Source organism: Peromyscus leucopus, chromosome 1 (assembly GCF_004664715.2).
Source record: "Peromyscus leucopus breed LL Stock chromosome 1, UCI_PerLeu_2.1, whole genome shotgun sequence".
Taxonomy (NCBI): Eukaryota; Metazoa; Chordata; class Mammalia; order Rodentia; family Cricetidae; genus Peromyscus; species Peromyscus leucopus.
The window spans coordinates 83,029,623-83,101,711 of NC_051063.1; the positions used below are offsets into that span (position 1 = coordinate 83,029,623).

Below are 72,089 nucleotides of genomic sequence, written 5' to 3' on the forward strand. Positions count from 1 at the left end.
ACAGCACTATTCCCACAGTCAACATGGTGGCTGCACAGCTTCAGCATGGGGCGGGGCTGCGAGCCGGGCGGGTCACGTGAGCCGCCCATTGGGCGGCCGCGCGGCGCACGCGCGCCCCTCGGCCGCCGCTCTCTCGCTGGCTCTCCCCGCGGCGCTCCGAGGTGGTGTGGGGCTCCGAGCCCCCCGGGCCCGGTGAGGCGCGGGCGGCGGGATGCGGCGGCGGCCGTGGCGGGGTCGCGGTCCGGGCGGACAGGCGCGGTGATGAGCGTCGGCAGCTACCGCCATGTCCAAGGTAACGGCGCCCGGGCCCGGGCCGCCGGTGGCGGCGGGCGGAAGGAGAAGCGCTCGTTCAGCAAGCGCCTGTTCCGGAGCGGCCGCGCCGGGGGCGGTGGCGGCACCGGGGGCCCGGGCCGGCCGCGCCCTCGTCGCCGTCGTCGGCGCGCTCGGTGGGCAGCTTCATGAGCCGCGTCCTCAAGACGCTGTCCACGCTCTCGCACCTCAGCTCCGAGGGCGCCGCCCCGGACCGCGGCGGCCTCCGCAGCTGCTTCCCGCCCGGGCCGGCCTCCGCGCCTACGCCGCCGCCGCCGTGCCCGCCGCGCCCGCCTCGCCCGCGCCGCCCGCCTGCGCTTCGGAGCCGGTGCCCGGCGTGGCGGGGCTCCGCAACCACGGCAACACGTGCTTCATGAACGCTACGCTGCAGTGCCTCAGCAACACCGAGCTCTTCGCCGAGTACCTGGCCCTGGGCCAGTACCGGGTGGGCCGGCCGGAGCCGGAGCCCGAGCCGGAGCAGCCGGCGGGTCGCGGCCCGCACGGCCAGGGCGAGGTCACCGAGCAGCTGGCGCACCTGGTGCGGGCGCTCTGGACGCTGGAGTACACCCCGCAGCACAGCCGGGACTTCAAGGTGAGCCCCGGGGGCCCGGGAGCTCGGGCGCTTCTTGGGCTCCTCCTCTTCGGGCCGGGAGGATTTCTGCGCTGGATGCTCAGAGAGTTCTGGAAGATAACCCAGATGACAAAGGAATGCGTTCCTCCCACCATTCACGCATTCAGTTTGGTCTTCTTCTAGCGCCCAGAATCCAGGCGCCAGGTCCTGTGATCCGCCTTGGGGATGGATGTTGCCAGGAGCAAGACCCTGCCTTCATGGAAACTGCAGTTTTTGGAGCGGGTATTGGTGGGAGAGCATTCAGCAGGGTTCGAATCCGGCTGCTGCTTTCCTAGCAAATTACTGAGCCTCTTGGTGCTCCTGTTTGCTTGGTACCTACTCACAGCAAGTTGACAGGCTACACTGGACACTATGAAATTACCCAGTTGGGGCACTTTTAGGGGGTTCAACCTGCTAAGTAAAGTACTTCAGCTCTGTCTAGTGCCCTACACACATAGTGCTCTATTTCTTTTCATTCTTAAGTAAAACTAACCAGGTGTTGTCAGATAGTACTTTGAAGAAGGCAGAACCTGATGACGTAACAGATGGGGGAGGTGGTCCTGGCCTTAGTTTGCTGCTGCTGCTGCCGGAGCTGTCCAGGTAGTGAGAGGACGGAATTGGAATTGGAGAGCAGAGGAGGTTGCAAGGTCCAGATGGTGACAGTCTTTGGGGCTGTCCTAAGGAGTTGGGGTCTTACTGCAAGTTGAACAGGGAGATGATTGGAGATTGTAAAAGGGATGCTTTGAGGTGGGACATGTCGAACAATGAAAAAAATCAGTTACTTTCCATTCCCTTTCTTATTTCCTCATGCTTGGGAGAACACCCCAGTTTGATATTTAGCCTTTTTTTTTTTTTAATAACATATCTGGCTCACCCTCATGTTCTACCAGCCTTCCTTATTCTTGGATACAGGGTCCCACTATGTAGTCCAAGGCTGACTCTCAGCTTGATGTCTAATGTGTGCTGGAATCAACCTCCCCACTCCCTCTTCTTTTTAAGTAAGAAAACAAATTTCAAGTTTAAAGACTTTGGTGGACAACATTACGTTTATTCCAAAAAAAAAAATTCTTTGTGTGTCTGTGTGTCATTTGTATAGAGGTCAGAGGACAAAGTTGTGGAGTCACCTTTATATGAGCTCTGGGGCTTGAACTCAGGTTGTCAGGTTTACCCGCTGAGCCATCCTGTCAGCCCAGTAGTCGCTAAATTTAATAAGGTTATGCTTTTATTGGATTTTTTTTGATTTGTCTTCTATTTATGGCACGTGGTACTGGTTTTCCATTGGTGCTATCAGGTTTCTCTCTCAAATACATTTCTCTAAGTACTGATTGGATTGCAGGACCAAATGATGATGTAGCTGAGGAGTCTGGTTTGCGTAGATCCTGCCTTCTTGCTGAGGAGTAACACTGCTATCACACGCCACTCCCTTTTTAATCATTTTTGCTTAAATTGCTTACAAAGAAAAAGTGTTTTGCTGTTTGATCTTGAAATTTTGAATGGAAATATTAGTCTGAAATAAGAACTGGCAAAATAAGGATTCGTGTCAGGTCTCAGAGTAAGAGACTAGGAGAATGGTGTTTTTATCGGCTCCCTCTCCTCTGCTTACAGCCCATGAGTAGCCACAACAGTGGGGGAGTTTTCAAGGCAGAATCCTAGTGTGAAGTTCACGGTTGTTTGGTATGTCAGCATCTTAGCAGGTAAACATGGCAGGTGCTTTTCCATCAAGCTCTGAGTGAGCAGAAATGGGTTAGTAATTCTAGATGGGCAGGACTGATTGATGGGCATACTTTGGCAAAGTTGAGCGTATTCTTCGAGGTTGTTCCCATTGCTCTTTATGAGATTGTGCTCACTTTTACATCCATTAAGCTACCAACAGAAACAGGTCAATACTTCTAGAAGAATAGAGACTTTAGAGGCAGACTTGGCAAAGTTGAACACATTCTTGGAGTCCTTGTTTTTTGAAACACTGTAGTCTTCTGAGCCTTTAGTAGAGTTCACTGTGTGTTCATTAATTCACCCCCCTTTTACTAAAGGTTTACTCAGACAGGCATGCATTCGCCATCAGAAGGAACATTCACTAATGAGAATGTTGGGAAGTAGAAGTGTTGGACAGGCTGACACAGTAGTCTGGTGGTCCTGTGGTGTTCCAGAGGCTTCATTGTATTTATCTTGCTAACCTGGATCATTCTGTTTCTACTCTGTTGTCCTTAGCTGTCACTGTGATTGTAGTCTCATGTTTGTTACCTCATGGTTGCCTGACAGTGACACCTGCAGCTCCTTGTGTTCTAGTAAGAAGACAGGAAGTCATGAGAGAAAGAAATGTTCTCTTAGGAGCCCCCAGCAGGCCTCTGCTGGCATCTCACTGCCTATACCTGCGTCAGTTAGCTGCCACAGAGTCTAGAAGCAGGTGTTTGGGTTTCCTGCTTTAATATGGAAGATGAGTAGGGTTTGGTCTCTTAGCCCACCGAAGTACCTCACTGACCATGGGCCAGACACTTGCAATTAAATCCAGTGGGACTTAGGTTCACTGAGAGCTCATCTTGCACTTGAACTTGTACTCAACTCGCATTTATAGTTCACTTGAGGATCTTGTTATAAAGCAAATTCTGATATGCTGGAGTGGGGCCTCACAGTCTGCTTTTCTAACAAGCTTTCAGGCCTGCTGCTGCTGACTGTCTAATAATAGTGGGTTCCAAGGAGCGGATGAGAGGACATCTCAGAAAAGGAGGAGCATGTTTCCTGGGCCAGGAAGTGATAAAGGCTAGTGTGAAATTGCATGTGCTTTGGGGAAACAGTGAGACATTAGTAGGTGGTTGCACCATGGCCAGCCATAGTGGTGCAGACCACCTTGGGGAAGCATGTTGTAAAGAAATCATGAAGGGCTTTGCGGGCTGGTTTGGACTTTATCCATTGGAAGCTGATAAAGTAGGAAAGTGATAGCATTTCTTTCTTTCCTTCTTTCTTTCTCTTTCTTTCTTTTTTCTTTCTTTCTGTCTGTCTGTCTTTCTCCCTGTCTCTTCACTCCTCCTCCTCCTCCTCTTGTCTCTTCCCTCTTCCCCCCTCTTTCTTTCTCTTGCTCTCTGTGGAGGATTGGTCCCCCCCACCTTTTTTTTTTTTTTTTTTTACTGAATATTATTTTGAGCATAAGAGAAGTTGAAGATAGATGTGAGGCCTGTCTGTCCCTACCCTCTTGCCTGTTTGTGGCCAGCATGGAAAATTTGTGTATTTTTTGTATTTAAGCAGCTCACTGAATCTCAGAGTCCTGCTCAGTTCTTGGCTCCAGACAGCCACCACCTGACTGGAGCTGGCAGAGGAGTTAGAATCAATTGGCCGCCTTGATTTTGCCTTAAGGTCTAGAAGAGTATTCACTATGGATTTGAGTGTGATTATTATCATGTTAAATCTTCCAGGTTAGTCATGTTTCTCTGTAAGTTTTCAGTTAGAATTCCTTCCTTCTACCTCCTAACCACATTGATTTGTGCTTAAGGAGCTTGCCAGGTAAATGTGTTTGTTTTGCTTTGCTTTGCTTCTGGTTGGACTAAGGTTGTGAAAGTTGAGTTTCCGTTTGCTAGGATGACAAATTGACTGGCCTAACTTTGATATGCTTCAAGGAATTTTTCTAGGTGCAGCCTGTGTCTTTTTTCTCTCACATGTATCTTTTCATGCTCTTAAAACACTGGTTTGTAATCAGAACATTTTTACCTTTTTTGTGCCGCATACCTCCAATCCCCTGGGATGTTTGTCTATGTTTAGAGACATACTTGGTTGTAATACTACATGGGATAAGAGTGCTATTGGCATTTAGTGGGTAGATTTCAGGGATTCTCTATGCTACAGTGTGAACCCCCCTCCCCCCATGATTTAGGCCAAGATGTCAGTAGTGGTGAGGTGGAGAAGCTTTTTGTCTGTTTTCAGCACAGATTTCCCTATCTTTCCCAGCCTCTAGCCTATTTACCTTGTAGCTGTATGTATGTGTGAGTCTGTGCACAAGCTTGCTCATGAGGGTAAAACTTAGACTCAGCCCTTGTGTCAGCAGCTTTCTTTATTAAACAGTGAAGTAAATGATTTTGAAATCTGAATACTCATTCTCGTGTTTTAAGGGGAAATCAGCAAGCTTTAATTTTACCAGGAGCATAGGTGTTTGGGTTCATACAAATGCCTTTGGTTTCTAGTACTCAGTCCTTTTCATAACAAGTGAAAAAAGACAAATGGATGAGCACTTTCAACTGAGATAGATTAGTATGTTAGCCTCAGTTTTCAAACCACGCTCTCAAAGAGCAGCTACAGCAGAGTGATCTACTGCTGGAAGTGCTCTGCAGACTCCTTCCAAGTTTGCAGTAACCAAGAACATGAGTTTGGGGCCTGGAGTGGCCTTATCAGCCCAGCCACTGGTGTAACAGGTCTCAGCGGAGCACTTGAGCAGGCCTAGTGGACATGCTGAGACAAGCAGCATTTTTTCCTCTGAGACTGGTGCAGAATTGTAGTGAAAATAAGGTCATCTGCAACCAGCTCTGAATGTGTGCCACTGCTCCTGAGGCTCAGGTACTTTCAGAAGTCTTGCTTAAAAACAACCCTCTCCGACTCTTTAAATGCATGAGCTGATGTGTGCCATTTCTTATCAGGTGCAGGAAGTGGGAAAGGAGGCTAGTTGGGGAATAAAATACACAGACAATTGTAGAACTCCATGTTCTTTTTGCTATTATAATGCCACAGCCTGGGTATTTCTAAAGAAATTTACTGAAATTGTAGAGACTGGGAATTGTAACATTGAGGGGCCTACATCTGACAAAGGCCTTCTTTCTCCATCATCCTGTGGCAGAAGATGAGAGGTCAGGAGACTGAGAGCTTGTGAGTTTGCAATGGGGTGAGAAAGGAGGGTGAGAATGCGGTGTAAACTTGGTCTTTTTAATCAGGAACCTACTCCTGTAATAATGACATTTATCCATTCTTGAGGGCAGGGCCCTTATGCCCAATTGCCTTGTAAAGGTCTCAGTGTTTGTATTGGGGATTACATTTCAAAAACAGGAGCTTTGGGGGTCATGTTTAAAACATGGCATCTGACTTAAACCAAAGCACATCTGCTCAGTTATTGTGTTTAAAGGAGCTAGTTTAGGTGAGAGGTCGGGAATAGCAGATTTAGTGTAAAGATTATGGAACAAGGTTCTTGCCCTCAGAGGACCTATCAGTTTATAAGGAAGCTATTTTGAACTACTAATGGAAGGTTGAGTAGGAGTTCAGAGAACTGGATTGTAAGCTGCACTATAAGCAGAAGACTGGTTCATCTTTTAATTCATTGTCAACAGTTAACACTTCTACCAATTGGAGTTCCGAACATTGTACTAGCTAGTCTTTGGGTATATAGTGTTTAAACACAATGATACAGCAGTGGTAAAATAAAGGACTACTACATAGTCCTTTCTCAGAACTTGTCGGAGAGGAGGTGGATATTAGCCAGTGAACATCGACAGATAAGAAATTTTAAATCCTAAGAGCTAAGAAGATAAGGTACATGAGTGAGAATAATGAATTTGGCCAGATGGGTTGGGAGAAAAAAGGACTCAAAGGGCTATATTATCGGAAAGACCTGGAGGTGCATTCAGAAGTCTGACAGGCCTTGTTTGCAGTGCAATGAGGCAGGAGAGTAGGGCAGACGAGGCTGGAAAGGGTAGGTCTCACTGGGTCTTGTAGGCCAAGGTCAAATACGTAGGTTTCATTCTGAGCAAAGGTGTGCTTCTACTGGTTTCTAAGATGATTGTGTTCAAACATGAAATGCTCATTCCTGGTGCTGAATAGTGAACACAGTAGAAGTTGGGAGACTAGTCAGTAGGCTTTTGTGATGGACCTGGTAAAAGTAGTGGAGGGAGGAGATGGAAGATGGGGCTGGATTTGAGACACAGGTAGAGGTAGACTGTCTTTTCCTCATCATTGTCAAAAATTTGATTATGTATTTATGTATATGTCCAACCTCTATTTGACTCTGTTTTTCTATATATTTGTCTTCATGTCAGTGCCACACTGTTTTGATTACTATAGTTGTGTAGTGAGTTCAAAAATCTGGTGTGATACTTTCACCTTTATGCTTTTCAAGATCCTTTTGGCCTCAGAGTCTCTTGATATTTTGTATGAACTTAAGGACTTATTTGGTGTTTTTTTTTTTTTTTTTTTTTTTTGAGACAGTGTTTCTCTGTGTAGCCCTGTAGTCCTGGAACTCATTCTGTAGATCAACTGACCTCCAACTCAGAGATCTGTGCCTGCTTCTGCCTCCCAAGTGCTGGGGTTAAGGCATGCACCACTACCTCCCGGCAAACTTAAGGACTAATATTTCTGGGGAAAAAAGTGGTTAGAATTTTGATAGGGATTGCATTCATCCTATAGATTGCGTTGGGTAGCAGTATCATTGTAATGATACTTAAATTTCCAGTCCACAAAAAATGGGAGAACTTCATTTATTTATGTCATATTTTATTTCTCTCAGTGCAGTCTTTTCCTGCTTCCTTGATTAAAACTATTTCTAGATATTTTATTCTAAATGATGTGGTTGTAAGTAGAATAGCTCTTTTTGATTTGGGGATTGGATCTAGGGTCTTTCCCACACTATATGGGTTTTCTGCTGCTGTATTGAGAGCTACACTCTCAGCTGCATAACTAGAATGCTAATTTCTTTTTTGGATTGTTTATTAATAGTGTATAAAAGTATGTAATTGACTTTGGTATGTTAATTCTGTATCCTACAACTTTGCTAATTAATTTATTAGTTACAGCAGATTTTCCTGGTATCTATAGTTTTCTACACAAAAGGGGACATCATTTGTGAACAGAGAGAGATTGGCCTCTTTCCAATTTTGATATTTTAGTTTTTCTCCCCCAGTTTATTGCAAAGTGGTATCCTTGTCTTATTTCTTGAGCTTAGAGGAGTTGCTTTCAAGTTTCCATGTTGAACGTAATTATCCCTCTCTTGAAGAAGTATCCTTTTCTACCTGGTTTGTTGACGTAGCCTCCCCCCCCCCTGTAATTCATTGGAAGAGTTAAATGTTTCTTTCTGTATCAATTTGAGAAGCTCCTGCCTCCCCCCTCCCTCATTTTGTTTATGTGTGGTATTTCCCATTGCTTGATAGTGTGTGGAACCTTCCTTTCACAGCAGGAATAAATCCTACTTGGTTATGTGGTCTACTCAGTTTTGATACTTTTTCCTTTTATGTTCCAAAATATTTCTCTCTTTAGTAATTTAGTAGTCTGCCTGGGTAAACCTTGTGTGATGTGGGATTTATACTAAGTTTTGTGTGGTGTGGTAAGTGGTTAAGTGTTGATGGGGAAATTAGTGTCTAGTCCCACTCCTCTCCTTACCTTGAGACCTTGAGGCTTCCATTTCTGGTCTTCACTTCCTCATTTGTCATGTGGAGATACAGTGTATCTCCTTCCTACCCCTGTTTTGGAATATGTGAGTGAAGAACCTGGCAAGAGGCCTGCATGCAGTGTTCAGCAAGTGTTAACTGATCCTATTGTTCTCATCCAGCCTTATCATCGTCCTGCTTCTCTACAGAAAGAAGGCTTCTTTAGCATTTGATGATGCATTTATGAATTTTACATGGTTTCATCAGTTCTATTGATATCAAATATTGCTTATTCTCATGCTCTTCTTTGAAAGCTCTCATTTTGTCAAGTTAAAAAACAGTTATTTTGTGTGAATTTCAATGTTAAGTATCTATATTAATTTTGGACAGAGAACTATACCTACTGAATACTTGCCTGCCATTGACAAATGCAGTAGCCTTCAACAAAACTGTAAACTAATAACGATACAGTGAGAAAGCTTGCATCAGCTAATAACTAAGAAGAAATTGAGGTAATGAATCCTCTGTTCCCCAAAGGATAGCAGGATTAGATGCATTTATTCATACATTCTTCCTGGAACCAGTCATCACTATGTTGTATGAACTGTTGGAAAAGAGAGAAACTCAATTCCAGAGGCAAGAGGACTCAGATTTCTGAGCCCATTGTTGTTTCTTTAAACCCCAGTTCCTTGTGTTTGTGTGTGTGTGTGTGTGGGCAGTGATTACGTCTTACTCAGCATCAAGTTCCCATTCCTGGTTTTTGGAATGTATGCACTGTTGGTTAATCTGAACCGAGTGGGGAAGCCACAGCTAAGGGCGGCTTGCAGACTAGACTCTGTTAGCAGTGTGGATGTGCTGATGATGGCCAGGTCTGTTGTAAACTTGGGTCAGACCTCACTTGAGGCTTTAAACTTGACTGACAAACTGCCATTTCTGCAGTTGATGGTGCAGTAACGGAGAACAGGGAAGAACTCAGAAGAGGGAGTGGCAGGCCTCAGGACACAAGCCTTTATGTCACTGCTTCCTTAAAGCAGTCTCATGAGGAGGGTTGCATGCACTGTCCCCTTTCCTTTCCTTTTCTCCCTTCTCCTCTCCTCCCCACTTCCCTCCCCCGGGCCCCAGCTCCTTTCCTGACTTGAACATATGCAGAGTATGCACTGCAAGGTGAGTTGAGAGTTTTTGGCAGTTTGTGGGGGAACAATGAAGGAGAGAGAGTTGAAAATAATATGGAAGGTTCTTGAGACAAGGTATCTTGGGGTGGCACTTTTCAAGACTGGTAAAGTGGAAAATGGTTTTGGAGGTGAGAGGTGAGTTTACTTATGTTTGAACTTTAGAAACCTGGGCAAAACCCATTTTTAATGCTGTATCTTTGAGTGCTGCGTTTTCAGGAGCTGTGCAAGAATCACTGAAGTTGAAAGGAGCTGCCCAGTCTGGTCTGCCCACAGAACAAACACCGTAACCCAAATGCAGTTGATGTAACATAGATGCTTGTTTCCACTGGATTGTTTTACATCTTCCTTTGTGTACTTCAAGCTTTTGCTGTGACTCGGCCACTTCTGTTTTGGTATTAGTATGTGGTTTGATGGTTTTTTTCCTGTCCCTTTATACCCTTGTCACAATGAGGGGCTATTAAATGGGGTAGTGTTCTCTGTTTGTATAGTCCCCACAGCTGTTTCCTATAGTAAAAACCCTGGAAAACAATGACCTCATAGTTTCCACATACTCAAAACAAAACAAAAAATCCAAACCTGTTTTTTTTTTTAATAGTAGTGCAAGAGAAGTCATTGAAAATTGAGTAAAATAATGTCATCTGTTGCCTCTTCCTTCAAAAATACTTGTTTGCTCTGTTATTAATTGTTCATTCAGTGTTCTTCAAATGATATTTTTTTTTTCCTGTATAACAAACATTTTTTCAGGGAGCACATGGGGTTATCTTGAGTCTTTTGTTGTGCTGTGATTGTTTCTTGTCTGTGTAGAAGCCATTGTTCTGTGCCAACACTGAGGCAGTGCCTAGAGGAACTGGCCAGTCGCTGAACATCTGTTGCTTCTTCCTCCAGTTGTTAAGCTCAGATGGCAGCGAACAGTACATCCACAAACAAACAATTCATGCTTTAGAAGATTCCAGGGGGCTGGTCAGACAATGACTTTGTTGGTATCTGCTCCTACTAAAAGGAATGTTGGTGCTTATCATCAGATCAGTACATTTTAACTCTTGGCATTCTATCTTTAAGAATAAGGCATAGCCATCTGGTTTGGGGGAGCATGGGACTAAAAAGATGGTCAGGGGCTAAGAGCATTGACTGCTCTTCTATCCCTCTTACCCCCTGATTTAATTCCTAGCACCCATATAGTGCCTCACACCATTTGCAACTCCAGTCCCAGGGGATCTGATGCCCTCTTCTGGCCTTCATGGACACTAGGCATACATGTATACATAAGGGAAGACACCTGTAAGAATAAAAAAAAAAAAAACAGTCATGAAAATACTGTGTGTGTGTTGAGGCATATTATTTACAAAGCAATTTCACACTCAGTCTTTAATCTTCACAGCAGCTCTTCTTGTCTTAAATTTGTTTTAGATATTGCAATTCTGTGCTAGTGAGCAGCAGAGCTGGACAGCATAATCTTGACTGACAAACTGCCATTTCTGCAGTTGATGGTGGAGCAGCAGAGAAAAGAGAGGTGTGGCCTGAGGGGCATGCCTTACAGTAAAGTAAGGGAGTTGTTTTGAGGAAAGGCACAATTCTGGCTCCTAGTTTGGGCCACCTATGTCTTAGTTATATAACTGAAGTAGTCATCCTACCTTCCTCATTTCTAAACTCCCAATTTTGGAGATGTTCCTGGCTTAACTTAGATATTCCTTATACCACATCTGGATTCAGTCAATTTGTTTATAGGGTCCTGTAGCTAGAGTTTTCCTGTCTTGCCCACAGTCAGGACAAATCTTTGTCACCCGCCAGTCCCACAGCCGCTCAGACCCAACCAAGTAAACACAGACTTATATTGCTTACAAACTGTATGGCCGCGGCAGGCTTCTTGCTAACTGTTCTTATAGCTTAAATTAATCCATTTCCATAAATCTATACCTTGCCACGTGGCTCGTGGCTTACCGGCATCTTCACTTCTGCTTGTCCTGGTGGCGGCTGGCAGTGACTCCTTCTGCCTTCCTGTTCTTTCTTTTCTCCTCTCTGTTAGTCCCATCTATACTTCCTGCCTAGCCACTGGCCAATCAGTATTTTATTTATTGACCAATCAGAGCAACACATTTGCCATACAGAACATCCCACAGCAGTGTCCTGGTTCTTCAGTGCAAATGGTACTGAGATACCATACTCTAGGAATGTATGGTTTTAAAGCTAGATCATGAATTCAGAGTCTAGTTGAGAGTTTTAGGGGCTTTTGTGTAACTCTGCTAGACTTAACCTCTTCTTTCTCCTTCACAGGAGAGCCTATTCTTACAGCATGCAGATTCTTTTTCTTTTTTCTTTTTTAATTTTACATCTGGGTCGCAGTTTCCCCTTTCTTTCTTTCCTCCCAGGCCCTCTCAACCCCCTCCTTCACCCCCCCAATACTCTTCTCCTCCATTTCTGTCAAGGAAAGGGCAGGTCTCCCATGAGTATCAACAAAACATGGCATATCAAGTTGCAGTAAGACTAAGCACCACCCCATGTATTAAGTTTTGGTAAGGTGACCCAGTATGGGGAGTAGGGTCCCAAAAGTCAGTAAAAGAGATGGAGACAATCCAAGCTACACAACTGTAAGATAAATGCAGAGTGCCTAGGTCAGTCCCATGCAGGCTCCCTGCTTGTTGGTTCAGTCTCTGTGAGCCTCTGTGAGCCCCTATGCGCCCAGGTTAGTTGATCCTCTGAGTTTTCTTGTGTCCTTGAATCCTCTGGCTCCTACAATCCTTTCTCCCTCTCTTCTGCAGGGTTCCCCAACCTCCACCTAATGTTTGGCTGTGGGTCTGCATATTTCCATTAGTTCTGGATGAAGCTCCTCTGATGACAATTGGGCTAGGCACCAATCTATGAGTATAGCAGAATATCGTTAGGCATTGTTACATTGTCATTTTTCCCCCTCCAGTCATGTTTGGTTCTATTCTAGGTCTCTGGGTCATCCTGCCTGTGAGTCCCAGTGTTCCAGGCAGTGTCAGGGGTGAGCTTACTCTCCTGGCATGGGTTTTAGGCTAGACCAGTCATTGGTTGGCTACTCCCTCTCTAGGCCACCGTTACCCCAGCACATCTGATAGGCAGGACAGACTGTAGGTGAATACTTTTTCTCACTGTTTCCTCACTCTTTGAATGTGTTTTATAGTACCCACTCATTTGCATAAATCTCATCCCTTAAGGCTTTTTCTTCATTAACTTAGTAGTTGTCCCAAAAGTCAGATTCAAAAGATGAACCATTTTCAATACAATGGTTACTTATTTCTAGTGTTAGTTTAGAGACCAAATTTCACTTTAGGTACTGTCTGTGAATCTAGATGCTACCATTTCATATATTTTTTTCCCTAAAATTATGGCTACAATTGAGTATCTCTAATCTGAAATACCTGAGATGAGAAGTGTTTGGAGTTTCAAATTTGGTTTTGGACTTTGGAATATTTGTATATATAATGAGATGTCTTGGCGATGGGACTGGACTCAAACATAGAATTCATTTATGCTTCATAGATACCTTATTCACATAATGAATTTTATACAGTGTTTTTAGTGCATCTGTGCCTCATCACAAGAGGGGAAGAGTGAAATATTCCACTTGTAGTGTCATGTCAGCACTTAAAATTTTTGGTATTGGGGGACTGGAAGGAAGGTTCTGCAGGTAATAGAGCTTTCCATAGGAGGATAAGGATGTGAGATTGGATCCCAGCATCCATGTAAAAAGCTGGGCATAGCTGTGTGTGTGTCTGTAACCTTAGTGCCATGTGGGGTGGACACAGAAGGATCTCTGGGGCTTGCTGGCTCCCAGCCTAATTTCAGTGTAAAAACCCATCTCAGAAGACTACGGAAGATGCCAGATGTGGTGGTGAATACTTTTAGTTCCAGCACTAGAGAGGCGGAAGCAGGCAGATCTCTGAATTTGAGGCCCAGAGTGGGCTATGTGATTCGGCAGGGCTACCGTGAGACCCTGTCTTGAGAGGGAGGTATAGGGGAGAGCATGACAGGACATTTGACATCTTGTGGCCTTTGCACCTGCACAGGCATGCACACTGCACATAAATGCATATATACTATACTTCACACATACCACCTAATATGTATGTATGTACACACACACACACACACACACACACACACACACACACACACACACAATTTTGGAGTTTGGAACATTTTGGACTAGGAATGCTCAACCTGTACAGTTATTCTGATTCTTCTGTGATTTTTTTCTATTCACTAATTTTGGATGTGGATGTTAGAGGACATCTAGTGAGAATCAGTTCTCTCCTTCTATCATGTGGATCTCAGGGATCAAACTCAGATATATCGGGCTTGGTGTCAAGTGCCTTACCTGCTGAGCCATCTTACTGTGCTAGTTCCTCAGGCCTCTGGGAAATAAATTCTATTCTCCTTCTGGCAAAGAAAGTAGATAGTGATTGGTTTGATGACTCTTACAAACCACTTTGTCCCTAGAAGAGTAGCTCAACTTCTGATCAATGAGTCATGTCAGACCAATATTGTGATACCTGTTTCCCATGAGAGGAAATCAACATCATTACTGTGTTGTCTTTGTCTTGGGGTCAGGTAAAAAAATGTTTATGACCAGTCAGTATCTTTCCTGGGGCATGAGTTGTTGCCTGTTTGCAGGGCTCTGTGAAGATTTCTCCTCATGGAACCTTGTGTCTGGAGGTGTATAGCTCCAGTGTAGACTTTATTTTTCTTTTCTGAGCTATGTTCCTAACTCATTATTTTTGTTCCAAAGGGAAAAGGCAGTGTTCCTTTTAAAAAAGAGGCTATTATGAAACTTAGAGTCTTGCAAGTGTTTTGACTTTTATTTGGTAAGTATCTGTAAGGATCATCAACTGAGGAGACAGTTGGTCTAATTATAGTAGGATGTATAGGACTTAAGCCAATAGACTCAATATAGTATTTTCCAAACAGAAATACCCAGATTCTATAACGCAGACACACGTATATGAGGTTATGCTTAGGAAGGTCCATGTTTTATTTTTCACAGAAGCAATGCATTGCATAATTTTAATGCTTTAATGTGCTGTTATACAGCAGATGATAGTGATAATCAACTATTAAAAACTTAAAAAATATAGTGACTAAGTTTAGGACATCAAATAAATTAAGGTTTAATAGTGAAACAATCTTAAAAGGAAAATCAAGGTAGGGACAGGTATGACTCAGAACATGATGAAATTGCTTGCCAGGGTTTGAGCCAGTTAAAGATTTTGGCCATCAGGGTCTTTCCTACTCACTCATTCAGTGACTCAGACATCTCTGATGGTTGGTGGCACTTAGGACCCTACGTTTTTCTGAGGCACACACTAAAGAATTGGCTATTATTCTGTATTTCATTTAGTCTGGGGGGAAAGGTAAGATAAATAGACCCCTGTGTATCCTTGGTGAGATGTCACCATATTGAGGGGCTAAAATCAGCAGAAAGAGGAGCTTTTGGGTTTGTTCAGTGGGATTTTCTTTTCCTTTAGTTCCTTCAGTTTGTGATAATGGTGATTGAGGGTGGGGTTGACCCAGTATGGATTTTACCCTAGTTAGGGTTATATTAGTTCAGCTGCCTGTTTAGTCCTGACATCTATCTTGCTAAACAACATAGTACAGTATCTTTGTACATAATGATTGGTGGGTGAGTTTAGATGAGTTGAAGTGTTAGTGGTAAGAAGCATAAGCAAACAATGCAATTCTTGATAAAGAAATGTTGACCTGGCATTGATACATAGTGAAGATTGTAATTTTGGTTAATTTGTTTCTGGGATACACAAGCTGAAGAAAACAAGAGTGTGATCAGATCAGAAGTCCACTGTGCTTCTGGCAGTTGCTGTGACCTAGCTACATGCTTTAGACTTGTTATTTCTCCCATGATATGTAAGACCTCTTAGCAGTGTTCCCTGTTTCCTCCATGAAGTAAAACATGAAAAGCAAACTGATGGTAATGGTTTCTTGTCCTGTCTGTAGTTCAGCTATCAGTGTCTCGGACTTCCATTGCTTGGTTGCTTCTGTTGGCTGACCCCCACCCTCCACATCTGTTTAAGGCAAATTCCTTGACTATTTGAATCCCTCCTCTTTGAGCTGAAGAATAGTCTTCAGAGCTCTTCTTTTCATTAGCTGTTCTTCTCTGGATAGTCACAGATTCTTTCTTTGCCTGCACAACTCAGCTTCTGGGATATGAAGGATAGTCCGTGGAATCTGTTCCTTTTCCTAACTTTTCTTCTGCTTTACCCATTTGTGATGGATATTTGCTTTACTGAGATCAAATGGGCAAGTGACCCTTTTGTTTGCCATCCCAGAGGATGGGCATCCCAGTGTCTGTGTTACATGACTTTTCTGTAGTATTTTGCATTGTTGCTTCGATCTCCTTGAAGTTGTTTTGGTTCAGCTTGTGTGAACTTCTTTGACTAGTCTCATTTCCTTTTCTTATGCTCATGTTTGTTAAGATTCTGGCCTGGTGGCTGCATTTCTCACTAGGTACCCCATGCGTTGTTCTATTTGCTCATTTGATAGTCATATGCCTTTCAGATTTAAATCACCCACCTAGATATCTTTACTGAGCACCCTAAGCAGCCTTATTTGGGGTGATGTAGGTAACTCAAACTCAGCTTGTTCAGAACTCTGTGGTCTTTCATGTTCAGGTTTGTTCCTGATCATTACCCAAGTCAGAAATAGAAAACCTTTGATGATATTCCTGGATTTCTCTTTAGCTCCACTGACCTAGTATCACCAGCTACCTAGTTCTCTTCCATACTCCATAAGCAACTGGTCTAATTGTTAGTATCAGTGATATTTCTTACAAAAGATGTTCTAGTTCTTTTTTTTTCTTTTTTAATCTATCTCATTCTTCTGTTGTACATAGCAATGGCTTTGTTCTGATGTAAGTGAAGGAACAGAAGAGCATAAGTCAACACATTTTGCAGTGGAGATGTCCAGGGACACTGAAGAAGCAAAGATTAAGAGGGCTGAATCCTAACCACTAGACCACCAGGGAAGAGGTAGAAATAAAGACCAAGAAAGGAGTCTGGCCTCTGCTGGGAGAAGTTGGATAGTATAGTGAAGGCCGTCCTGTGCCTGTCACACCCTGCATGCTGTTTCTAGATGGCGTCCACCATGTATTCCTCTAGCCCTGTTTGTTATCAGGTCCTCCCTCCACTATTTTTTGAGTCAGGGTCAGTTTCTGTAGTCCAGGCTGGCCTTGAACTCATATAGTCATCCTCTTGTCCCAGACTCCCAAGTGCTGAGATTAGATGTGAACCACCATGCCTGACTCCCCTCACTTATTTGCTGGTGTCACATGAATTATTTCTAATATCTCTTTGACTTTTCATCACAAACTGAATCTTAAGATAGTTTATAAATCAGTTTTTTTTGTTACTTACATATAATTGGTCATCAAGCTGTGACAGTTTTTCACAATCAAATTACAATCTGTTTCTTTTTTTTTAGTCTTTATTATTTTTCTTAATTGGAAATATAGCAGGCAGTTTGTGACTTTCTCTCTCTCTCTCTCTGGCTCTCTCTCACTCTCACTCTCACTCTCTCTCTCTCTCTCTCTCTGTGCATGTGCACCTGCATGACATGTGTGGGGATGTGCACACATCATAACATGTGTGTGGCAGTCAGAGGACAACTCTGTTTCCACCAACCTTTCCACCATGGGTTTTAGGGATTAAGCTCATGTTGCCAGGCTTTCATGGCAAATGACTACTGAGCTGTCTCTCTGTCCCCAGTTTGTGGTTGGTTGGTTTACATTTATTTTGTCATTCTCTACCTTTAATATAATAGTAAGTCATTTCCCTCATGAAACTCTTCCTTTGGTTCTTTGAACTCCATGCTCTTGGCCACAGTGCTAATAGTTTTTTCTTGGTCTCCTTTGATGTCTTCCCAAGCCTAAATGTGTGTGTCTTCTGGGCTTTCTCCTCTAGCTTAATGTCTTGTGACGTCACTGGGCAGTCTCAGTGGTACTTGTGATTATAGTCACCCCTCTGTTGACTTCTGCACCTCTGTCTTTAGTGTGGACCCTTGCACTGAGCCCAGATGTGTATTTTCTCGGTTGTCTGCCCTGTCCTCCTCTTAGTGACTTTACAGAATGTCAGCCACAGTGGATTTGAAAGAGAACTCGTCACCCTCTTTCCTTTTCCCCTTGTCTTGATGTAGGTGAAAGTTACCATCAGAGAAGACATGGGTGGCATAGAGAGGTCTACTTCCTAACTCTACCATTAAGTCACAAATCTATTGATTCTGACACATTCTAAGTCTCTTGCAAATTTGCCTTCTCATGTGCCTTCTCATGTGTGCCTTCACAGTGTGCCTTCTCATGTGTGCCTTCTCATGTGTGCCTTCACATGTGTGCCTTCTCATGTGCCTTCACAGTGTGTGCCTTCTCATGTGTGCCTTCACAGTATGTGCCTTCTCATGTGTGCCTTCACATGTGTGCCTTCTCATGGACCTTCTCATGTGTGCCTTCTCATGTGCCTTCTCATGGACCTTCTCATGTGTGCCTTCTCATGTGCCTTCTCATGGACATTCTCATGTGTGCCTTCTCATGTGTGCCTTCTCATGTGCCTTCTCATGGACCTTCTCATGTGTGCCTTCATGGTGCTGCCTTAGATCCTTGTTGTTTCTTTCCTCATTTTATTTCATAACTGCTTTACCACTGTGCACCCTCCCCCTACTCCAAATGAAATACTCATAGCTAAATTTGGAGTGCTTATTTGTCTCATTTATATGTAAAGTGTTTTGCATGCATTCTTTTCTAACAATCCCAACAGGTCATTACACCTCCTTTTACTTTGGAATAGTTGTATTCAGCTTCTCTTTGCAGCACATGGTCTTAGCCAGTTCACTTAGAACCATTTCCTGGCTTCCTGTGCCATCCTTAGCTTTTAAAATCCTTCCTGAGCTTGTCTTGTCTTTACTCATTCCTCTTGCTCTGCCTTGCAGACCTGCTCTTGCAGGTCTGTTGTTCTTCTTGGTCTTTCTTGAAAGCATCATATTTTCTTACCACTTTTTATGTTTAAACATGTTGCTGCCCCCACTTTGATCCCTGCCTCTACCCCTTCAAGGCTTAAGTGCCATCTCTTGAGATGTCATCACTGTCCATCAACTCATTCTCTATCTTCTGTTCTACTCCTATGACACATAGTTTGTACAAATGCTCTATTAATAAAAAATGTGTTCTAAAACATAATTCTTAGGATAATTTTAGAATTATAGAGAAGTCAACAAAAGTAACATAAGAGTCCTTTCAAAGTCTACACTAGTTTCCTTGTCATTAACATCTCATGTCAATGTCAGAAGTAAGAAGTTGACATTAGTACCTTGCTATTGACTGAATTTCATTCATCAAGATATTCCTCTGGTTTTGTTTGTTTTTCTGTGGTCTTTTTGGGATACCCTTGAGATTTTGTTTCCCTTCATTCAGAATTATGATAGTTTGTCTTCAGAGCCAGGAACTCACAACTGCTTGTGCTGATGTATTTCCTTGCATAGAGTATCGTGTCAAAGAATGCTCTGCAGTATCGAGGAAATTCCCAGCATGATGCCCAGGAGTTTCTGCTATGGCTTTTGGATCGAGTTCATGAAGACCTCAATCATGCTGTAAAGCAGAGTGGCCAGCCTCCTGTGAAGGTGTGTACATGTACTCACTCCTTGCAAGGGCAGTCAGGGAGCAGGGAAAGGGGTAAGGAGAGAGAGAAGTCTTCTCACAAACTTCTGTTGAGGGCTGTTGCATTAAGCAGAATGACTAGCTCTGGGTGAGTATAAAACTAAGTGGTCACTTTATGGGATATTTTACCTGCTTATTGTGCTGGCAATGTAGATAAAAGACAACTGTACCTAAAGACGTTAGAGTCTAATGAAGGGAACCAATTAGACATATACTGTGTAGATCAATAGAACAAGTACACAATCAAAAAGTACAAAATCAAAAAAACAAAGAACAAAGTACAAAAAAAATCAAAAAAACAAAGAACAAGTACAAAATTAAAAAAAAAAAAACACTTAGATTTGAGCATAGGAACTGAGGCCAGAATGGTTTTACTGAGAAACATAGCAATTCATATATATATATATATATAAAACTTTTCCACATACAGCTTTATTATTATAGGTAAAGTGGTTCATATAGTAGGAAGAATACTTCTGTGGAGCATTTAAAGTTTGTGACAATCTGTTCTGTATTTCAGATATTCTAGTTTTATAAAGTTAGTGCATTATTCTTATTTAAGGTCCTTTTGTTCCTGAACACTGTACTGCCATAACCATGTATACGTGGTTGACTCGGTCACCATATTAAGACACCCTAAAGGCCAGGCACTGTGTTACTTATTCCTGTGTCCTAACATCCTGTACAATGTTCTCTACATGTGGTAGCAGATGCTTAGTAGCTAGGGACATGAAAAGGTTAAAATGTGAAGCAGACTGATTAAGCATCAAGATGAAGATTGGAACATTCTAGGGAGGAGAACTGGCCAGTCTAACAGGCTAGAGAAATGTGGTAGTCTGTGAGGGAATCGAGTCCATGTGACCTACAGGCTGTGTGCTGTGTTCTGTTTACCTTCGTCCAGTATGTTACAGAAGCATCTGGGGGCCATATAAAGTTTATAAAGGAAGTTGAGTATTTGTGACACTTTAGGCTCCACTTCAATCAAGAATTGGTACTTTAGGCCTGTGAATTGTCCTTCTCTTTTCTTCTTTGAAGCCACCATCAGAGGCTGATATGATGCCTGAGGGACCATCTTTTCCTGTGTGTAGCACTTTTGTACAAGAACTTTTTCAAGCCCAGTACAGGTAGGAGCAAATGACATGTTTGTTCCCTCTTGTTTTGTTTTCTTGACGAAGTTCTATGTGAGCTGACATGAATGTTTTACATTTTTGTTTTCAAAGATCTTCTTTGACATGTCCTCATTGTCAGAAACAGAGCAACACTTTTGACCCTTTCCTGTGCATTTCTTTGCCAATTCCACTACCCCACACAAGGTAAGAATGTATGTGTAAAATTAAGTTTGCTGTGATGGAGTACTTCTTCCTCTGTAGCCTTCTGTTAAGGCCTTCTACTTATTTAGCCAAGTAATAGACTTAATGGTAATGAGCACAAGCCTTGTTATATTCTTGAGGCTAAGTGCCTGTCTGAGTGTACAGGCTGAGCAGGCACATGATACAGGTGGACCCAGGCCATATCGGTTTGTTGTTTGGTTTGTGTTTTTAAACCACTAGTCCTAGATTCTCTGGAGACTCTCCTTGTACTTATTTCAGAGTTTCTAGAAGTTAGGCTGTTTTGAAGAAAAAGACAACCAATTATGAATATGTTACTTGAAAAATATTTTTATGAAGACTGCTTTTTCAAAGATCTTTTGATTTGTTTAGTAGTTTCTAGTTAGGTCTAAATGAACTTTTCCCATTTGACTTCCACAAAAAAGGGCAAAGTTTTCTTGTTTTTAGATAGAGTCTCATGTATCACAGTCTGGTCTCAAACTTCTGTGACTGAGAATGACCTTGACCTCTCACTCTCCTGTCTAGGTTCCAAGTGCTGCAGTGGGGGACATATGCCACTGTTTGTGATTTTTTGTCATACTGGGGGGATGCAGGACTATGCATGCTAGGCAACTGAGCTGTCTCAGGCCTCATTTTAGTTTTTATGTTGGTTTCAGGTTAGGTTTGTTTCACTTCTTCTGTATTTTAGCTAAAATACGTGACTAATGAGAAGATGTGACTTTGATCTGTACAGGCCTCTCTATGTCACTGTAGTGTATCAAGGGAAATGTTCCCACTGCATGAGGATTGGTGTGGCTGTGCCTCTGTCTGGGACTGTTGCCAGACTTCGGGAAGCCGTGTCTATGGAGACAAAGATCCCTACTGATCAGGTAAGAACCTGCTAAGACCAACTACTCATGAGCCACTAAAATATTGCTTTCTGCTTATCTGGATTTTTTTTCTTTTTCAATTTTTTGCCATATATGTTGTGGGAGGATGGATGGATAGGGGAAATCCAGACTCAAAGAATACAGTGTATAGAAAACCTTTGCCTGCTTCAATTAATTGTATATATGAAAGGAAAAACTGTTTTGTGCAAGACCTTGTGGCTTTCTTTGTAAAGTGTAATTTCTTAACCTTTCACACTACTGTGGTATTTGACAGAGAGGTTTAGGAATCCTCTCCTGTTATGGGGGTGAGAATGGGCATCTTGCCAGTGTGATGTTCTGTATATAATATATGTTCATTGTGTTGTTTTTCTGACCCCTGTTGAGGCACTGGGGTTTGAACCCAGGGCCTTGCCACTGCTAGTAAGTGCTCGATGCCTGAGTTATACCTGCCACTCTGTTTTGTTTCCTTACTGAAAACCAAAGTCTTTTGTTTAGATAGGGAAAAATTGGGTTTTCCCTTTTGGGGAAGGGGAAGAGGATCACATCTTTGATAAGTCAGTATGTTTAAATTGACCAAAAAATTCTTTTGGCTTGTTGGTGACTTAATATATTTTACACACAGTTTTTATTGGAAAAACATTACAGAAAACATTGCTTAGGATTTATAAGGAAGGATGACTTACCAGAGAAATAGCTTTTCCCTGGATAGCTCTTAGAAGCTTCTATATAATCACTTGAATAATAAAGATATTTTGTTCTTTGGCCTCATTTGGCCCCTTTGGGCAAATACACTTAAAGCAGTGTTGCCTTAATGTAGCAGATCTCTTCTGTTTCCATAGGCTGAGTACTGGCACAGTGGTGAGATGTTGGTATATTCTTTACCTGAGATTGCCGTTTGGTTCTCCTTCCTCTCCAGGATGAGGGAGGGCAGAAAGGAGAGAGGTCTCGATGTCTAAGGCAAATGCATCTGCGTCTTTGAAGCCTCAGTGCTGTCTGCTCTTTTCACATGTGGTGTACATTGGTGATATAATTACTAGTTTGCTTTAGCCCTCAGCTTTCTGGAGCGGTGAATTATACTTCCGTGCTCACCAGGAGAAAAACAGCATAAGCATAAAATTCCTTAGAAGGAAATGTGCAAAGAAATTTTTCTTTTTCTTTTTTTTCTGGGCCATTTGTGAAACAGGCCTTCGGCCTTTTCACCTCAAACTTGTTGAATGTTGGGACTCTTGAGGTGGTGATGGGGGAGGGGGAGTGGCAGTTGATGCCCAGTGGTGCCTTTTCATCCTGTTGAAGAAGGCCCTGTTTAAGGACACAGGGCTGGTTGATGGCAGGCTGGGCCTGGAACCTTCTCTTACTTTGCCCAGTCTAGTTCTTTCGAATTGGGCAGTATTGCTGAGCCTGCAGCATAAGCTCTAAATGTAGCCATTGTTTTCTTCTCGGTCTTGTGCTTCTGTTTCATTGTAAACATATAACTTAGAAGTCAAAAGTATCTGAAGTATCAGTGCTACGAAGGTCACTACCTTTAGCGCTGTGTTGTACAGTATTCAGATTTTTTTCTGGGAAAATTCTATAGTCTTTTCTAAAAGTAGTTATTACACATATCATTCTTAGCTGCTTTTTGTTTACTTAGAGCTTGGCTTCATAATGCAGATATATGCATCTCATCCTTTCTATTAGCTTTCTTAGTCAATAGGGCTGCATTTAAGTAGTTACTGTCATTGCGCATTTGAGTTGATTTTATGTGTTCTAATACACATAGCCATGGTCATTTGACATTTTTTTTTTTAAATCTGAAAAGAGGAGAATTTAATGATATGAAGGAATATCTTAGATTCAGATGTAGTCTGTCCCCTCCATGAGGACTGAAAACATGTGGGACCTTAGGCAGATCTCTGTTTCCTTTTTCCTCCTGTGAAACAGAAGAATGAGTCATTCTGTTATAACCTTTCCCCAAACTTGGAGGGACTCTGGATTTAGTGCCATAGAATTCTAGATTCAGGGTGTATTGTTACATAGTCACAGAGGCAATTATTATACTTCTAAGAGTCTCTCATTACCAGCAAATAATGTGGTCCTAGAAGACATCTAATAGCCCCCACTGAGCATTACCAACCTGATGGTCTTGTGAAGGTCAGGGTAGGATTGGAAGATCATTTTATATTGAATTTCCAGTTACCCAACTGTTCACATTTTCCCCATTTTTTAGATTGTGTTAACGGAAATGTACTATGATGGGTTCCATCGTTCCTTTAGTGACACAGATGACCTGGAGACGGTTCATGAAAGTGATTGCATTTTTGCCTTTGAGACTCCAGAAATATTTAGGCCTGAAGGAATTCTCAGTCAAAGAGGTAAATGGTCACGTCTCTACAATGCACCTGAGTTTGCAGATTTGACCACTGTGGGCATTGGAGTGTTATATGATAGTATACTATTTTAAAAATTGTGATTACGTGTACATACTGTTGTGTTTTTAGATTTTTATTATCTTTTGTTTGTTTTTCTTGGTTTCAAAAAAATCTCTATTTTTTTTTTATCGCTAATAGTGATCCTTCTGATTCCTGTGTATTGAACATCTGACCCTTTACTTGCCTTTTATACTAATTTCTTCACATGCCTTTACAATACCCAGAGTCCACCTCACCAGCTCTCCTTCCCCCTAGTTTATACAAATTTGTCTTAAGCTACTTGAATTCGCTAGTTGTGTATGTGTGTTTGTGTTTTAATCTCTGTTCTGTTCCTCTTCCTTTACTCTTGAAAGCTATTAAGCACATTATAAAGACGTCCTTCCCCAAGTTACTCAGAGAGCAAGACTGATTTCGTCTTCTTTTTCACATGTTAGCAACAATTTTTTATTTGGTTCTTCTATCTCTGCCATGAATTTGCACTTGGATCCTTGGATGACCTTCCTCCCATTCAGTCAGGTGGAGTTTTTCCTTCCATTCCATTACCTCTAAGAAATCACTGTTTTCATATTTTATTCCCTTTTTGTTGTTTTTCTGTATCTATCTCATTGCAACAGGAATTTATGTTCCTGTGCTCAATGATAAATAGAAATACAAATTTAAGAAAAAGAAGAGAGAGATCTCAAAACTAATTCTTTAAAAGAAAAAAAAAAAAGGGTGTAACTGAAAGAATAGCCCGACTTCTTTTGTAACTAATTAGAAACTACACTTGGACAGTCAGATACCACCAAGATAGGCAAGTAAGTGAGTCAGAGTGTCCCCAGTGACTGCTCCTCTAGGGAGTCCTTATATCCTTGGTTTGCACTGCTTCTTAGTGGTGTTTTTAGCTGAGGACCAAGACTCCAAATACACGGCCTGTAAAGGACATGTTGGCTCACTCTGCTGGATTGCAGAGCACCAGTCAATGCTTCTCATCTAGTGGATATATTTGGTCTCCTCTGTCTTTCCCTCTAGACTGGCATTCTTTGGAGTGCTGCCACTTTATAGTTCATCTTTTTATACCTAACGGTTTCTAATATGCAGCAAGAGTCCAGCTAGTGATTTTTCAACTGAAAAATCCCCCAGTTCAGTTCCTGTTATTTGATTGCTTAGGGTTTATTTTATCACATTGAGTTCCTATGCATTAATGAATCTCATATCTAAACATTATACTCTATCTAGAGCATGCCTGTCTTGAAAGACACATCACTTACAAGCATATGTTAGACTATGGTTTAAAGACCTTATGAGTGCTCTAGTTAGTAGCAACAAGTGAGAGCACCATATTCCTCATTCTGGGAATGACAGCTGTGAATTAGAGAGGTTAAATCACTGGCCCCAGGTCCCATCTGTTAGGAGACACAGGGCTTTGATTTGAAGAGTAGATTTTTGTAGCAGTTGAGCAGCATCCCTTTATATCACTAGAAATCCTGATCACTTCACACATTTACCTTTGCTAAGAACCTGGGAATGAGGTAATTTGTTGTTTCAGATTTGGTTCTGTTATCTTTAGTTTTCCACATCACAGTTTAAAATGACTATAAAGTGATACCTACTGTTGTTATTTTGGGATTTCTTTGTGGTATTTATGCCTAAAATATGTAATGCTCTCTAGTAGCTTGGTTAAAGTTCAGGTTTTTGTATTTCTAGTGATTGCTTTGTTAAACTACCTGGAATTTATTTTGATATTAGCTTTGTACTTGTCATTCAAATTATTATAATGCTGCTGCATCTTAACAGCAAGTCTTAGATTGCTGGCTACTTAGCTTACTGCCAGAACTCTGCTGCGAGTGCTTTTCTATAAGCTGTTCTGTTTTCTTCTTCTAGTGTTATTATTATTGGTGGTGTTGGCAGAAAGGCCTTTTCTTCTTATGGGGGTACATTTCACTAGGTGACATCCTTTTTGAAAGAGTAAAGGAATTAGCAGATATTGCCATTTGACTAGCTACAGAGCCTTGTGATAGGTATTGAATAGCTGAATGGATGGTCCTGATAACAGGAAGCTCTGCTATAGAACACTGAAGATTTGTGCTGTCTGTTAGGCATTTTTTTTGTTCTTGCTAATGTGGGTTGATCTGTTCTAGTTATGTTCTCACAACAGCTCTGGATTAGTAAGTGCAGTTTTATCTCTTGTTATGATAACCAGGGACAAGAAACACGAGTGAAACCTTGTAGCTGATTCCAAATGTTGTCTACATTGCTTTTGGGGTGCATTTGGTTACTGGTTACTGGATCTAACTTTAAATCATATTTGTGGGTCATTCCAGTAAACTTGCCCTTCTTTTGAGTCAGTTTTCTGTTTGACTTTAACTCATGTGGTGAATTCTAATTTCCAGTTTTAAAGGTAGGGAAGCCTACTTTAAAGGAAACGATGAATGCTGATGCCTAGCCTAATAGCTAGATGAGTAATGTCATAATAGAGTGTTTGTCCCTATTTTTGATTGTGGTTTAAATTATATAATGACAGTTTCCTATTAGTTCTATTTTTGTTCTTTGTAATGACTAAATGAAAAGAATCTTTAAGGGCTAAGTTGAGCTTTTTTTTTTTTAATCTGTTTCAGGCATTCACTTAAACAACAATTTAAACCACTTGAAATTTGGCTTGGATCATCACAGACTGTCTTCCCCACCATCAACAACAGCAAAACAAGGGAAAGTGGACTTGCCCCCAAGAGTGGCAAGTGACAAGATTGTTCTGCTTGTGTGTAACCGGGCCTGTACTGGGCAGCAGGGGAAAAGGTAAGAACCAGATTATTTCCCAATAAGTACTGACATTTTTGAGGCTACATGCTTTAAAAATCTTTTGAAAGTAGGGATGAAAAATCTACTTTCCATTGGAATTTTGTTTTGGTTTTGAGATAGAGACTTGTGTACCACAGGCTACCCGTGATCCTCTAGCCTCAGCTCCCAAATGCAGGAGTTTCAGACAGGTGCCATTATGCCTAGCTGCAGTTCATTTTCCATTCTGTTATTCACAAGGCATCTTTGTATAAGTTGGTTTGGTTTGTTGGATTGGTAAGGGAAAAGCTATAAAATTAGGATGTTAGAATTTGAAAGACGCTTATTTTAAAGCTCACTTAAGCTGGGTGGTGGTGGTGGTGGTGGTGGTGGTGGTGGTGGTGTTGCACACATTTAATCCCAGCACTTGGGAGACAGAGGCAGGCAGATCTCTCTGAGTTCAAGGCCAGCCTGGTCTACAGAGTAAGTTCCAGGACAGCCAGGGCTACACAAAGAAACCCTGTCTTGCGGGGGTGGGGTGTGGGGGTGTGGGGGGGGGAGAAGAAAAGAAAAGCTTGCTTAGATTTTGAGAGCTTATGTCCTATGTGTATTAGGCTTTTATTAGAATGCTGAACCTGTATCTTAAAACTTTAAAAAAAAAGTCTTAATGTATCTCTTTGGATGATACATGCTCTCTAGACTTAGGGCCACAACTGAACTCATTACCTTTCTCTTCCAATATTTTTGTGTTGGCAAATAAACAAAATAAAACAAACAAACAAAAAAAACCTCTGAGTCCTTCTGAAACATACTCATCTGTTGTTATCATTAGGTGAAGCTTTTGTGATAAAGTTACTTTGAAGACATTCTATAGTTCCCATGAATTCTTAAAGAGGGCAGCAGAGAAATTGGAGAGAGTTTTGACTCCCAGATTTCTGACTGCTCATGGTAAGCAAGTCAGTAAGCAGCATTCCTCCATGCTTACCATGGCTTTCTGAGCCTGCTTTCTTATGGCACCTATCTAGGACCACCAGCTCAAGACTACAGTGAGCTGGTCCCTCCTTTATCAGTCGTTAATCAAGAAAATGCCTTGCAGACCAATATGAGGGGGCATTTTCTCAATTGACGTTCTTGCAAAATGAATCTAGCTTGTGTCAAGTTGATGTAAACCTAGCCAGCACATAAGGATGGCCATGTCAGGGGTGTTTCTAACCCAGCGGCTAGTGCTGTGGTTCATGGGGGAAGGAGGGTATCATGGCAGATGAGTAGGAGAGAGCATAGGAGGGTGTGGAGTGATTCTGTGCTGAAGGAGTGTGGTCTGCAACAGATCTGGGTGTGAAGAGGAGGACACATTTGGGAATCAGTGCATAGGTTTGAACAACTAGGGTGTGAATGAAGGTGAGGCCAGAAAAATGGTCCTCAACTGTAACTTCATATTGGAACTACCTGAGGTCTCTCAGAAAGGCCTCAGTGCTAGATCACATTCCAGACTGACTTCATCAGAATCTCTGGAGCTGGCTTGAGCAACAGTAATTTTTGATGCTCCTTTGGTGATTTCAGATGCAGCTAAGGCTGAGAACTACAATACTTTCTCTGAGTTTATAGGGTTTAGGAACCTGGAAGAGCTCAGCTGGCTTCTGTCCTAGTTAAGAGCTGACTTCAGCTGTCACTTGCTTGCCAGTGGCTCTCTTGTCAGTACCAGGATTTGGCTGCCTGCTTCTTCGATCATCTAGCCTTACCTCTTCCTGACACTGTTTGACTTGGTGTACATGGTTGGTCATGCTCCTGTCCACTTTGGTATTTCTTCACTGTCTTTGCCCCCTTGCTGCTTAACCGTGCTCTACTGAGGCCATTTATTCACCTGAGAGATCTAAGCATTTTTTCTGACCTTGTTACCTCCCTATGAGATTACCATTTTAGTTTTTTTCTGTTTGAATACTATCCTAAAACAAGATAGATAATGATCCAATTTAAAAAGACCAAGGATAAGGGCTTGCAACTCTGAAAGAACTGCTGTATTTTAAGGTGACCTTTTTGTTTGTGTGGCAGATTTGGACTGCCTTTTGTCCTACACCTAGAGAAGACAGTAGCGTGGGACCTTCTGCAGAAGGAGATCTTGGAGAAGATGAAGTATTTCTTGAGACCTACTGTCAGCATCCAGGTTTGTAAGCATTTTGCTCTCCCAGTAGAGCATGCTTTTTACTCAGAAGCAGCAGGCAGTATGGTGAAATTACTTTTGTTGGGATTTTCAAGACTAAGAATTTACTCCCAGTTTCTGAAAGGAGTTGCAAAGTTCCCTTGAACTGCTATGTATTCCTTTATGGTGCCTGTCTAGTACAGCTGGCATATGATCAGCAGCTTGAGATGTTATAGAACTTCTATCTGTAAATTTTAAAAATTACCATGTATTCATGGAAGACCATTAAATTAGTGTTCAATGAAAGCAATGGAATGCTTAAATACTTGGTAAATAAGCTATATTTGAGTGCCTTGTACTTAAAGTGGAGGAGTATTTTGTAAGGTGAGCTGCTTGCTGTATCTGATCTGTTTTGGAAATGCCACTGTGAAACATGCCCTTGATTAAATCCAGCTTAATTCTCATTTGTCATTTGATATAGGTGTGTCCATTCAGTTTGCGTGTGGTCAGTGTCGTGGGAATAACTTACTTGCTGCCTCAGGAAGAGCAGCCCTTGTGCCACCCGACAGTAGAAAGGTAAAAACAAACACAAAACCATTTTCAAGAATCTTGCATGTGCTTATGTGACACTTACTGTGATGTCTGATGTCTGGTATAATTTCCATGTAGGTGTCTGAAGTTCTTTAAGCTCATGGAGAAATTAAGTACTAAGCCACTTGATATGCCATGCATTGCTGATACTCATGGAGGCCTGCCCCATTCTAAACAGAAACAGAAGAGGAGTGGATGGGGTGGGGGCAGAGGGAAGGAAGGATGAGGGGAGTAACTGGGAGGAGAGGTGTCTGGGGAACCTGAGGTTGGGATGTAAAATAAATAAAATAATTTAAAAAACTAACAAGTAAACATAAAAAAAAATAGAACTTGTTTTACTTTTGATTCATACTGGGTACAAAGTTGTCCTAGTCAGCATTACTATTGCTGTTATGAATACCATGACCAAAAAGAAGTCTGGCAGGGCTTACACTTCCATGTTACTGTTCATCATTTAGGGAAGTCAGGACAGGAATTCGAATAGGGCAGGAACCTGGAGGCAGGAGCTGATACAGAAGCTATGGAGGAGCGCTGCCTACTGGCTTACTCCCCATGGCTTTCTCAGTCTGTTTTCTTATAGAACCCAGGACCACCTGCCCAGGGTGGCCTCACCCACAATGGGCTGGGCCCTCCCATCAATCACTAATTTAAGAAAATAAGTCTTATAGAGGCATTTTTCTCAATTGAGGCTTTCTTTTCTCCATTGACTTTAGCTTGTGTCAAGTTGTCATAAAACGAGCCAGCATGGAAGTATTCTATGGATTTTCTTGAAATTAAAGTAGCTCGTGTTAGGAAGATTAAAAAAAAAAATACACATACATACACATACATACACATGCACACAAATACACACATATGTATGTATGCATGCATAAATAAATAAATACATAAATGAATGATAAATAAATTACACTCTTGTCCATGAAGATTGAAGTGTTCCAGGCTAATGTTCTGGTCATGCCCTAGTCATTACCCTTACCTGGTGACTTGTGGTCTAGAATGTAAAGCCCATATCCCGTAGTTTGAATTCTTTACTTCTCTTTGGTCAGGTCTCTTTGCTGTCTCACTCCCCACTACACCAAATGTGCCTTTGTGTTTATTGTACTGATGATTGCTTGAACATGTGACACTGTCCATCATTCCTTTATTGTGAAAATAATTATTGTTCCTCTTCCTCTGATGGAATTAGTTGCTCTACTTTGCTACTCCTGTGATTTCATACATAATATTTTATTATCTTTATACTATCTATTGTACTAGCAGATATATGTATCTAGACTGTCCACATGTGGCTACATTAAATATGAAAAGTTGCATTGTTTTTATTATAATGTTTATTTTTAACATATACTTTTTAAAAACACACAGACTGGTCATGGTGGTGCATGCCTATAATTCCAGTACAGGAAGATCAGGATTTGAAGGCTGGCCTTGGCAACATGGTGGATTTGAGACCTGGGTGTATGAGACACTTGTCTCACTCTCCCCCACCACCATTTTCTTTTAAACAACATAGTCATGTTTCAAATGTCACTATTTGGTTGACATGAAAGTAGCTAAATAATCTAAACATATTGCACAGCATACAAAAGATAAAAGATGAGTAATATTATCCATTAGTGATGAATGTCTCAAAAAAATGGCGATGACCAGTGAATTGACGGGTGTGTGTTTATGGAGGAAGAAGGTACAGGGGAGTTGACATGGACACAAGGTAGGCATAGTGGGGTGGGGTTGGGCAAGTGTGAGAGCAGACTGTTCCAGGAAACTGAGTCTAGTCTCTGTGTGGGTAAGACACTGGGCAAAAGTTGCAGAGATAATAAATAATATCTGCAAATATAAGCAAACTTATAAGGTGATACTAAATTTCCACTCTTATTTCTATATTGAATGTTTTAAGGATTTTTCCATTCTGCTGGTAAACTAGTTACAAAATCAGAGGCTACATTGGTCTGATTAAAGACTTTCTGATGGGGACTATTAAGATTTCCTTTACTTACGAGATTCTAGATAGACCATAATCACATTGAGGTAGGATCTTTCTTTTAGAAAATACAATGTGGCTCCACTCTCATTCTGTAGGGCACTGAAGTCCTGTGGACCAGGCGGCACGGCTCACGTGAAACTGGTAGTAGAGTGGGACAAGGAGACCAAGGACTTGTGAGTTTGCTTGTCGGTCTTTCAATGTAGCTGTCACATGCAATTCTTATCATTAACTGAGTATAGCTTAAGTGTGTTTAACCCTTCATTGAAGCAGTGCACTATTCTTTTCCTGACTTCTTTACAAGGCTCAAAACCTTAGAAGAGTACTTGCTGCCGAGGGAAAAGCATTTGTTCATTAATTGCTGTGTATGTTGATATACTTTGATTTTTTGTTACTGGATCATCAGCTCTTGTAGGCTTATAGCAGACAGGATCGGTGTGCTCAAGATTGTACAGCTGTAGACTAGGAAGCTTGTATCAAGCACATGTTCTTAGATACCATGGACAAGAACGAATGAATGATTTAAGTAGCATGGACAGAGCGCGAGAGAGCTCCGGTTAATAGCACATACTACTTTTGGAGGAACCAAGTTCAATTATTGCACCTGTGTCAGGAGGCTAACAACAGCCTGTAACTCCAACTTCAGGAGAACTGACACTTCTGGCCCACACGGGTACCTATACTCACATATGCATATCCACATAGATATACATACATACACATAATTTAAAACAAAATAAGCGCAATCATGGACAGTTTGAGAAAAGCTAACTCCAAGTTAACTCTTGAAATAAACTTTGCAGATGAAGAAATTTCCAAGAATATTTTGGAATGTAGAAGAGTTGAATTACCACATTCTTATGCACTGGTCTTTTGGGTTATGAATTCATAGTACTTTGAAAAGCTGTTGCTATGTCTGTCTTATAAATAAGACCTTCTCTGAAAGCTGCCTTTCCCCTGAATTGCAGCCTGTTTGTAAACACTGAAGATGAGTATATCCCTGATGCAGAGAGTGTCCGTCTGCAGAAGGAGCATCATCATCAGCCACAAACCTGCACTTTATCCCAGTGTTTCCAACTCTACACCAAAGAAGAACGGGTAAGTTGGAGGGCCTGCAAGATGACAGTGAGGAGATCAGTCCTGCCCAGGAAAACTCCTCATGCCCAAGCTCCAGGAATTGGCATTCCCACAGACTCTACATTTTTAGAACTTGGAGTACAGTGTGTTCATGGAAGTTAGTGTGGAGATAACACAGGCTCAGAAAGGGAGGGAAGTGGGGTGAAAGGAAGAAGGAAATGGGAGGGACTTGGGACTTGGGGTATCCACCTTCGTTCCACCTTGGTTGGCAGTAGTGAGATTTGCTCAGCTAAGATATTGTAGACCAAGAAAGTCCATATTAATGCAAAGGTGATAAGTTGCATTTAGTGGCATGCTGGGCTTGGGTGCCTCTATAACAAGAGCATTTGGTCATTCTTCTTTGAGGAGGGAGGTTTAGCACTCATCTAGTGTCCACACTGGCCAGGTGTTACTTGTCATTGTGTTATCCCGTTGGCTGTCCTCCTGTGCAGCTTCCAAAGAGATGCTGAGTGATACCAGGCCCTGGGTAAGAAAGTAGTTCAGCTGTCTGCCATGACAAAGACTTTCATTATGTGGTACCTAATGGAAGTCCTGCTCCTTGTTTCCAGCTTGCTCCAGATGATGCATGGCGGTGCCCACACTGCAAGCAGCTGCAACAGGGGAGCATCACATTAAGCCTGTGGACTCTGCCTGATGTGCTTATTATACACCTCAAGAGATTCCGCCAGGTGAGAAAATCCTGTCACTGGGAAACGCTAGCATGACCTTGTTTCTCTTGACTCCTGTTGGTGGCTTGTGTAGGTTCTTTGGTGACCCTGTTGGATTCACCCACTGATGCTGTCTGAATGACTCCACACATGTTTGGCTAACCCTATCTGTAGTCATGTTTTCTAAAGCAAAATTTGATTATCCTGTGATCCTTTAAGTCCTGAAAATTATAGTTCATGTAGTTCATGCACATGTTTTACTTTATTCTCAAGGATTTGATTTAGATTTGTAAATTTTTTCCATAAATTTTAGTGTGTTTACTTTAGGATTGAGAAGTGATCAGGTAGAATTCTATTTCTACCTGATGTAATAAACAGTATTGTCCTGCTTCAAGGAGCTGTAATATAGTTGAGTAGGTGAGTAATAAATAGATAGAACTATCAGCTTTTTGTTGTACTGCTTTGTGAGTCACTTTCCCCAAAGTCTATCTACCGCTTGAGGTGAAGAATGTCCTAAACAACCCCATTGTAAGAGAATTTAATGAGAGGTGAGCTGTAGTGAGTCTTTGTGGCCTGAATTTAAGAGAGTTTGTGAGAAAAAATGAGCAGCTGTTTGCTAGATGAGGAGAAGCAGTACTTCATGTGACAGAGGAAGCAGTTTATGCTGAGCCTGGGCCGTGAAGAGGCTGAAAGCAGGACAGTGGGGTGGCACTCCAGAAGATGAGTGGTGGGAGCTAAGATGGAAGAGAAAGGGGTAGAGAGCAGTTGTCCAAGCATACCCTTGAGGGCAGAGCCAGCTTTCAGTGAAGAGCTTTGCACAGAAGCAGCAATTGCCCAAGTGTGTTGTGACATGATCTGTCAGCTGTTGGGTGGTTAGCAGATGAGAGGTTGCAAGTGTTGTGGGCAGCATGGGGCCGCTGCTGACTAAGGTGTAGCAGAGGTGTAGCAGCAGGGAGGGAGAGCTGTGAAGACGTAAGATGGACCAAGGGTGACGCACCTAGTCCCCGGGTCGGGGTTTTCTGAGCACCGAGGTGGGACTTAGGGGACTGCTCCAGACTAGGCTTCATTCAGGGTAATGAAGCATGGCACTTGGCTTGGGCATCCAGCTTGGGCTCCGCAGGTAGGAAATTGATTGAAACTTCAGTCCAGCCTTCTCTGTCTTCCTCTTCTAATACTAACTGATTTCCTTCACTTTTCCTTCCAGAATCCCAGACTCCAAACGGCAGTGTCATCTTTGACATTCCTTCTTGTCTCATCTAGGTTGCCACTTGTGCAGATTGACTTGGCTTTTCCGGGGAGTCCTTGTGTGTCTCCTCCTGAGTGCTGTCACCTACCACTAAATGACTTTCTGTTATTGTTCAGGCGGTTGCAGTTGCAGTCTTTTAATTGATTTCTTAACCTCTGTAGCCCTGCCCTTCCCGACATGTTGTACACACTGTTCACAGTTCTTCACTCACAATTCTGGTGACATCACTTCCTCCCTGCAAGCCTCAGTGCTTCCCTCTTCACCAGGAATAAGCCTGGCTCTCATTCAGAAGCTTTTCTCCTATGAACGTGTATTGTTCCTTAATAGATCCATCATAAATCATTGCGATTGTCACATCCATGTCTGATTAGTTTGCTAAATGTTCTCCTGGACATAGAAACCACGCAATAATATTCATTCAACAGCTTTTTAGGTTTCAAGGATATTCCAAAGGGTTTAATGGAAAACACAGATTATGCAAGATTGTTGGCTAACTAGTTAAGTTTAGCCAAGTAAATGTGCTAGTTGGAGAAGTGAGGAGGGAAGGATCACTGCTTATTGAATACCTCTCCTGGGCTAGGTGTGGGGTTGCCCTTTACATGGCTGTCCTCTATTATCTTCAGGCATTTGACAGAGTAAAAAGAAATTGTCACTTTCCTTTTAAGCTTGTCTCCCACCCCAAAACAAAAGCTTTGAGAGATAAATAAATGAAAATCGGGAGATTCATTTTCCCTACATGCTGCTTCTCATCGGTTCTATTTTAGGTCGTACTAAAGCTTGTTGCTGTACAGTTAATACTATTAGTCTATTTCCCTATTAATGTGTCTTGGGAAGCATCAGATAGGCGATTCAAAGTGATTGAACTGACAGAGCCCACATTTCATGCTAAACTGAACTTCCATCTGCTTGCATTAAAATGTCATCAGAACTTGTTTTTCTTCTTGCAACAGGAAGGAGACAGGCGTATGAAACTTCAGAACATGGTCAAGTTCCCCTTGACTGGCCTGGATATGACACCTCATGTGGTTAAGAGAAGCCAGAGCAGCTGGAGCTTGCCATCTCATTGGTCCCCATGGAGACGGCCCTATGGACTCGGGAGGGACCCTGAGGACTACATCTATGACCTGTATGCTGTGTGCAATCATCATGGCACCATGCAAGGGGGGCACTACACAGGTCTGCAGTGCGAGAGGCCGCGTGTCTGTGCTGACGCTTCCTTCAGGCTGTTTGCTTGTAGCTTTTGAACCTCCCTTTCTCTTCCAGTGTGCCTTTTGCCAGCTCTGAGAGCAGCTTCATCCTCCAGATCTCTGTCCAAGATCAAATACATGAACCTTCTTCCTTCTGAGTTCATTCATCCAGTAGTGAGCAGACCTGATGGGAGAATGTTTGCACAAGACAGCTGAGGAGCCACTCTTGTTTACCCAGCGTGCCTCCCCATTATAGCTATGTGATGCTTTTGAGGCTCTAGCATCTCCCTAACTTAAAATGGTCATGAGCCCCTTTCATGATGTCTTTATTCATTTAAGGGTAAATTTACTTTTGCATTATAAAAGCAACTGTGGTCAGCCTAAGAAGTCTAGAGAGAGGTGGAAAGGATGCTGTTGTGAAATGGGATTATCAGGCATATCCAGATAAAGATTATTAACATTAAAAAAACATAGTTAAAATATACATAATTAAACTTAGCATTTTAGTCAGTATTAAGTGTCCAGTTTGGTGGCATTGAGAACACATTGTTGTATAGCCACATCACTGTCCATTTCCAGAACTTTTCATCTTCTCTAACAGAAACTCATTAAACAGTAATTTCCATGCTCCCTTTCCTCCAGCCTCTGACAACTACCATACTCTGTCTTGATGAACTTATTGCTCTAGGTACCTCTTGTACATGGGACCACACAGTATTATTAGTTCTTTGTAGCCGCTTCATTTTATTGAGCGTAACGTTTGTAAGGTTCATCCATAATAATACTGTGATACATTTGCTCTTTTATACTGATGTGACTACTGGTATGTTTCACTCATAAATATTAAACACTTTGTAGTTAGCTTACAATAAATAGACTTTTATCGTATCACAGGTGACGAAATCCCACTGTGTATCTTCTAGGAGTAGGAACAAGTAGGTAGAGATGTAGCTAGAAATAAAATTTAAGGACACTGCCATGTGTTTAGTAAGTGGTAGTGGAGATGAACCCAGGGGAGGGGAGGAGAAGCTGCCTGAGATTGGCAACCTGTTTGTGCAGTAGTACCACGTGGGCTCAGAGTGAGAGCCTCATCTTTACTGTGGTCCAGCAAAGATGATGTTGCTTAGTGATAGGGTGGCCTCATAGCTTGTGTAATTATACTGCTGTTCTAATGACAAGTTGTCTAACATTGTGTTTCTCAGGACATATTCTGTTAAGTGACTTGACTAGTAACTGTTCCCATTGTTAAACATAGATTGTTTTCTTTTTTAAAATTTTAATCTAATGTTGATGACTCCTTGTAGATTCTTCTCCTAGCAGTTAGCCACCAATTCCCCTGTGTATTGGCAAGGTAATAGTGCCGGTTGGCCTTCCCAACCTTGCATGCTCTCTTCCAGTCAGGATAGGAAGATGACTAGCTATAATCGCTCATTCTTGAAACCCTTCTAGTGTAACTCTGCTGGCAGCAGCTGTTTTTGAGAGGAACGACCCAGCCTCCTGGTGTGTTCATGACCCAACAATTTGGCTTCTGCTTGTCTGGGAAGTATTTGCAAGGAGAAAAGGGGCTCCTAAGGTGCTTTCGCTTCACATAAGATATTAATAGCTTAAATACGTTTTACCTTGTACTTTTTATGAACACTATTTAGATAGATGGCAATGCAATGTTTGTTGTTTTATATATTTTTATAACAGCCGCTTGTGTGATGATTGTATTTCTAGTTGGATATTTGCTTTTCTAACATTACTAGTAATGTCTATGTTCTTGGATGCTGAGTCATGAAATTATTCTTTACTCTTAGAATGGAAAAGGACTTAGATGTAATTGATATCTACTAGCTACTCACTGTATCAACACCTTTGCCAGCATTTCTGGTTGATATTTACACTGTTTCAGCTTTGGTAAAGAATTATTTTCAAATTAGAGACTTATATACTACCTAGGCAAGGAATTGTTAGGGAAAAAAGGACAGTACTAGGTTTCAGAATATCATGTTGTTCTTTATTTAGAACAGACTTTGGAAACTACTTGAAAACCTTAGAAGCAGTGTGACTTAGTAAAAGGAGCTTGGGTGTGATTGTAGAGCCATCTAAGAACTTGGCCAAATAACTTTACTTGGGCCCATGAAGCACAGTGATGAGCAGAAGTGAGTGTGTCTGCTCATTGGCCCTTCCCTAGGAGGTACTCGCATAGTCTCTAATCAGTGGTTCTCAACCTTCCTAATGCTAAGTTCCTCATGTTGTGGTGACCCCCAACCATAAAATTATTTTTGTTGCTATTTCATTACTGTGATATTACTACTGTTATGAATTGTAATGTAAACGTCTGTGTTTTCTGATGGTCTTAGGTGACCCTTGTAAAAGGGGTCCCGACTCACAGGTTGAGAGTCACTGGTCTACATTATTTCCTCTTTCCTGTTCTATGTGTGTATTTGGGTTTGAGTTTGAAGGCCAGAGGACAACCTTGGGTGTTGTTTCTTAGGCTTTGTCTACTTTGATTTGAAACAATTTCTTACTGGCCTGAAGCTTGCCAATTTAGGCTGGGCTGTCCATTGAGCATCAGCCTGACTCGATAGGGTTACCACTATGTACCATGCAGAGCCATCTTCCCAGGTCCCTCCTTTCTTGTTCTTAAGGCAAACCATTGCTTATCTTATCTCTAAATGTTTACAGTTATAGTTTAGAGAAAACAATCCCTGGCATTACATGACCTTTTTTTTTTTAAAAAAAAATTACATTTATTTATTTGTCTTTGGGGATGGCAATGCATGTAGATGTCAGAGGACAACATGTGTGAGGGAGTTGGTTCTGTCTTTCCATCAGTGGGGCCTAGGCATCAAATAGGCTGTAAGGACCTTTACCTGCTGAGCTACCTCACAGCAGTTATTTAGCTGTCGATACTCTGGTTTGAAGTTCTCACTAGAATGTCTTTGATGCATTCTTGCTGTAATTTCATAGTGCGTATATGGCTAACTTGTACAAGGATTCTAGAAAAGAGACTCTCAAACTATCTGTGATAAAGACCTTGATATTTTCTATTTTAGCATTTCCAATCCTTCATAAGCCAGTTTTGTAAAAATACAATACGAATGTTACAGCAGTATCATATTGCTAGATGTTTTTGACTGCTTATTTTTGTTTTGGTGCCTCCTTTTGTGGACAAATGCCAGTTTCTGAGCCATAGCTTAAGTAGCACTGGCCTAGAAAACACTTTGGAAGGCAGTGTTCGGGAGAAAAGCAAGTAGAATTAGAAATAAATAGTTTGCTTATTAGTAAGTTACTATGTGGCCTTTCCATGCCACAGTCGAGAACAGACCATCCTGAAAGGAAACAGACTGAACTAGAGCAAGGTTATCCTTCTCTTGGTGGGCGTGTCCCTGTGCAGTTCTGCTCCCACTCACCTCTCCAGAATAGCAGCCTCCTCCCCAGATGGGCCCTTTGTGTGTTAGCCTGGCCTGACACCATTGGCCCAGCCGGTGCTGTTGCTATGACTCCATTTGTTGTGTGTGTCTCCATTTCACTCTCTGGTTTGGTAGCTGCACCTGATGTCTCTCCCACATTCAGAGTCTTTGCTTCTCTTTTGGGACCTGTCTAGCTAGGAACAGTTCCTCACCTGGGTCCCTTTTCATCTCTGTGGTTCCACACTTGAAAAGTGGAGTGGCCTAACGAGGGTGTCATGGTGGTGCCTGTCAGGATTGTGTGTGCCCTGTCTTTGAGGGCTAACAAAGTCTGTGTCAGCATTTACTGAATATTCCAGCACTCATCTGTGTTCAGTAAATGGGTATTTTAAGAAGTGTGATAATAATTTGCTTTTCTGGATAAGGTTTATAAGATCCCTTGATCCAGCCTAATAGTATGACTTGGCCTCATGACCTCAAGGTTTTGGCATAGGTATGGTGCTTGTGATCAAACCCAGGTTCTTGGGCACACTAAGCACATATTCTAATAATTGAGCTATGTTTTTATTGGCTCTTACTGGTTCTGATTTTTTGTTTTTCTTGATAGTACTTAATTCTTCTTTATTTCTATCTCAGGCTTAGAGTTGAAACTGGGGAGAAGGCTCCATGTATGTATTCTCGAGTTCTGTGTTCTCATGTTTGCAGGGAACTTCCGGATCATTTAGTCTTCCCCTGAAGGAAAAGAGTGGGCTACAATAGGGCTTTAAGCACAAGCCAAAGGACTAGATAAACCCAAAATGCCATATACTCATCCTCCACCAGCTGCACAACTATGTGCTAGGCAGTCTTTGTGTGTAGGATAATATGGATGTATTTGTGGAGTGTGTGAGGTCAGGTGCCCTCCTCAGGTACACCTACTTTGTGTTTTGGTTTCTTGTTGCTGTTTTTTTGTTTGTTTGTTGTTCTTAAAGACAGGGTTTCTGGGGCTTAGACTTGATGATTATTTGGCTAGGCTGGGTGGTGGGGATTGAACTCAGGTCCTCACCTTTGCCTGGTAAGCACTTTACCAGCAAAGCTATGTCCCCAGCCCCATAAGGAGTCTTTCTGAGCCTGTGTAAATTTGTAGGAATAATAAATCCCAGGATTAAATGAGATGCTTATATTATGGTAAGTCTTAAATATTAGTTGGTGGCTGTTCATATTTTATGTCACTAGTAAACACAAAAATCAAAGTTCTTTACCCTGCCTTTTGACAGTGAGACTGGATATTCTCTGTTGTAGAATGCTCCCTATGTATTGTGGACATGCCTGGCCTCTACCCACTAGATGCTTTTTGACCTCCACCCCCAACCCACCTAGTTGTGACAATCAAAGTGTTTCCATTCATTGCAAAGTGTCTCTAGCAGGACAAAATTGTCACTGGTTGAGACCTACTTATACTTAGAAGTGTAATGAGTTTTCTGAGATGAAATAGTTATGAAATTGGAATACTTAGGAATTTCTTGGAACATTCTGTCTAGGTGTGATATGAAATTTGGATTTGTTTTTTTCCTTAATCTCTTTCTGTTACTACGGGCAGTTTAAAATGCTATTGAATTAATTATAAACGTGAACTATAAAGGGTATATATAATATAAAGTATGTGGGTAGAGTGCCTGGTGTGGCCTTGCTGGTGCTGACAGTGGGCTCTTTTTGGCAGCATACTGTAAGAACTCCGTGGACGGTCTCTGGTATTGCTTCGATGACAGCGATGTGCAGCAGCTGTCAGAAGATGAGGTGTGCACACAGACAGCTTACATACTTTTCTACCAGAGGCGGACAGCCATCCCATCATGGTCGGCCAATAGCTCAGTGGCAGGTAACCTGGTTCTTGGGTGTGTTTTCCCAGAGCAGGAGGTTGTAATTCTTGGACCAGAGGATGTCTCAGAAGGCTTCATTGATGAGATTAATTTTTACGCTTCCACTTAATCTGGGAACTAATATGATTTCAGCTAAAGAAGTTTGAGTAGATGCTGAACTATCATGAACTATCATCATATAGAGGTGGGGCAGAGCCTAGCCAAACCACTCATAATTTCCTTGTTGGTGAAGTGCCTGGAGGAATAGTGTTAGCAGCCTGAGGTGCTGTTCTGACATTTGTTTGGACTATCTTGGAATATGTCCCATCTGATAACATCCACCCAGTGGGGTTGCTGGTTGTTTACCTTTGGTGAAGGTATGTGAAAGCATTCTGTAAACAGTAAAGGACCATTAGAAAGGAAGAAAGGAAGAAAGAGTTCTTTTTCTTCCATAAGATTATTCTGTTAGGGGAAGAATTGACTGCTGTTAACTGATTGAGGGCTTAGGTTTTTTTTGTTTGTTTGTTTTTGTTTTTGTTTTTTTGCCTGTCTGTTTGTTTGTTTGTTTGTTTGTTTTTCGAGGTAGGGTTTCTCTGTGTAGCTTTGGAGCTCATCCTGGAATTCGCTCTGTAGACCAGTCTGGCCTCGAACTCACAGAGATCTATGTGCCTCTGCCTCCTAAATGCTGAGATTAAAGGTGTGCGCCACCACTGCCTGGCTGAATTTTGCTGATGAGATGCAGCCTATTATGTTAGTCAGTATAGAAATGAGTCCCACACAAAACATGGATGCAGCTATAGATAAGCCAAATGAGAGGAAGATGCATGCTTCTTACTGCAGACTATGGCTTTAAGAAAATAGCTTGAAATGTGGTAATATAATCAATAGGAGAGGCAGGGAGTGGTGACCTATGTACCTTTCCAGTCCTCTACAGGGGTCTGCTTAAAGCAACTGAAAGGAAGTGTTCCTCAAGCAGAGCAACCCCCTGCTAGGAGACAAGGCCTACATGGTGGGTAGGCTGCTCACTTGACTGGAAGAGGGCACTCTGGTACTCTTGGGCCATTCCAGAATCTGAGATGTGCTAAAAATGATGGTCTCTTTAGGTCTGTAAGGCAGTGCTGCTTCATGTAGTCAATTTCAAGAACACTATTGCACTAACATATATTTAAAGGTACCCCTGGAATTGATAGGACTGATGGATATAGAGCACATTCGTATCCCCTGCTCTGTGTGTGTGTGCATGTATCATTAGTATTATAAAATGGCTTTAAAATGTCCAAAAGACATTGAAGCTAAGTGAAACAATGTCTGTATTACTGCCCTTTCTCTGGGTGATTCAGTAGTACTGCCAGTTCTTAGAGCTTGTGCTTAGCGAGTCCCTTGTAGAGTGAGTGGCTGTGTGTCCTTGTTCTACCATTCCCTTGCCAGGATTAGGTATTGCTTTTGGAAACATTTATTCTATATTTGCATTTTTTTTCTACAGCTTTTCTGTATGTAGGAATTGCTTGAAATTTCTTCGTTTTTGCTAGAGATACTCAGCTGTGGGAGTTTGTCTTAACTCTGGAATGAGGACACAAGTCTCTGGCTTGACTGGCAGCTTGACTTGCAGGACCCTGGCTGACCTTAGGACCCATCTTCTTTTCTGCAGGTTCCACAAGTTCTTCACTGTGTGAGCACTGGGTGAGCCGGCTCCCAGGGAGCAAGCAAGCCAGCGTGACCTCTGCAGCCTCCTCCAGACGCACCTCCTTGGCCTCACTCTCTGAGTCTGTGGAGATGACAGGAGAAAGGAGTGAAGACGATGGTGGGTGTGGGTCTTGGTGTCAGATTTCCCAAATGACAACTCATAAACAAAGCACAGGTTCTTCAGGCTTAGGAACAAAGTCTTTTTCCAAGGAGTTTGTAGAACTCAAGAGAGTGGAGTTGCATAACTGAGATGTGGCTTCTCTGTAACCCAGGGCTTTCTCCTTCTACTTCATTATTTCCCACTTTTACATTCCAATGTACAGATTAGATCTTCAGCTCTTTTAGTAATAAATACTTTTTGTTAAAATTTGTAGAATGGCTGTAAGGACCCAGAGACTACCTTGCCTGACACTGCTTCATGTAGAGTTACTGTTCTCAGTTCAGTGAGGACACCTTTGGGTCAGCTTGACCTCTACTCTAAACATAGTCACAATATCAATACTGGGGGAAATCTGATTAAATATTGAAGTGCATTTTGTTTATTTATTTTTTTCTTGGTACCTCTCACTTAGACTTGAACCTTGACAGGATAGCCCTTAGTGCTACCAGGAACCCCAGGTGGTATGGGATGGATTGGCAGTCTAAGTACTAAGAGCTGGAAGGGGGAGAGGGTGAGCTCAGCTTCTGTAATGAAGACAGTGACTCATCTTCCAGAGAGATTCACTCTGCCGCCAATATTTCAGTTGCTTTAATCTGCTTCTAGGGGTGATGGATAATTCTGAGAAAATGAAATGGAGCCACAATGGAAGGTAGTTAGAAAGAAGTCAAATAGGAGAGCTGGGGCATGGCTTTGACTCGACCTGCTTTGGCATTTTACTTCTTTTCCTCATGAAGCAGGAGTATATTGGACTATTGTTACTAAGCCCTTTCTCCTTCCTAGTATTTTAGGAAAAGCTGACTACTGAACCTATGCCTATTTAGGTGGCTGTTATTTTCACCACAGCCCTGTAAACTTGGAATTTGCTGTTGTTTTAACAATAAACCCAGGAGTAGCTTGCCTTAATCTATTTTTAAACAGTCTAGTTGGTGAAATCAATATCTTCTTAAGCATCATCACCATTTAGCCCTGCTCAGTGGTCACATAGAACGGAACCTGACTCTTAGAAGTCACAAAGGCCACAGCTACAGTTATAAATGTATACAGAATTCAGCTTGGAATTGTCTTGGGAAGGTTTAAACCTTTGGAAATACTAGTCGACCAGTTATTCAAGGTAGTATGTATAATAATATCCAAGGCTCTAGTTCTTTCCACTAATACCCTTTCCTTGTTACCTGTTATAGACTTACTTCCACAGGGAATGCAACAGGGATCATGGGTCTTGTGTCATTTTGGGCAAGGAGTTTGTTCTGTGAGTCCCAGGTCTCCTTCAGGGAGATGAAGGAGATGGGGTTAGCATCCATGTGTAGTGAACATCTGTACATGCCAGGGTCCTTGCTTGACACAGACTTCTAAGATTTTATTTAATTCTCTAATTAGACCAATGGTCAGCTGACTGTAGCTGGAGGCCACATATGGATGGCTGGTTTTTCCATAGATTTTGGAACATAGCCATCTGTGCTTAATTGTATGCCACCTGTGGCTACTTTTATGGTAAGGTCACAGAGCTAAACAATTGCCTGAACAGCCTGACAGGCTGACTAGGTCTTTCCAGAAAGCATGCTGACCCTGATGTAGAATGAAGTAGGTGGAGAACATTTGGCTGACTTCAGCATTAGCATGACCCTATTTTGTGGATAAGGGAACTGGTCTTTAAAAGATCGAAACACACAGCTATCCTTGACTCTAGCAAACAGGCCAGCTTTGAAGGTCATGGTCCTGTTGTTCCACCAGGCTTGCCCTTGCTCTCTCTCAAATGTTTTAAGGTGTTACTAATTGTTTTTGTTGGTTTAGCCTGACAGAATTTTCTCTGCTATGCAGGAGGCTTTTCTACTCGACCATTCGTAAGAAGTGTGCAGCGACAAAGCCTGTCATCCAGATCTTCTGTCACCAGCCCCTTGGCAGTCAATGAAAATTGCATGCGGCCTTCTTGGTCCCTGTCTGCCAAGCTTCAGATGCGTTCCAGTTCTCCTTCCCGCTTCTCAGGGGACTCCCCGATCCATGGATCTGCCTCCACCCTTGAAAGGATTGGGGAAGCAGGTGATGACAAAGTCTCCATTTCTTGCTTCGGTAGTCTACGGAACCTTTCTGGTAGCCACCAGGAACCAAGTGACAGTCACAATAGACGAGAGCACAAGGCTGTGGGCCGGGCCCCACTGGCTGTCATGGAAGGTGTGTTCAAAGATGAGTCAGACTCTCGAAAATTGAACTCCAGTGTGGTAGACACACCAAGCAAAAATCTAGCACAAGGGGATTGCTTGCCCCCCGTCTCTGACCCTTTTGATAATAATAACCAGATTGCTTATGTGGATCAGAGTGATTCTGTGGACAGCTCTCCAGTCAAAGAGGTGAAACCTCCCAGCCACCCAGACTCCCTCACAAAGAAGCCAGAGAGCACAACCAAGAGACCCCCTAGTTCCAAAGGCACTTCTGAGCCAGAGAAGAGCATGCGGAAGGGGAGGCCAGCCTTGGCCAGCCAGGAATCTTCTCTTTCAAGTCCATCCCCTTCTTCACCTGTTCCTGTGAAGGTTTCCATGAAACCTGCCCGCAGTCGGAGCAAAGCAGATTCTTCCAGGGCCAGTGGGAGGCATTCATCCCCTGCCTCTACCCAACCCAAAAAAGAATCGTCCCCCAGGTCCCAGGAATCCATGTCTTCTCCTTCACCACAGAAGCAGAAGTCTGCTTCTGCCTTCACTTACTCCTCTTCCTCCATATCTGCCAAAAAAGCCCCAGGCCCTGGCACCAGGGGCTCCTACCCTTCTGGGAAGAGCAGGACTTCTGACCGGAGCTTGAGTAGAGAGGGTTCCAGACAAAGCTTAGGTTCTGACAGAGCCAGTGTCTCCTCCACCTCCGCCTCCAAACCCAGCTCCCCTCGGGTGAATCAGGCCAGAGCAGGGGACAGCAGAGTCGATGGCAAACACGTTCGGAGCTCCTCCATGGCCAGCCTGCGCTCACCGAGCACCAGTGTGCGCTCTGGGTTGAAGAGGGACAGCAAGTCTGAAGATAAGGGACTGTCCTTCTTTAAGTCAGCCTTGAGACAGAAAGAGACCCGGCGCTCCACTGACCTTGGCAAGACAACCTTGCTGTCCAAAAAGGCTGGTGGGAGCTCTGTCAAGTCTGTCAGTAAGAATACCCCAGATGACAAGGCCGAGAAAGGCCGTCAGCCCCCGGGCTCACAGCAGCCAAACACAAATGCAGCTGGAAAAGAACAGCTTGTCTCCAAGGACCCTGCTTCTGCTAAACATTCCTTGCTATCTGCTCGAAGATCCAAGTCTTCCCAGCTAGATTCCGGAGTTCCCTTGTCTCCCAGTAGCAGGCCGGCCACCGAGAAAGGCTCCAGAAAGCTATCTTCTAGCATGCAAACCTCTGCACGGCCTTCTCAAAAACCTCAGTGATCTTCTGCAATCCGGGTGTTTTATCTGTACAGATGTTTATTTATTTAGAACTCCCCCCTTCCCACCAAAGCTCTCTATGCTTTTTTTTTTTTTTTTTTTTTTTGGGGTCATGTGCCTGACTGTGTGAGAGAGTATGAGTGTGTGTATGTAATTCAAATTGTTAAAAGTGTCGCCTTATTCTGCCATTGAACCAAATAACAGCCATAGGCAAAGCATTGATACCAAGCTAACTGGAATAACTGTAGAAAATAATCTGGATAGTCCTTTTAGCAATTGTACCTATTTCTTTCTAGAGAACTCTAAGACTAGTTCTTGGTGTCACTGGACACTAGGGTTTGGAAACCTGTGAACTAATTAAGCTATCAGTGTGTAGACAGATGAACTGTTTGACTTGGGTTTCATCTGAGCAGAATTTATCTTCATGTAGATTGTTGAGTGGCATTAGGAGCTTAAAAAACAAAAACTGTGACACTAACAGCAAAATAAACTGAGGGAAAACTTGCTTTCTGCGCTTGGGCCCATCTACCAGTCTTTGTAAGGGCAATATCTTAACACTAATGTTTCTCAGGTATACATACTCAGCTAGTATAGGATGGATGTACATCACTAATAAATGGGTTCAAGAGGAAGGTGACATGCGGGGAGGTGGAGACTGTTCTTTCTCCTACTGCCATAGGTAGAGGGTTCAGAAGTAGACATAAAATCATAAAATATTTTACTACTTTCACATCTGCAGTGATATGCATACCCTAGCCTGTCTTGACTCCTTGGATATATTCTAAGATCTGGAAAAGTTTGGATAGTCAGAAATCCAGTCACTAATTTTTTTTTTTTTTTTCATTCTAAATTTGCTGGGCAAGGCCATTGGAATTTTAAACTATAGCAGAACAGTTAATGCCTTTGAAAGGTAACCAGAAAATTTTTTTATTCCAAGCTGGAAGCCTGAGTTGATACCATTTTCGTTCCCTGATGTTGCTTTTTTTCTGTTAGAAGTTGAGGATCTCATATTGCCCCTGTGTGCATGCTTACTGCCTTGTCTTGTTGCTTGGGAAAGAAAGAAGTTGCCTCCTGCCTAGAGCCACTGACAGTGTGTTGACATGAGGTGCGACAAAGCATTGCATGTGCACTTTGGATCCCGCCTGTCAATCTTCCCTTTGACTGCTTTTCAGTAACTCTTTTATGTCTACTCTGTTCTGGAGAGTCCATCTCAGACCAATAACTCAAGCAGAGTCTGGCATATGTTCCCTTTGGCATGTAGTTGCAAATTACATTATTGTATGTGAAAAGGGGAACCTCACTGAATTCTCACAGGTAAAACAGTTTTCCAAGCTTTGAGGAAATCACTTGGAAATACTTTCCAGCCCAGTTTTTTAGTATCCTCTTTTTTTTTTTTTTTTTTAAGCATCAAGAGAATCATGGTCTTGATTCTCAGAGTAGCATTCGTCACTTTGTCATTAAGTATAGCATGTTGAGTTTATGTGTTATTGAATACTGAGGCTCATGGTTCCCAGGCCCATACAAACTCCTTTTCAGTATTTCTGTGAATCGACTGCAGTGCATATGTGCATGCAGTTTTGATTTCTGCACTGTCCTTTTTTTTGTTTTTTGAATGAATACCTCTTGGGAAGTATTTCCAGTAGATTACTTAAGTTTATTTTGCTGCTAATGTGGACATTAGCTGGTAGCTTGCAGGTTCAGGGTGGCTGGGATTTTCAGCCCTTGTAGTGTTTGAGGCTTAGGTGTTCATCCTTGTGCACGTTACCACAGTGCTCCATGTAATCCAGTGTGTGTTAGCTAGTGCCCACTGCACTCAGACCTGTACTGGCTGCTTATTTGTCCCCCTTTGTGGCTTCCCAAAGCATTGAGGCTCTCTGGCCTGCTTTGGTGTGACTGAGGTGACAGCTGTCTTTGCATGTCATCATTGTTAGTGGCACAAGGTCAGCCCCATCAGTGTTTAGCCAGTCTTATTTTCTTTATCTGAAAAAGCACTAAGTGTGAGGCCATCAGTATCAGGAACTGAGCGTTTGTGTGATTTGAGCCTCTGAAATGGTCTTAGAATTAGAGTGTGATAAGACAAAGAAAATAACAAGCTGTTTTGCCATAATTAAGATGAATAGAAACTAGTTTAATTTTCACAGTACTTCATAGTTTTATTCTTGAATGCAGTAGGAATGGATCCTCCCTCCCACATGTATCATGTTTTCTTAAAAAAAAAAAAAAAGAATCCTCTACAAGTCTCTTTACTTTTCCATGGGATCTAGAAATACAATTTCTATAATATAATAAAATTGAAAAGCTCCCTCTCTCTATATGTGTGTGTGCACATACACACATATATGGAGTTTAGTCCTTATTTCATATATAATTTACTAGAAAAAAGTCAGGACATATGGCATTGTCTAGGCTATGAAGCTGACATGCTTGTGAGGTTGGGAAACAATGAAATCCAATTCCTGACTACTGGGGTGTGTTTAAGACCCAGGAAAGGCTGCTTTGAAGGCATTGTCTGAAGTGAAATAGCTTACCTGAGTGTTGTTGCTTGGTTCATTCAGTTCTGTGGCCGGGTTAAGGACTTGGTTATTACAGTCTTTTCCCAGTGATTTGGATACAGTGAACATATGTGTGCTTTGGGGTCAAAATCACCTGCTCAGATGGTAGGCCTGAATTTCTGCTTGGCAACCCACTGAGCCTGGTTAGGGCAGTCATTCCCAGCAGGCACAGAGCACCAACCAACAGAGTGATGCAATAGTAATTTTTTTTTTAGTGTTAAATAAGACCCCTTTTCATCCTTGCTCTCTTTTCCTGTAAACATCCTGTGCATGAGTCTACACCATTCCTTGAGTCAGCCTTCTGCCTTGCCTTCATGTCTCTTTAGATGATGCTCTTGTCACTTAAGACCCTTGCCAACCCCTTTTGTATTTTCTTATGCCTGAGAGTAAGTAGTGCCATGCCAGACCAATAGAGCAATGTGGTATATCTGTGCTGTGCCACAATTGTGCAGAGATCTGAGGTTGACTTGAACACATGTAATCCTTATTTAATCATTCATTCAGTTCATTTGGGCCTGCTTTGCATACAGAGGTAAACAGAAAGCTTCAGCAGTCTGCTATAGTTGAGGAGTCCTGGGAGACACTAGAGCAAACAGGGTCTGCCATGGAGTGATAGTCTTCAGCAGAAACACCAAATGGATTCTGGTCGGCTAAGGCCTGAGATTCTCTTGAGTTTTTGTCTGGAAACCAAAAGTGTCCTTGTTTATCTCTGGAGACATGGTGGTCTTCTGGCCACTGGTTCAGACTGAGCTGTCTACTGTGCAGAGTTAAAATCTAGTACCTAGTCACGCTGCATTAGAATCAGCCCTCTGTGTTTGTATGAGGTGGAATGGAGATTGCTGAGGGATGGGATGCATTGTTACCCTCTAACTGTAATAAAACAAATAGGAATGGTTTGTCAAGGGAGCAGTAGTGGCAGCTTAAGGGAATATGGATTAAAGAGTTGTAAACAAAGCTCACTTCAAATAAACCCTCTTTAAGTAGATGGACACATGGCATCACATTTCATTTTGATAGATTATCAAACAGCTGAAGTTACAGTTTTCTGTGTAGATTGTCATTGAATACAAAGGTAATTAGTGTTCCAGGTTGAACTAGAATGAAAATCATAAGCACAGTTTCAATAAAACACAGTTTGGAGGTGCATTGATACTTTTATTTTGGAGTTGAGAAGGGCAAAATTTGCTGACATACCAGTGCCTAACATAAAAACAGCTTAGCTGCTAGTATGCAGGCTGCTCTTGCTTGAATTTTATAAAAGGTTCATTGCTGTTCAACTGACTGCACCTTTCAGGTGGGACATAATGCTTTTATTTCAATCAATGCTCGGTGTCCCATGCTGCCTTTTGATCAGACCCCAAATTGTTTTTTTGTAGCTGCCTTTTGAACATGGCTGATCATTTTACCCTCAAGTAAAGAAAGCAGTTTTGCATGCCCTCCATTTACCCCAGAAAGCATGCTCATACTACCTATGCAAGCAACTGATTAAAAGTATACAGAGAAACTACACTAAACATTGAGTTTTAAAAAAGGAAAAAGACAACTCAGATTCTGGAGCTCTATTTTTGAATTTGTAATTTTTAAAATGTGGCTTAATCATCAGTGTAGGTGAGCATGAATGTGAATTTTAGGTTGCTTTGCATCTATTTCTCTGCCAATCTTTTTAATCATTGGTGAGATTGTGTATAAAATAGTATTTTGCAAGCAGGAGTGGATTGGATGGATTGGATATGTTGAACATACACTGGTGTATATACTGTATTTAGCCTGAAAACTTTCCTAAAGTATTTTGTTCTAAGAAATAACCTGCCATTTTCTATAGATTTTAATTTTTTATATCTTCTAGTGTCCTTCATCACAAGGAGAGATGTGGCTTCACATAGTGCTAACAATTTTTAAATGCTTTTGTAGAGACTTGGAGCTGTTTGGGAAGGCTCTGGGTCTTCCCACCCACTGGTCTCAGTAAGATTAAGGATGTGGAATGTATGATAGTGTTGTACAGTGGATTCAGGTCTAGATCCACCTCCAGTTCATTTAAAACCATTGTTTCCTATGGGGCAGGGACAGGGACAATAGGCTCATAGTGTATGTGAAAGGTGTCTTCAAATCTCATACATACACTATCCCCCGGCCTCTTCTGGATGATTCACCTGAGGTCACTAGGGTCATCAAGGGACTTGGAATGCCTGGGCCTCTCCCAGGCTTTTAATGCCAGTTAGCACTGGTTGGGTCCCGTGACTTTCTCTCCCAGTTGCAGTAGAATTGAGAAGCATATGGCACACCATCTTTTGCCAACAGTTTATGGCGAGACTCATCACTGCCATGCAAAGTACTCAGGAGGAATTCCAGTTGTGTTGGACAAGAAAATTAAAAGGTGTCAATCCCCTGCTTGAAATTCAGGGGACAGGGGCTTTCTGACTTCAAGGCCTGATTTGGACCTGTGGAGCATTTTATGGGTGGTATGTCACTTGCCATTCTGGGGATGATCTTGGTGGCAGGCGCAGTGCCTGAAGGGGTCCAAATTCATTTCCAGAGCCTCTCTCCAAACTCTGCTGTGTGGCTGAGACCCATGCAGGAGGAGAAGTCACCCAGGTTAGAGAATGTGTCAGAAGACAGTAGAAAGCCGCCTGTGTAGCCTTGCAAACCCGTCTCTGCTTTGACAGCACAGCTGCAGACCACAGGCTGCGCTGGGCCTCCTGCTCAGATTGCACTCTTCCACCCTCAGTCTGTCTCCCCTGCTCAGAATGCACTCCTCCACCCTCGGTCTGTCTCCCCTGCTCAGAATGTAGCTCGAGGAGGCCTTCTCAGTGTAAAAACAATGTGAAACGTTTTGTTTGAATTACTTTGGAGCTCTCATTGCTATTTGTTCATGTAATTTAAAAAAATCAATACTTATCCAGGAATTTGGCACTATGTGTTACCTGCAGAGGCACATGACGTTTGGTTTTAATCCGTGGTGAGCTAGGTGCACTATACCATCTTCAAAATAATCTACTGTGCTGTGTGGCTTCATCCCATTGAGCATCAGGCTGCCTACAAAAAGAGACAGTTTATGTGACATGGTCCATATTTTAAGGAGTAAGGATATTAGGAAAAATCAGAGCTGGAACAGCTTTGGCACAGCCTCCCAGAGTCGAGCTCTCTGCTGCTGTGAACATGCAGCATGAACTTTCCTAGGTGCTATTCCAGACTGGGGGACTGTGTTTCTGCCCTTGCGGCTCTGTCGGTCTTTCCTGTAGGCATTTATGTCCTGTGTAGGTCTGCTCACCGACTGTGCCTCTCACCACTGGTTAAAAAATGAATTCAGGCCCCATTACCAAAATGGTTTTTTGATTCTTTTGTGTATTTACAGCGGTGTTTATTTCTCTGGTTGTCTTAAAAGCTGCATGTCATATCACTGTACTCAAAATGCTTTGGTGTCATTCATGAGCCAGTAGTGAGCTCTGTATAAATTTTTCAGTAAAAGGATGGCAGAGTATCTTTCCTGCAGGCTGGAAGAAAATGTTCCCTACATTTTAAATTATTTTAGGCCAAGTGCATGAGGTGTGTCACTGCCTTCTGTTATTTATTTGTATATTTTATTATTCCAGGTGTATGCACTTTTAAGAAGCAGAATTTATATTTTTATGTTTAAAACATTTTATTTCTGAGACAGCAGTTGGTTATATAGTATACAATTGGAATTAAGAGAAAACTGGAAAATGTAACAAAACATAATAAATTTATTACATGATGCCTTCTTCAAGACATACTTCTCTTTTCTCCCCCTTGGCAAATCATTTTTTAAAAAATGTTGACTAGTATTTGTACTGCATCGATTTGTACAACAAAATGCTTTAAAATTGCAGCGTTTCAGGTAAAAACATCAAGTTATAGGATACTACCTGCAGTTTGGCCAACTCCCTGTGCAATTACTTTGTAAAGAGATCCTATACATACTTGTTCAGTGTTCCCAGTCATCCATTATGAGAGATAAGAGCTACAGGACAAACAGTATCTTATCTCTCATTATTCCTCTTTGGTTTGGAGGAAAATGTAGCATAAGTAGTAGTCTTTCCTCAGTCTTCTCTCACCCCTTATACACATAGCACCTGCTTTATTTTTTATTTTATGTGTATGAGTGTTTTTGCTTGCATGTGTGTAAGTGTACCACTTGTGCCTGTGCCTAGTGCCTAGGGGGAGGCTAGAAAATGATTTTTGGATCCCCTGGAGTTGCTAATGGCTATGATCCACTGTGTGGCTGCTGGGAACTCCACCCAAGTCTTCTGGAAGAGTAGCCAGTGCTCTCAATCACCAAACATCTCTCCAGCCTCCCAGTACCTGCCTTTTAACCATCTCCTGAGGTTTTTTTTTTTTTTTTTTCCTAGCTGTCTTGCCCACAAAGACAGAACTCTCTAGTGGGGTGTCGTATCACTTATGTCCACTTGGGGGCAATAGAGCCCAGCATTCTCCAGTGTATTTTAAAAGTCCAGCTTACCAGTTTTTAACTTCTCAGCTGAGGGTGGAAATGCCTGGGATGATGGAGAATAGCATCTCTGAGCAGGCCTTCCTCATCTCGTAAACAGTTCAGCTAGCCTTTTCTCCCGGAGAAGTGAGTGCTATGGAAGCAGGGCATGCAGGATTGGGGCAGACCACATGCCAGGACCATCCAAGACAGCACTTAACCTCCTCAGGTTTGGAGTGGTAAACTTCCCTTTAGCTTAACCACTGCACACTGTTTACTAAAGAGGTTTCATTATGCATGCAAATGTTCACGTATCACAAAATATATAGATTTAATATTTGCACAAATATTTAAAGACCGCTTTTCCTCCACTGAATTTGGAGGATTATTTTCAAATACTTGAATGCTCAGTGTCTACAAACACATTTTTGCCTCTGAAGTCTTCCTGAAGAAAGCAAAGGTGTGGCAAAGCCCCATGACCGTGTCCATTTGTCCTGTGTAGTAAAACTCCCATAAGAGATTTGCAGCCTAAGCCAGCAGAAAGTGGCAGAAAAACCTGTCACCCCAAGTCTGTGCCCCTTCCCCAGGTGGACTCCAGACTTCAGCAGATGTTTGGTTCTTGCCTGTGGCTCTTCCCCTTTTTGGGCATCTCCTTGTGGGTTGTCCAGGACTTTGATCTGGTGGGTAGGTCTACCTCGTGCAGAGTCCTTTGGGATTCTGTCTTGAGGTCATGGCTCACCATCATACTTTCCTCTCTCGGTCAACATTCACTATACAGGGAGAACAAGGGATCTCCTCTCAGTGACAGATTTTCCAGATGTAGTCTAGTGGATGTCACCCTGTTATTTGTAGTTTGCATGGCTATGTGATTAATTTGTCCTTCTCTTTTGGTTTAAACAGCTCCATTTTTCTTTTTCAAATTTGAATTTATTTTATTATTTTGTGTGTATGAATGGTTTGCATACACGTATGTTTGTGCACCATATACCTGCCTGGTACCCACTGAGATAGGAAGATCCCCTTGGAACTGAAGTTATAGATGATTGTGAGCCACCATGTGAGTCTGAAAATTGAACCTGGTCCTCTCAAGTGCTCTCAGCCTTAGCACCAACTCTCCAGCCCTCCCATTTTTCCTGAATTGAAGGTCATTTGAGACTTCAATATTTAGTTAAGACCAGGCATGTGGTATTTCTTAGGTTTCCCCTTTGTTTATGAAAAATCCATAGAGACTCAGATCCACTTTCCAGTTCCTAGAGTAGGCCTCAAGACATTGTGGTATACAGACTGCAGAAGGGTCACAACAGTCTGGTTTATAAAAGGTCACATGGGGAGAAGATGACACTTTTCTATCATTCCAAGGCAGAGTCCAGATCTCTTCTTGTAGCACTATCTCTGTGGCCCAGCACTAGGATATAGTCACAGGGTCAAAGTAATGAATGTCATGTTTCAGCACCACCCTCCATGCTGTTCCTCAAGGCATTCTGCCTACTAGCTTTGGGACACCCAGAGGGTTCATTTCCTCACCCTCACACCATCTCCCAAATATGACCTTGCTTCAGAGCCCTCCTGGAACACCCTCTCAGACTTGCAGTCCATGATACAATCTACCTCCTCCGTACCTTATGTTCTGTGTGTCACTCAATCAGCTGGCTATGCATGTTTGAGGGAGATGCAGGGAGGTGGCCTGCTCCATTTACTTACTCTTTTTCCTCTTAAGGGAGGGCACCTGGTGGTGAGTCCCTGAACTGCTGGGCTAACTGACTTGTCTGAGTGAACCTTCCTGTCTAGGGGGTGCAGTTATGAAGGTTAAAGGGGGATGATTCTTTCTAAGCCTGTCCCACTGTACTGGACATAGAAAAAGGTTCAGTGAGTGATTACTGTCATTGTAACCATAGCGACAGAGGAGGGGCTAACCCTGGAGGCCTTGCAGGATAGCTCTCATTCCACCCAAGGGAAACTGTACTTTCTAGAAGCCCCAGGAGACCCTTCCTGGCTTGTAGGGCAAAAAGCAGTGGGAAGAGGGAGGAGTGACCATCTAAAGGGACCTCATATGACCTGCTACCTTTGTTCCAAAGTAAATGACAATCAGGAACAGTTTAATTTGGGGGAAGAGATGAGATCCAGGGGAGATTTGTGCCATTGCGCAGTCACCATGACAACAATGTGGTACCTGAGAAGTGAGTGAGGAGCTTGCTGCAGGAATCTGGGTGCAGGCTGCAGGAGGGGTGACCTAGAGTGGTGGGGGTGCGGGAGGGTAGGGAGGAACTGCAGAGGAGGCTGGCTTCTGGGCTTGAGCTCTGCAACTGTGACTTAAGGGTTGGACACTCAGGACAAGTTACTACTCAACTTCTCTGTGCCTGGGAGTCTTCCCCTGTGGAATGTAGATTGTGATGTCTACATGAGGAGGCATTTGGTTAATGGGGTGTTGCATATGTTACACTTAATTACCAGTGTGTTTGGTTTTATCTGTTATCTTACTGTTTCTTTGGTATTTGTATTACCCTCTTTACTTTTTAATTGTTTGCTTTTTATAAGTGACTTCATTGCCCTCTACCTCCCTTCCACCCTCCCATCTTCTATACCACCTGCTTTAGACTCTTCTTACGCTTTTAAAACTCCATGCATTTGTGCATGTATAGGTGTATTTGTGTGTGTTCATGTGTTAGTGTACATGTGCGTGTGGTGTGTGTGTGCTGGTCTGAGGGGGCCAGAGGTGGTTGTTGGGTAGCCTTCTCAGTTGCTCTCCACCTTGTTTTTCCAGACAGTCTCTTACTGGTTTGGCTAGGTTAGCTGGCCAAAAAGCTCTAGGGATCTTTCTGTCTTTGGCTTTCTGATGCTGGGGTTCCAGATGTGCCCCACCCCACTTGGGTTTTCACTTGGGTGCTGCAGATACAAACAGGTCCTCTGGTTTGCACTGCAGATAGTTCAGCTGGCCCTGTTCTTGCTCTGCCCCAAACTGGCCTCCTACTCCAAACCAATCCGTTGACTTTCAGCCGCCATTTCATTACTAAAGGCAGGCTCTCACCATGTACTTCATGCTGACTTCCAACTCACACTGCAACCCCAAATGCTGAGATGACAAGCGTGTGCTGGCTGTCAGCACTCGATCTGGACTTAGGAGAGGCTGAGAAATGATACTTTAGTGTTTTTCACCCCTCAGGGCTGCAGAGCACTTTCGCTCTCTTGCCCTTTCTGACCATTTGTTATTCTACTTCCGTGTGCCTTTAACAGTACTAACATTATAGAGTCAGTCTTCGCTTAGGTCATCAGGACGTTTGCTGTTCCACTTCCGTGTGCCTTTAACAGTACTAACATTATAGAGTCAGTCTTCGCTTAGGTCATCAGGACGTTTGCTCTTCCACGTCTGTGTGCCTTTAACAGTACTAACATTATAGAGTCATTCTTCGCTTAGGTCATCAGGACGTTTGCTGTTCCACTTCTGTGTGCCTTTAACAGTACTAACATTGGGCTGGAGAGATGGCTCAGAGGTTAAGAGCACTGCTTGTTCTTTCAAAGGTCCTGAGTTCAATTCCCAGCAACCACATGGTGGCTCACAACCATCTGTGATGATGTCTGGTGCCCTCTTCTGGCTCACAACCATCTGTGATGAGATCTGGTGCCCTCTTCTGGCCTGCAGGGATATGTGCAGGCAGAACACTATACATAATAAATAAATAAATCTTAAACAAACAAACAAACAACAACAACAACAACAAAAAAAAACCAGTACTAACATTATAGAGTCAGTCTTCGCTTAGGTTATCAGGACATTTATTTGTATTCCACTTCCATGTGCCTGGGGTTGGTTTCTTCTGCCTGAAGAATTCCTGTCAGTATTTTAAGCCTGTGTTAATGGTGCATTCTCTCGTTTCTTATTTGACTAGAAATGTCTTTATATTTTTAAAGAGGAAATCGTTTGTGTTTATTGATCCATGTATGTTTTTCATTAAAATACAGTTAACCTTTTGACTGAGGGGGTATCTGCTTTAGGCACGACAAAGGACCAAACAGCAGCAATGATCTTCTATTTTCTAATTGAAAACGTGTCTCTATATTAAAAAGAAGAAGAAAGGGAGGGAGGGAGGGAGGGAGAGAGGAAGAGAGGGAGAGGGAGAGAGAGAGAGAGAGAGAGAGAGAGAGAGAGAGAGAGAGAGAGAGAGAGAGAGAGAGAAACTAGAGATAAAATCTTTATTCTGGAAAGTAAATACTTCAGTCTAGAGATGAGGGATGTAGCTCAGTGGAAGGGTGTAGGACAAGCATGCTCAGGGCTCTAAGTTCCACCCCCAGCACCAAAATAATAATAATAATAATAATAATAATAATAATAATAATAATAAAACATTTAGTTGGATACATCTCCCGATTACTGACATGTTCTGGCTAAATTTTATGTCAACTTAATACAGGCTTCATTTTGGAAAAGAGAAAATATACTTCTGCGATATTGGCCTGTAGGCAAGTCAGAGGATCATTTTCTTAATTAGTGATTGATTCCCTAGGGCCAAGCTTATTATGGGTGGTGCCACCCCCTGGGCAGGTGGTCCTGGGTTGTATAAGAAAGCAGACTGAGCAAGTCAATAAGTAGCACTCTTCCATGGCCTCTGCATCAGCTCTTGCCTCCAGGTTCCTGCTTTGAGTTCTTACCATGATTTTCCTGGTATGATGAAATAAACTCTTAACTCCTCAAGTTGCTTTGATCATGGTGTTTTATCAGAGCAGTAGACACACTAAGACAGCATGCAAACCAATTCTGTTACAGCCCTGCTTGTCCTCAACAGAACCATCTCTGCTTACCCCAGCCCTCTCCTTGTTGGCCAACAGAGCCTCACCTCTCCTCTCCCATCCTGGCCATCATCTCCAGAGTATGACTTACCTTCCTCTCGTCTCAGCACACCAGACTCAGCACTTTTCTGCATGCTTATCTGCTGTCCTCTTCCTCCGTCTGCCTGGTTTATAGCTGTTTATAGCTGTGTATCTATACACTGCCCCTTCCCCAGTGTATAGAGGGTGGGACTCCCAGCTTTTTGGGTGTGAGGCAAATGCTACTGCCAAGCTACATCCCCACCTTGTTTTTAGCTTTGAAGGGGGTTGTCACTGGGGGTGGAACTCTGGGTTGGAGATGATGTTCTTAGATATCCATGGGCTTCTTTCCTTGGTGAGTCTGTGATCAGTCTTATTGCTTGGACAATATGGGGTGGGGTGCTTCTTCCTGGACTCTTTGAAGGAGTTCATTTTCCATCAGCTTTCTTCTGATGGACAAAGGTGTGGGATTCTTGTTTTTTTATTCCCCAAAACAAGAATCTGACTTGGAAGCACCATTTGTTGCTTTAAGTATCGCTTCTGACACGTGTTTGTCTTCTAGGACTCCAGCTTCATGTGACTTAGACTTGTCATTGAGTCTCAAATGTCTCTTTGACTTGTTTCCTTCCTGGGAATTTTTTGTTCATCCTTTAAAAATCTTCATTCTTTATTCTGGATATTTCCAGCAGAATGAGTCTTCTCTAGCTGGGTTTGATCTTTACAGGTAAATGAAGAAGCATCCTATTAAATGGGAGCTTCACATGAACAGTGGATACATTTTAGAATGTCTGAAAGTTTTGAAAGGGGCAGATTTATACCAAGCTTCTGTTCTTTGTCTGAAATTAAAGTTAAACCGGGCATCCTCTATTTCATTTGCAAAACCTGTCAACTCCTAGCTGTGTCCAATTTGCTGTTAAACCCGTCTCATTGTGTCTTCAATTTAATTTAGGTGATTGGTTTTTGGTTTCTTTAGTTCTAGTTTTTTTCAGTTCCATGGGTTGTTTAGAGAGTCTAGGTGTCTGGCACTGGTCCCCACTTGGCTGTCGGTTTCCATACATGACATAGTCAGCTGAAAGTTTATGTCTGTGACACTGGTATCTAGTCACATGTGCATTTTCTTCTATTATAACCTTTGTCCCACTTCTCGGCATGCTTTCATTTTTCTCTTTTATCACATTATATTTATTTGGTGGTGGCAGGGACATACTCCTACATGTTTGAGGTCAGGACAACTTTCACCTGTGTGTTCTCTCAGGTCTTCCGGCTTGGTGACAAGAACTTTACTCACTGAGACATGTTTTTGGATTTGATGATAAGCAGTGTGTAAGAACATACCACAGAGGCTCTGGATGGTGTTGGTGTCTCCCTCCAGGGAAACCTACACCATCCATTCCTGGGCTGGAAGATGGGAACCGATCTAATGGTTAAAGACTCCACGTACTTAAGGTCATTGACTGTAGACTGGACTTTCATTCCATTGGTCACTTGACAAGAACGTGTGGAGTACTGCCAAGTGTATTAGTGAGCAAGCCAGAATCCTCACCACAGAATAAACACTTTCCTTAGAGGAATTTATCTTTTAGTCACCTCTCTAAAAGACATAGAAAATGCTAACAGTTGATTTTACTTAGATCAGTTTCCCGAGGAAATGAGTCCAGGTAAGTTTGTATTTTAAAACTATGGATGTCTATACCAAAACACTCCACACGCTATTAGACCGCAGCCTTTCTGTCTCTGTAAATAACATCCTCCATCCTGACAATCCTTGATGCCGCTCTTCCTTGAAATCTCTTCTTTATAGCTAAGCTATGTGTGGGCTCCATCCAGTTCCTCTTCCCTAATTATGTATTATGTGCCAAGTCTCTCCTCTGTCTCCACCGATGAACCTATATTCCAGTTGTCATGGTCTCTGGTCCAAGGTCCTGTGTCTCCAGCTACATCTGTCTACTTACCCTATCTGGCTAGTCCATCCCTGATGATATAACAAAATGCCTTAAGCTGAGTAATTTATAAACACTAGCAATGTTTCACTTCTAGTTCTGGATGTTGGGAAGATCAAGGTATCAGCAGATACAGTTTTTTTTTGTTTTTTTTTTTTTTTTTTTGTAGGTATTTCCTATCACTTGTCCTTTTGTGTAGAAGGGATAAAGAAGCAACATTACTTTTCCTTTTCTTTTTTTTTAATTTTTGTTTCTTTGACACAGGCATTCTCTGTGTATCCTTCTGTCTTAGAACTTGCTCTATAGACCAGGCTGTCCTCAAACAGAGATCCACTTGCTTCTGCCTCCTGAGTGCTGAGACTAAAGGTGTGCACCACCACCAGCCCGCTAAGCTAGTCACTTGTTATAAGGGAAAATTTCTTCAATGTGTTAGTTATAAAATATTCAGTGTCTGATAACACTAGTATGTCATTAATAAGGACTTTGTTCATGGGACAGTCACCCTGTAAAGGCCCCCCCATCTTAATATCTTTGCATGCAGAACTAGACTTTATCATGAGGGGGCGAGACAGTTAGGGGAGCACCAAGCCTCAGATGCTGGAGCCTCTTCTCATCAGTCCTGATAGAATCTGCCTTTTGCTTCTGGGGCTGAGGCCTTGATGCTTTCTCAGCCAGGACACTATTCTCTCTGATGTTCACATGGCAAGTTCTTCCTCATTTCAAAAGAGACCTCAAGTCCTTGGACCACCAAGCCTCTACTCTGCAGTGTGTTTCATCTCATCACTGTGTTTTATTTGAGAGGACTTTGTGGACTTGGAAATGGTTGATTTGTCCACTGACTTTAACAGTGGGATGTAGTTACCATAAACACTGATCATTTGTCCCTTGGTAAGTGCCATTGCAGAGGTCTTTAACAATAGGTAACTGACTGTCTAACCAAAGAAGGTTCCATTATTTTAGTTTTATGCAGAGGCCCAGAGAGATTAAATAATGGCAAGGCACAGGGACAATGCATGTTAGATCTGGGCTAGGAACCAAATCTGAACTGTTTTATTTCAAAGCTTGTGGTTTTATTCATCTATCACACCAGTACTTGACAAATAGGAAAATGTAGTAACATATACAAGTGTATGTGGTGATAATGGTTTCCAGAAGGGGATTCCTTCAAGACTCAAGACAACCCTCTTCTGTGTAATCCCTGAGGAACTTCTACTGCAGCAAATCCAGAAGTTAATGAAGTTTGTACAATTTGGTAACACAATTTAGAGGGTATTCTTGAGTGTCTCTCTCTTTTTTTAATAGCAAAGAAACATTCAGATTTTCCCCAAAGATGTAAAAATTATTCAGTGATTTCTCTCCTATCCTTTGCTATGCTTCCCCTGGGGGCGGCCTACCCAACCACAGTACAAAGGTCAAAGCCAGACATTAACTTTGTCGTAAGACAGAATCCAGTTGGATTTCACCTGTGTACCAGGCTTTTTCTTTTGGCCCCATCAACCAGCTTCCAAATGATACAGAGACTTATTATTAGTTTTGAATGCTCGACCTTAGCTTAGGCTCGTTTCTTGCTAGCTCTTACAACTTAACCTGTTTCTCTTCATCTACATTTTGCCTTGGGGCTTTTTACCTTTCTGTCCTTCTGTATGTATTACTTTCACTGCTTCTCCATGGCTGGCGGCTGCCTGGCTTTTGACCCTGGGCATGTTCCTCTCGTTCTCCCTTGTTCTATTCTTCTTCCTCCTTGAGAGCCCTCTGCCCACTAGCCCCACCTATCCCTCTCCTGCCTAGCTATTGGCCATTCAGCTTTTTATTAGACCAATCAGGTGCCTTAGGCAGGTAAGGTGAAACAGCAATACATCTTTATATAATTAAACAAGTGCAGCATAAACAAATGTGTTTATCTTTACGTCATTAACAAAGGCAACAGAAACAAAAGCAGCACACCTTTACACAGTTAAAGTAATATTCTGCAGTATAAACAACACATCTTTGCCCAGTTAAAGTAATATTCCACAACACACCTACATGTCTTTTTATTTTTTTAATTTTTGCTGTCTAGAAACCCATCTCTGATACCATGTCATAGCTAGTTGTCTTGTGGTTTCTCAATCTTTCATGACCTTGACATTTGAAGTGTCTAAGCCACTTGTACAGGATTTCCTTCAAATTAGGGCTTGTCTCATATATTCTCATGAACTGATTAAGGTTCTGCATTTTAAGGGGAGAATCCCATAGAAGCAGAGTGCTTTGCTGGTGCTTCTGAAGGCATAATATGGCATTTATCATGACCATGACCATTTAGTGAGTCCCATTATTATGAAATGGCTAACTTCTCTTTCATCAGTATTATATAGCTTGGCCATGCAAACATCCCATTTTCCCACAGATCTTGGACTCATCCATTGTGTGGATCTTGCCTATGATGATTTTTTTTTTATTAACATGGTATTCTGAAGAGTAAAGGACAAGTTTAAAAGACTCTCTTCAACCTTGGAATACTTGGCCCTAAAAGGGATGTCTCCATCAAATCCCTTCTCTCAGAGCTCAGGGAACTTCACAGAAGAGGAGGTGGAAAGAGCCAGAGGGGATGGAGGACATCAAGGAATCAAGGCCTTCTAGACACAACAGGGCTGGCGTATGTATGAACTCACAGAGACTGAGGCAGCATGCACAGGGCCTGCACGGGTCCGCAGCAGAAGGGGTTCTAGAGCTGGAGAAGTGGACACATGCCCCCTCCCTAACCAAGAAGCTATCTCACAAGTGACAAATTAGTTTTTTTCTGCCAGGTGGTGGTGGTGTGTGCTTTTAACCCCAGCACTCAGGAAGCAGAGACAGGCAGATCTCTGTGAGTTCAAGGCCAGCCGGGTCTACAGAGTGAGTTCCAGGACAGGGCTGTCACACAGAGAAACCCTGTCTTGAAAAAACAAAACAAAATAAAAACAAAAAAAAAAAAAAAAAAAAAAAAAAAGGAAAGAAAAGAAAAAGAAAAACTAGTTTTCTCCAAAGGAGTTGTCTCACTGGAGAAACACACCACTCTTAAGGGCAGGCCCCATGCCCAGCACCAGATGGCCAGCACAAGATGAACTCAATGGCATCTTTGGAAGTCTTTGTCTCATAATGTTAAGTTAGGGATTTTTTTTCACACCTTACAAGTCCTTTGCAAATATTTTATGGCTTCCAGTTTTGTGTTTTTAAGGGATTCCCGTGGGTGCAAATGTGTGTATTTCTGTGTCTATCTGTATTTCTTGTGTTTTTTCTTTGGTACTTTTTTTTTCTTGTTTAGTTGCTTTGTCCTATTCTGATTTGTCTTTTTTAAAAAAGGTATTTTATTATTATTCTTTAGATGCTTGTTTTTTGGGGGGAGGGGAGAGGAGGTGGGGAAGAACTGGGAAGGGTTAGGGATGGGAAAAAATATTCTATTAAAAAAACCTGTTTTCAATAAAAGAAACCAAACCAAACCAAACCTCTCTTCATTCGAAGCCCGGAGGTATGGCAGGTACCAGGAAGCATGCTCCCTCACCTGTGTCCTCAAGGACTGAGGGATTCATTTTTCTCCCTGTTCTTCCTAGTGGCTTTGTCTTCAAATCTGTCCTGAGTGACTGCCACAGTTCTGAATATGTGACAACACCCAGATGAGAAAAGTAGGACCTTTCTTCTCCTAGATTTTTCATTTTTCTTTTTCTCTCAAAAAAGAAAAAAAAAAGAAGAAGAGGAAAACCAAACTTTTTTTCATACAATACATACTTACATACTGGTCTCAGTCTTCCCTCCTCTAACTCCTTCCCACCTCCTCACCCACGAGAACGTAAAATGTTTCTCAGAGTGGAACCAGCTCTCTAAGAGTCTTCCTTCCCTTCCCACTGAGCAGGATCTGGATCAAGCTCACGTTTCCTCAAACTTCCTAATGGTGCAATCCTTTAAAACAGTTCCTCAAGTTGTGGTGACCCCAACCATAACATTATTTTCATTGCTACTTCATAACTGTAATTTTACTAGTGTTATTAATTGTAATGTAGACATCTGATGTGCAGGATGGTCTTAGGTGACTCCAGGAAGAGGGTTATCTGACACCCCCACAGGGGCTGTGACCCACAGGTTGAGAACTGTTGGTCTAGCGCCTATAACGGAATAGCAAGCAAGGTGAAGGAAGTGTCTGGCATTCCCACTAGGGGATGGGATTTGTCACGAAGGCACCTGGAGGGGACACTTTGGAGAGGCAGCCACCTCATGTCATTCTAGTTCCTGCCCTGTCAGCGCTCAGGGAAGCCTTGTGGAATGACTGGGATTCTTTGCTGTCCTCAGGCTTATCTTCTTCCACGGCCAGGAAAGTTCACACAGCATTGCTGTCCTAGGGAAGAGTGATTAAAGGATAGATCTGGGGACAGTAAGGTCAGTGTGACAGCCCCAGGAGCCAGGTGGGTCCTTGGTAGGAAGAGCTGTGACTCATCTGCTCTCCCCTTAGTTTCAGTACTGTGGTCTCCAGTTGGAGGCTAACCACCTTCCTGTGATCACCTGTCCCCAGGTCTTAGAGGTTCCACAGGACACACTTTAGGAAGAAGACAGAGAGACCTGCCTGCCAGGCCCAACCACCCTTACCCAGAAGCTTCTTCAGAGGAAGGGCCCTTCTCCGTACTCCCAGTCTTTCTCTGGGGGGCTCTGACACAGCTGGGTAGCTTGTTTGGTAAATAATGACATTGTTATAAATATTTAACAAGTCAAGGGACTGCAGTGCATGAAAAATTGATGAGGTCCCCGGGTGGGAAATGCAGCCTTCTCTCCCTGTGCTCGGGGGAGGTGGTTAGAGTCTGACGTGGGCTCAGGCTGACACCTGTATTTGTGGTGGGGTTGATGAATGGCCGGAGAAATAGTCTCCATGTTTAGGAAGCATCAATCCATCATGCTGGAGCTTAGGCTGAGGGAGGAATTCGCAGCCATCAATATTGCCCATGTTTATTAAGCCTCACGTGCAGCCCAAGACAGCCAGTCCCGTGTTGGTCCTGGGAGCAGTGCCTCTGGAAAGGGCACGGTGGCTCCTTGATGAATGACTTTAATAAGCAGCAGCTTGGAAGTCCCTCCAAGTAAGAAACTAATAACAATAATTAGATGTTTCTTAATCATTTATTTATTTTATAATGTATGCCCTGCCTGCTTCCGGAAAAAGAATGGAAGTAGCTTGCAATTAAAACACATCTACCCAGGATGGCTCAAATGAAGATAAACAGGAGATCAGCAGCCAGATAGAGGGAGTGAATTTTTCTTAATCAACTTTCCTGTTACCAGCTGAGGATATTGCAGTCCCTCTCCTCAGCAGTCACCTCTGGCTCTGTGGAGCCGCGGGAGCGCATGTAAAGCAGCAGCCAGCAGCGTCGTGGGGACAAGAGGCTGAGGTGGAGCATGATGTGACCGGTAGCCTGGCCTCTCTGGACTCCCGGCTGCATCCGAATTCCATTCATCAAAGCCCCAATCTAGTCCGTGTGTCTGCAGCCGGGTCGCATAAAAAATTAATGCCCCTGTGTCAGGTAAAGCTTGTCACAGTGCCAGTGCAGACAGGGAGTGACAAAAGGGTGACGCCCACAGTGCCTGCTACTTAACGGCTACTCTCGCGTTCCTCCAACAAGCCTCGCAGAGCCCTTGTGTCGGGGTTAATGGGCCTCAGCAGCTAGCCTCTCCCTCTGGGCTGAGGGCAGAGAGCCCTGCCCCTGGACAGCGACTCCGTCTGTGTACCAGGACCTTGCTGCCCGCCTGCAGGCGAGAGCCAAAGCCCTTGTGGTCACAGATGGGTGGCTTGTGTTTGCTGAGCCGTCTGTGCACGGAAAAGGAGGAAGGAAGCCCCTTCTCAGGATCACACCAGAGAAAGGATGTTTGGGAGGCTCCAGAGTAGAATCCCCTGAGGAACAGGTGGAACTGGGTGGAGCTAGGCATCACCTGTGACTTCAGACCTTGGGATGTCGAGTCTAAACTTCTCAGCGTCTTTAGATGCCCCACAAACCATTGTGCCAAACGATGCAGTGTTGTACTCCTCCTCTCCTACGGTCATAGAATTTGAAGGAGCCACCCCATTCTTGCATAAGGAATGCTCTGGCACAGTGGCTGGAGTCATGGAGCTTGAGACCTGGCACTCTGTGTTCAAATCCCTGCCTTAGCATTTTGTGACCTGAAGCAAATTATTTATCAGTTTGGTGGTTCTCTTTCATTATGTAGAATACCAAGACAAATGTATTAATTGGATTAGGTATTATCATAGTCTTTATCCAAGGTGAGTGGCTAAAGAAGGGACATACAACACAGAGCCTTAGCCTAGTGCAGGATTGAAAAGTCACAAGGTTGGAGCTTTGAGGAGAGAATTGGGCTTTTGTTGACTTGGCAAAGGTTTGGGAAGCCGTCTACACCATCTGGCTAGGAAGATGGATCCTGTAGCAAAGTGTTTGCCATATAAGCATGAGGACCTCAGTTTGGGTCCCCAGCACCCACATAAAAACAAATCAGTATGGAGCACGTGCCTGTAGTCACGGTGCTGGGAGGCAGAGCTGGCTGGAAACCTGGGGCTTAGCTGGAAAGCCAGTCTAGCTGAGGCGAGGAGCTCCAGGTTTAGTGAGGGGCCTGTCTTGGAAAATATGTGGAGATAGATTGAGTACACCTGACATTGACTTCTGGCTTACACACACACACACACACACACACACACACACACGCACGCACGCACGCACGCACGCACGCACGCACGCACGCACGCACGCACACCCTCTTCCAAAGACCTACCCAGAAACACAAAGCCCTCCTACCTCCCTTCCTTATCAAGGATGAACATAGTACATATGATACAAAGTTTATTAGATGATCAGCCCTCATGTCCACCAATGTGAAGCAAGGCACTCCCCTCTTGAAATAGAAAGGAACAACTTTTTTATGTCCTTTGTGGAAATTTAGTTGGTTTTTTTTTTTTTTTTAATTTCCTCTGACACATTAGAATCTCGTTGGGAATGAAAACTGATAAGCCCTTGGGGCTGGAGAAGAGGGTCCAGCACCCCTGTCAGTATCTCACGAGCCTGTGAGTCCAGTCCAAGGGGATCCAACACCCTCTTCTGGCCTCCAAGGGGACCTGCATGTGTGTGGTGCCCATACAGACAAGTACACATGTACACAAATAAAAATAAACACAAACTTTAAATTACAGAACTTGGATTGGGAGATTCTAATAGAATTGGTCTGCAGAGGAGCCTGGTTAATGCTGTGGGCCCAGTGAGCAGGTTAGGGCTGAAAACCCCTGCTTCTCCCTGACGGCAGCACTGTTTGGTTTTGGAATGCAGTCCCATCAAGTACGGGAGGAGGTGATGGTAGAGTCAGAGGCTCTCACAGGAGGCATGGAGAACAGTAATGGAGGATGGAGGACAGTGATGTGGGATCCAGAGGGGCTCTGCAGAAGGACGGGGTGGGTCGTCCTGCTTCTTCCTCTGGCCTATGAAATAGGACCATTTGTTAATACTCAGACAGTGTAAAGGAGGCATAGGGGACACGTCGATTTCTCTGCATTAATGATCTCATCTTTCACCTTTCCCACTTTACCCAACCAGAGGCCCCAGTTCCTAGACTCCTTTCAGGTCAGTAGTGTCTCCCATACATTCCAGCCAGTAGGTGCAAGAGGAAGTTCTCCGTGCCAATTCCAGATTGTGTCTTTAAGAGGAAGCAGCTTGTCTTTCACCCGCTCCTCCCCAGTTCTTGATACCCGGAGAAACTGCCCAGGGCAGCAATGGAAGGCACCGGTCAGGGGGTGGGCAGGCAGTGCAGCCCTGCAGCTTTGGACCACGGAGGAAAACAAAAAGCTAATGATTTGATTTCCGTTACCATATCACTATTTTGTAGCACAGCCTGTGCGTGTCTCATCTATGCTTCGTCCGACACTGATTTTTATCACCTTCCAGAATTCCGGGAAGAGGAGGGGGAAGGAGGTAGGCAGGGGGAAGGGAGAGGAATGAATAGGAGAAACTTTTGCTACCTGATGGATCTTAGATTCCATTGAGGTGTTTTCTGATTCTGTAACCAGTTCAGGCCCCCTTCCCCTCCACTGTCAAATGTCCCTCAAGTCCTGCATTAGTAACTTTTACTCCATTGTGACCAAAGTACCAGGTAGAAACAACTGAAAGAAAGAACGGTTGGTTTGGGCTCCTTGTTTCAGGGAGCTCTCTGCCCTCCGAAGCAAGGGAAGCATGGAGGAAGGAGCTCACAGTGTAGGAGCATGTGGCGGAAGTACCTCAGGTGGAGTAGGAACAGGGGTGGATATAACCATGAAAAGTCCTCTCAGAGTGACCTATTTCCACCACCTCCTGAGAGCTACACAGAGCTAGGTGGGGTGTTCAACTTGTTGACATTGTGATAGGATGGTGTCATTGCCAAAGTTCACACCCAAGAACCATCAACTGAATCTCAAAAAAATTACAACAAAACAAAATAAACCACAGAAGAATCTTCACGATTGATAATTTTGTGTTGGGCTGTACTCATAGCTATCCGGGGCTGCATGTGATCTCTGGGCCACAGGTTGGGCACCCTTCCTGGTGGACCAAGCATTCAAACGAAAGCTGTAGAGACGTTTCAGGTCAAACCATAAGCATCAGGCACCTCTGATTTAAGGCGTTTCCCATAGTTGTGGCTTTGCACATTCTCTTGACTCTGTGGCACCTGTGGGTTTTTTTCTCTGCTGGCTCAAGGTTTCAGTGTGTCACCAGGGCGGGGACACGGAATGTGAGTCCTTGGCCCCTTAGCTTTCTGTTGTTAGCAGCTAATGATCTGTAGCCCCTCCAGGCCCAGCTCTCGGGGTCAGAACTCAGAACTACAGTGCCAATAAAAGCCTCCATCTCCTTGTAGATGCCACCTGGCTACCCAGTATTTTCTCAAAGAGTTTTTCATTCATTCGGCAGGTCTGTATGGACTACTCCCTGTATGCCAGACACTGAGGAGGTGGTAAAGGACATGTGGATTTGGTGGAACAGGTGTGTTCTTTGCTGTTAAGGAGCTTTTCTAGTTCCCTTTCTGTTGATGTGATAAAACCCTCGGACCAAAAGTGGGGGTGGGGTGGGGATGGAGATTTATCTGTTTTAAACATGATCCAGTTCATGGTTCCTCACCGAGGGAAGTCAGGGTAGAAACTTGAAGTAGAAACCGTGGAGGAATGCTGCTTGCTGGTTCGCTTTTTGCCTAGCTGATTTTCTCTACAGCCCATGACCAGCAGCCCAGGGAATGGTGCTGCCCACAGATAGAGTAGGCCCCTCTACATCATTAGCAATCAAGACACACCCACAGGCCAGCCTACCCTGGGCAGTCCCTCAGTCGAGACTCCCTTCTCAGGTGACTGCAGGTCATGTCAAGTAGACAGTCCCAACTAACTGGGACTGTTGCTTACAGTCAAGTGGAGAGAAAGATACAAGTCAAGTCACCACCTTGACTCACATGATCAACAAAGACTTGCATTTTCTACCTTGTTTAGGTTTATTTGAAAAACAGAAATGATAGTATCAGCTATCAGTATCTGTTCTCTATGTAATGGGGAAGAGCTCTAGCATTGTTTTGATTCTTATATTTGTCTTTCTGGCCTGATGGAACTACAAAGAAATAAGCTGGAGAAAAGGTTTCACAGGGCACGTGATGACTTTCGTCCATGCATCTGATACTTCTCCTCCAGTAGCTCATTGAACTGTTCTAATGTAAATGAAAGGGAAAGCTTTAAGCAAGAGACAGACCCACACTCCAACCCCCAAGGTATCAACTGGAAGAGAATTCATTGTGAGGGGAGCCAACAGCCGACCGAGACAGAGCCTTGAGAATGAGAAGCTACTGATCAAAGGTTTGGTGAAAGGAATCCCCCAATTCTAACATGTCTTAGGGTTTCTATTACTGTGAAGAGACACCATAACCACAACATGACCACCTTCTTATAAAAGAAAACATTTAATTGTGGCCGGCTTACAGTTCAGAGGTCTAGTCTATTACCACCATGGTGCGAAGCATGGCAGCAGGCAGGCAGATGTTGTGCTGGAGAAGGAGCTGAGAGTTATACATCTGAATCCAAAGGTAGCAGGAAGAGAAAGACCCATTGGGCCTGGCTTGGATGTTTGAAACCCCAAAGCACACCCCAGTGACACACTTCCTCCAGCAAGGCCACACCTACTTCAACAAGGCCACACCTCCTAATGCCATGCCCCGTGGGCCTATGGGGGTCATTTGCATTCAAAACACCATAATCCCTAAGCCCCCACAGCATCTGTCAAACCAGTGAAGGGCAGAGCAGCCAGAGAGATGTGCCCTGAACTTCCAAGCATGGATGGATATTCTAGAGAGTTGTAGAGAGCGGCCACCTGTCCCTCCAGGTAGCTAATTGGACAGGGCATTATGAACTAATAAAGCGAGAAAGGATTTTTTCACAGACTGACCCAGAGAATGGGCTGTACTCCAAAGGACATATGTCCCTCAATTTTCTGTGACTGAAGTCAGTTAAATAAACAGTCCAATGGTCTGACATGTGGCAGTCCCTTCTATTTTGGACTCACAGTCCATCAATGTGAAGGACTGCTAATGAAGCCCATTTTTGGTGACTGGCATTGACCTTTCTTGACCTTACTTTTGTGAAACCCTGCAGTTCTGTGTGGACATCCTGTGTAGACTGCGATAAGTTCTAAATACACCACTAACCCAGGTGAGCATTAGAGTTATGTTAGTACGGTAGTGTTTAAGTCTATGATGGCTGAAGTACACACTTAGGTAGCCAAGCAGAGCATGGCTGGTGATTCCAATATGTCGATGGTGGAAGCAGGAGCATCTCAGGCTTGAGGCCAGTGTGAGGTACACACCAAGACCCTGTATCAAAAAATAAAGCAAGGGGCTAGGGACGTGGCTTAGTTGGTAGCATACTTGCCTCTTGGACATGATGCCCTGGATTTGGTCCCCAGAATTGCAGAAAACAGATGGTTTCTACATGTGCCTGCAACTCCAGTGTTTGGGAGGGGGAAGCAGGGGGATCAGAAAATCAAGTTCATCTTCAACTGCACAGCGAATATGAGGCCAGCCTGGGCTGCACGAGACTCTGCCTCAAACACTAAAACAAAGCAAAGCAAACCCAATTAGGTGGTGTGAGAGAGACAGTTAAAGGAACAAGTGATGATGTGGTCTGTTATTGCTCCCAGCGTGCTGACTACCAAAAGGCTCAGAGTTTGGAGGAGGATGATAATGACCCTAGAGTGTATATCTGTCAAACTATATGTTCTGCATAAAGATAAAAGACAAAGGCTCCCAAACATCCAAGAGCAAATGCCACCTACATCTAAGTGGCTTCTTTGAGGCAACTTTTTCAGAAAAACGAAACAAAACAAGGAAGTTAGCATTCAGGGAATCTCTGGTTTTAGCTGTATCCATAAAAGTTAACGGAGTAGAGAATCCAAGAAGAACACAAGGACCCAGACTGTAAGGCTGGATTGAGAAACATGAGGCTCTGTAGGCTGTTGACGGGAGATGCTTTGGACTCAAAGATGGATGTGAGGAGGAAGTCATCAGACGGGAGGAGGATAGGAAGAAAGCTGGAGCAGCAAGATTGACAGATTCACCATAGACTTTCAAACAGAAGGCAGAGTCTGGGGGACATCCAGGTGAGAGGACAGACTCATCTGGAGAGTATGCCAATCATGTAATCATCTGTCCACAGAGCCCCCAAGTGCATGAAATAGACATGGAGCAAACTGGGAGTGAAATAGGTAATTCAACAAAAATGATTTGGAGACTTTAGTATCCTGTCTTTATAAAGTTTTATTTTGATTGACAAGAGTTGTGCATTTTTCCCCCTGGGGTCCAGTGTGACATTTCAATATAGATAGGCATTGTGTACTGCCCAAATCAGGGTAATAAGGGCACCATCAATACTCCACTTTCTGTGATGAATGGAACAACTAGATAGAAGATCAATATGGAAACTGAAGTCTGAGAACACTGTTGATCTCGACTGTTAGATTTAGAGGTAGTCTCCTGGAGTTAGCCTCTAATAGGCAGCTGTAAAACACTCCACCCAGCAATAGCAGGGTACATGTTCTCCCATTCACACAGGGGTGTTCTCTCGTAGAGAACACACAGCACCCTGTAAAGTGTTTAAAGGGATTGGACTCATAGGATATATTCTCACTATAGTGGCGTGATTAGAAGTTGGTAACAGCAGGGTGAGTTGGTACACAGCTATAATCTCTGAATCCCTGTGAGAACAAGATAGGACGTTACAACTTCAAGACAGCAAGCTTTGTTCATGAGACCCTGGCAGAAATACAAATAAACAATCAAAAACAAACCAAACCAAAACACCTCACCTAGTGGGTGGCTCAGCAGGCAAAAAGCTTTTGCTTTAGTTCGAGCTTGGAGACCCATATGGTGGCAGGAGAGAATTAACTCCTGCAAGTTGTCTTCTGACCTCCACAGACATACTGTGGTCCGTGCACCCCACCCACCCCCAATGTAATTCATAAAAAATTTTAAATCA

At 43.0% G+C, this 72,089-nt stretch overlaps 1 protein-coding gene across 1 annotated transcript; it reads left to right on the forward strand.

The window, feature by feature from the left end:
- Positions 1-283: 283 nt before the first annotated feature.
- Positions 284-52,142, forward strand: Usp31 (ubiquitin specific peptidase 31). Its single transcript, XM_028867849.1, is given in 19 exon segments — positions 284-332; positions 335-406; positions 409-594; positions 597-901; positions 18,918-19,055; positions 20,128-20,216; positions 20,313-20,405; positions 21,154-21,289; positions 23,496-23,640; positions 26,295-26,472; positions 28,501-28,612; positions 29,070-29,164; positions 31,262-31,339; positions 32,132-32,261; positions 32,849-32,968; positions 35,144-35,369; positions 40,475-40,633; positions 42,262-42,414; positions 44,275-52,142. Coding segments are annotated over 19 exon segments (4,038 nt in total). The 3' UTR covers positions 45,849-52,142.
- Positions 52,143-72,089: the final 19,947 nt, after the last annotated feature.